This window comes from Nicotiana sylvestris, chromosome 4, assembly GCF_000393655.2.
Source record: "Nicotiana sylvestris chromosome 4, ASM39365v2, whole genome shotgun sequence".
Taxonomy (NCBI): Eukaryota; Viridiplantae; Streptophyta; class Magnoliopsida; order Solanales; family Solanaceae; genus Nicotiana; species Nicotiana sylvestris.
In genome coordinates, this window is record NC_091060.1 from 32,215,423 (window position 1) to 32,285,854 (window position 70,432).

General features: G+C 39.1%; 2 protein-coding genes across 4 annotated transcripts; both read left to right on the forward strand.

Moving 5' to 3' along the window:
- The first annotated feature begins 50,506 nt into the window (after nt 1-50,506).
- On the forward strand, nt 50,507-55,080 carry LOC104242870 (plasmodesmata-located protein 6-like). 3 transcript variants are annotated; one of them, XR_715096.2, is made up of 4 exons: nt 50,509-51,472; nt 53,773-53,880; nt 54,656-54,722; nt 54,801-55,080. XR_715096.2 is itself a non-coding variant. In XM_070171884.1 (3 exons), exons 1-3 carry the CDS (start codon nt 50,734-50,736, stop codon nt 54,567-54,569), a joined length of 858 nt encoding a protein of 285 aa, XP_070027985.1. In that variant the 5' UTR covers nt 50,507-50,733; the 3' UTR covers nt 54,570-54,668. The 3 variants fall into 3 exon arrangements, 2 of the variants coding, with proteins under 2 accessions (XP_070027985.1, XP_009796286.1); XM_070171884.1 differs by lacking the exon at nt 54,801-55,080 and having other exon boundaries at nt 50,507-51,472; nt 54,559-54,668; XM_009797984.2 differs by having other exon boundaries at nt 50,510-51,472; nt 54,656-55,080.
- A 4,100-nt stretch (nt 55,081-59,180) lies between these two features.
- Nucleotides 59,181-59,771, forward strand: LOC104242869 (uncharacterized). Its single transcript, XM_009797983.2, has one exon. The coding sequence runs from the start codon at nt 59,230-59,232 to the stop codon at nt 59,623-59,625; it is 396 nt and encodes a 131-aa protein (XP_009796285.1). The 5' UTR covers nt 59,181-59,229; the 3' UTR covers nt 59,626-59,771.
- The last annotated feature ends 10,661 nt before the right edge of the window (nt 59,772-70,432 follow it).

Sequence of the window (70,432 nt, forward strand, 5' to 3'; positions counted from 1 at the left end):
AACCGAGAATTGAACAAGAGAACCAAATCACATACTTTGAACTCCTTGCCACGAGCATATTTATCATGAATATGCTTTATCTTGTCCTTGTACAAGGACGAACTGAAGTAGGCATGGAATCGGAATTCATCAAGTTCATTAAGTTGCTCCACACGAAGATTTGCTGCCACATCCCATTCAAGATTCAGCTTCCTCAAAGCCCACATGGCCTTGTGCTCTAACTCAACCGGTAGATGGCAAGCTTTCCCAAACACCAACCGATACAAAGACATACCAATCGGAGTCTTATAAGCAGTCCTATAAGCCCAAAGAGCATCATCTAACTTCTTTGACCAATCGGTCCTATTTGCATTGACCGTCTTTGACAATATACTCTTGATTTCCCTGTTTGAGACTTCAACTTGGCCACTCGCTTGAGGATGATAAGGAGTAGAAACTTTGTGATTGACACCATACTTTGCAAGCAAAGTGTCAAAAGCTCTATTGCAAAAATGAGACCCCTCATCACTTATGATTGCACGAAAAGTGTCAAACCTTGTAAAAATGCTCTTCTTGAGAAACGCAACAACACTTCGGGCCTCATTGTTGGGTAAAGTCACGGCTTCAACCCACTTTGAAACATAGTCAACCGCCACAAGAATGTATGTGTTCCCACACGAGCTCACAAACGAGCCCATAAAATCAATGCCCCATACATCAAAAATATCAACTTCAAGAATGGTGTTGAGAGGCATCTCATCTTTCTTCAAAATTCTACCTGCTCTTTGACATTCGTCACACCTTTTCACAAGTTCACTTGCATCTTTGTACAAAGTTGGCCAATAAAACCCACAACTAAGAACTTTGGAAGCCGTCCTCGTCCCACCATGATGGCCACCATAGGGAGAGGAATGGTAAGCCTCTAAGATACTCAATTGCTCCTCCTCTGGGACACACCTTCGGATAACACCATCCGTGCAAATATTGAACAAGTACGACTCATCCCAATAGAAATCCAAACTATCCTATTTGAGCTTCTTCCTTTTGTTAGAAGAGAGCTCACACGAGATTGTACCAGTCACAAGGAAATTAGCAACGTCCACAAACCATGGCATACCATTCACAGACACCGAAAGGAGTTGTTCGTCGGGAAATGAATCATTGATATCTAGGCCATCATGAGGCCTCCCCTCTTCCTCCAAGCGGGACAAGTGGTCCGCCACTTGGTTTTCACTACCCTTCCGGTCCATAATCTCCAGATCAAACTCTTGAAGTAACAAGACCCATCACATCAGTCTACCTTTGGAATCCTTCTTCGTCATCAAGTGAGTGTGGCATGATCGGTATGGACTATGACCTTGGCACCCATAAGATATGGCCGAAATTTCTCCATTGCAAACACAATAGCCAAAAGCTCTTTCTCGGTCACCATGTAGTTCACTTGAGCATCATTCATTGTCTTGCTTGCATAGTACACCAGATGAAATATTTTATTCACTCTTTGACCCAAAACCACCCCAACCTCAACATCGCTCGCATCACACATGAGCGCAAAAGGCAAGCTCCAATTAGGTGCAGTAATAATAGGAGTGGTGGTCAACTTGTGCTTGAGAAGTTCAAAGGCTTGCATACATCTCTCATCGAACACGAACTTGGCATCTTTTTCCAATAACTTACATAAGGGATTCACTACCTTCTAAAAGTCTTTGATAAATCTCCGGTAGAACCCCGTATGCCCAAGAAAACTTTGAACTCCCTTGACAGAGGTAGGGGGAGGGAGCCTTGAAATCACATCAATTTTTGCTTTGTCCACCTCTATACCATGCTTTGAAATTTTATGCCCAAGAACTATGCCCTCTTCCACCATGAAGTGGCACTTCTCCCAATTAAGAACAAGATTGGTTTCTTCACAATGGGCCAATACTCTATCAAGATTTTTCAAACATTCCTCAAATGAATCTCCCACAACACTAAAGTCGTCCATGAACACCTCCAAGATATCTTCCACCATATCGGTGAAAATGGTCATCATACACCATTGAAATGTAGTCGGTGCATACACAACCCAAAAGGCATCCAAGAAAAGGCAAAGGTGCCATATGAACAAGTGAATGTGGTCTTCTCCTGATCTTCCGGAGCAATCAAGATTTGGTTGTATCCAGAATACCCATCCAAGAAATAGTAGAAGGCACGCCCAGCAAGTCGATCTAACATCTGATCAAGAAAAGGAAATACAAAGTGATCCTTGCGGGTCACTTTATTCAACTTGCGGTAGTCCATGCATACCCTCCACCCGGTGACGGTCCTGGTAGGAATCAACTCATTTTGCGAATTTGCAACCACGGTCATGCCACCCTTCTTCGGCACACATTGCACCGGCGAAGTCCAAGAGCTATCAGAGATGGGGTACACAACCTTGGCATCCAACCACTTGATCACCTCCTTTTTCACAACTTCTTGCATTGCCTCGTTCAACCTCCTTTGATGTTCCAATGAGGGCTTTGCATCATCTTCCAGAATAACCGTGTGCATACAAAATGCAGGTCTTATTCCCCGAATATCAGCAAAAGTCCACCCAATTGCCTTTTTCCACTTTTGAAGCATCGCCAATGTGGCATAAACCTGCATGTTAGTAAGACACGAAGAAAGAATAACTAGCAAAGTTGAACTAGGGCCTAAGAACTCATAACTAAGGTATGGAGGCAACGGCTTCAACTCCAAAACCGGGGGTTCCTCAATTGAAGGTTTTGTTGGTGGAGTCTTCCTATTTTCAAGATCCAAAGATAGTTTCCTGGGCTCATAAGAGTAAGAGCGCATTCCATGTAAAGCATTCACGTACTCCACTCGGCCTTCATCATCATTTACATCAAGATTCAACAAGACTACCTCTAGAGGGTCCCGCACATTGATCATTGCACTTGTATCATCGACTATCACTGTCGTGACAAGGTCCACAAAAGAGCACACCACAGAACTGTTGGGTTGCTTCATTGACTTGCACACATGAAAAACCACTTTCTCATCACCCACCCAGAAGGTGAGTTCCCCTGCTTTCACATCTACTAAGGTCTTCCCAATAGCAAGGTAAGGTATTCCCAATATGATTGGAACTTCATAATCTACCTCACAATCCAAGATCACAAAATCAGCTGGCAAGATAAATTTGTCCACCCGGACAAGAACATCATCAATAATACCCAATGGTCTCTTCATAGTTCTATTTGCCATTTGCAATCTCATGGAAGTTGGCCTCGGTTGCCCAATACCCAAAAGTCTTGAAAACTGAGTAGGGCATCAAGTTGTTACTTTCCCCCAAATCATATAGAGCCTTAGCAAAGTCCGCACTTCTAATGGTGCAAGGAATGGTGGAAGCATCGAGATCTTCAAGCTTCGGGGCCATTGAATGCACTATTACACTAACTTGGTGGGTTATCTTGATAGTTTCACAATTCATGGATTTTTTCTTTGTCACCAAGTCCTTCATGAATTTAGCATAGCCCGGCATTTGTTCTAGAGCCTCTACTAAAGGAACATTAATGGATAAGCTCTTCATCATATCAATAAACTTTTTAAACTGATTCTCATTTTTCTGATTCGCGAGCCTTTGAGGATAAGGTGGAGGTAGCCTTGGCAAATGAGCCTTGGCTTTAAGCACAATCGTTTTGGGCATGACTATTACGTGTTCCCTAGACAGGTTCACGTCATTCTGAGTCTCCACCTCGACATCTTGAATATCAATCCTTACTTCTTCATTCATGTTCTCATCAACCACATTTGCAACCACCAAAGGAATTTCATCTTCTTAACTTGTCTCCTTCCTCTTACTCATTATGTCAGCCTCCTTCTTTGAAGCCTCAGATATTTCCCAGGGACCAGAGTTGGTTCATCATATTGATCATCACCGTTTATTCCTTGGTTAGAGAAAGATGTCTTGTTGAATATCCCATGAGCACTTCCTTCCACTTAGTGTGCCCTTGTTGTAGACTTTGTGGCCTTTGCTTTGTGGAGAGTATCCTAGAAGGATTTCTTCATTTTCCTTTTGCATTAAACATCCCAAGCTGGTCCTTCCCGTTGCCGAGAGCATGACATTTTTAGTCAAGAAGGTATTTTCTTCCATTTAGCAGTTCATAGAGGGTTTTGATTCAGGAGGGACCTGATCAGACACCTGTTCACCAAGTATAAAGCAGTATTTGCTGCTTTTGCCCAGAATTTCTTGGAGATTCCATAGTCAATGAGCATTGTCCATGTTGCCTCTTCTAGTTCTGTTCTTTATTTCAGTAATACAATCTGTTGTGGTGTCCTTGGTGTAGAGAAATTATATGTGACCCCCATGTTTGCTTTCACTTGAATTTTTCTTGACCAGAGCCATTAACACCTCGAGAGTCTCCTCCTATATTTTGTGAACCCGTGTTCAGGTGACTCTTGAGTTTGGCAGACCAAGCACCAGGTCCTTCTGAGTTAATTTATTCGGAGGTGAGAAGCTTGCATACACCAATTTTTCATGCCAAGGTTCCGACTTCACCCATTTAATACCACCAGTTTATGGAGATTCATAGTTAACAGAGTGGATGTTCTCATTTCCTTTGTTTGCTGAGACCACTTGGCCAGTTATCAGATTGGTAACTGTACTTTTAGGCCATTCACATAGTACACGTTCCCACCTGAGTGCCAAAGAACCTTTCCAACTTTACATTCATCGAGAATGTACCCTCTACTTCCTTTTTAAGGATACATTCCCTTCAAACAGGGCTTTAAGTGAGAGGAATTTCATGATGTTTTCAGTCACGTGCTTTAAGCATCCATAGTCCATAGTCCATCGCAGTCTGATTCCTCTCACTGCTCCCTGCACATGCAAATCAAGGATTAGATTTAGGAACCCAAACTAGTTTGGTTCCCTTGTTATGATAGAACGGATGAATGAAGGCTTTCCTAGTCCATGCAGGCAACATTTGCTTCATGCGAGTGGTACCTGGTTCTTTGTTAGTAGTCACTTTATCAGTAAACACTTTGTTTTTCTGAGCAAACTAAACCCTGGCTTGGCAATTTTCTTTAAAATGCACATTGTTCCCACAGTGGGTACATAGCCAGTTATCAGGTACAATGACATACTTGCTGTAAGGGTTGTAAGGAGTTTTCTCCCTTTGTTACCCGATGCCCTGCCTGTTTCCACTATTGTTAAGATACATGGCAGTGACAGCATCTGAGGACCAGGTACACTTCAGGGATTTCTCAAGATATATTCTTACTTTCTCCAATTCAGCTTGAAGTTGTTGATTCTTCTCGAGTTCACAATATAGACTGGTTTTCACAGCACTTAATTCCTTTTCAAGTTGTATGTGTGTCTCACTAGCTACTTCATTCCCTTTCCCAAGACTCACATTCCTATGTTCTATTAGTTCCTCAATGGTTTCCTCTAGATCAGTGCATATCACTAAAAGGTCACCCCTTTCTTCCTCAGTAGCTGCAATATTTCCTTTTAAGGAGTGTTTCTCATTGCTAAGACCTTCTATTGTTTCTTTTAGATCAACAACTACTACCATTAGGTCGTCTCTCTTATTTTCCACACTAGTTATTCTTTCATTTAAAGCTTCCTTTTCTTTTTCCACATTAGTTATGGCCTCATTTAGGTCCACTACACAGACCACCACATCATCTCTAGATTGTTCGGCCTCTCCTAGTTCTATGGTCAGGATCTCCTTATCATTCACAAGGCTATAATAGGCATCAATTAGGACATTAGCTAACGACCTTAGCTTCTTAGAAGAGTAGGATTTCAGATTTCTCTGAACATCACTGAAGTTTACCTCATCGTCTTCATCTTCTTCATCGTTATCAGACTGAGCCATTAGCGCGAACAGTGAATCATACTTCGTTGCTTCAGTTTCTACTACCATCATGAAATTGTTTTCTGCATCTGGTTCTCTTTCGGATTCACTAGAGGAGTCTCCCCAAGTATCAAGAGCATGCTTAACAATATTGTCAGCAGTATTTTTTCGATTGAATCGTTTATCTGGAACCAGGTTCCTTTTTGCTGCTTTGTTAGGATTTTGCTTGTATTGCTCCTGTTTTGCGAGTAGGCAGTCTTTGATGAAATGCCCTGACTTTCCATATCTATGACAGAGATCATTGTTCCTTGCTTTACTTGAACGGCACCACTTTGGTATACCACCATTTCTTTGAACCATCATTTGAAATCTCTTAGTAAGATAGGCCATGTCATTATCTTCATCACTTGAGTCGCTGCTTTCAGCTTTGAGTACCAGGTTCTTTTCCTTCTTGGGCTCTCTTCCTTCACTGTCTTTATTTCTTTTCATCTCGTATGTCTTCAGATTACCAATCAACTCATCCATGGTCAGAGTTTGTAAACCTTTAGCTTCAGTGATGGCATTTACCTTACTTTCCCAAGAACCACAAGGTAGAACACTGAGGATTTTCCTTACAAGCTTATTTTTGGGAATGACGTCTCCAAGTGAGTGAAGCTCATTTATGATGGAGGTGAATTTGGTGTGCATATCTTGTATAGACTCATTATCTTTCATCCTAAAGAGCTCATATTCCGTGGTGAGCAGGTCGATCTTGGACTGTTTGACCTGAGTAGTTCCTTCGTGTGCGGTTTGCAATACTTCCCATATTCCTTTAGCAGTGTCACAAGATGAGACTCTGTTGTACTCATCAGGTCCTATGCCACACATCAAAATTTTCTTGGCACGATAGTTCTTTTCTACAGCTTTTCTGTCAATGTCGTTGTACTTTTTTCTTCCTTTTGGCACCATTGGTCCTGTTTCTTCAAGCTTCTTCATAGGGACATGTGGACCATCACAAATGATGTCCCATAGTTCTGAGTCATCTACCATCATAAAATCATGCATGCGGGTCTTCCACCAGCCATAGTACTGACCATGAATCTAGAAGGTCTGTAGGTTGATTGTCCTTCCTCAAAGTTGGATGGAGCAGCCATTGAGATCCTTTCTAGGTGTTAACCTTTTAGAAATAACCTGCTCTGATACCAAATGTTAGTTTATATGATTCCACCAAACTATAGAGTACCTGATCCTATATGATATGATGCTGAGAATGCTATAAATACTGAAAGTAAAGAAGACACAGGATTTTTACGTGAAAAAATCCCATACAAGGGGATCAAAAAAACCACGACCTACTCTTGTAGGCTTTTAACTTTACTAACTTGCAATCTCTATATTACAAGTCACTTTGCAATAACTCTATTGCAAAGACTTCAACTAACTTGCGATGCACCCACCACAAGCCACTTTATAACTATCCTAGTTACAAAGGCTTTAAACTTATGATCATTCCTAGTCACAACATAAACTTGGAAGTTTACGAATTTTTGGTTTGTTCCTAAGATAAAGCTTCTAAGAAAGCAAAGTAGGAAATACAATGAACAGCAAATAACAAGATTACAACTCAACTATGGATGTACATAAATTCATTAAGAAACTGATCCTTAGTGGAGTTGTCTTCTTGTTCTTGACACACCAGTGACTTCAATGCCGGATGAACACTATTACGCTTGAGAGAATATCACTGAATGCACACCGATGTTGTGCCTTACACCAGGTTGTTATATCACAAAAAACATCACAATGGATAGTGGTGTCAATTCTTGATACACGTTTCTTTCCATTGAGAAGTGACTGTTTTACTGTCTACACAGCCACTTCTGTGCATTTGCGTTCCAGCTAGATAGTCGACTTGTACTTCTATCAGAGAACATTACCGGACCAGGTCCTAGTTATGTTCCTCTTCTGTAACAGTTGCGAGATGGTCACTTTCTGCTGCTACGTTCCAACTGTACATTTGACCTGTACTCCTATCAGAGAGCCCTAAGGGACCAGGTCCCTATTGTATTCCTCTTTATAATGATTGCGGACAGGCATTGGGTCCCTGTTGTGTTCCTACATGTGGTCGTTCATTTATTTGCTGATTTTCAGACTTTAACCAAGTCAGTTAAAATGTATACCATATTGGTCAGGTTCTCTATCTAGTTCTTCACAACAAGTTTGTTAGATCATCAAAACATAAGAAGCATAAGGCAAAGGCATTGAAAACCCATCAGCTACTCCATTCGATTTTGTCCCCATGGCCTTTTATGAACTGGGGAATAGTATGGGTGACATAAAATCCGAAAAATCGAATCGGACTGAATTAATTTAGTACTTCGGTATGGATTTTTTGAAAGTTCGGTACTTCGATACGGTCATAAGTATTAAGTATTGATATTTTGGTATTTCGGTTTAATCGAAATACCGAATATTTTACTAAATGTTACTCATAATTCACAGGTATCAACGTATACAACCATTAGATGTATCTTTCTGTTAGGTTTAAGTGTTTAGCAGGCAGCCCATATGCAACATATCATCTTTCTTTTACAACATTCATAGTTTCTATTATTTCTTTTTCATATTTGCAAATTTCATTGCTAATTGCTTATCCTTTGATTATTCTTGTTCTAAAGTCGATTAAAACTTAGATCTATTATGAGCTATTCAAAATATTAGAAATATTTTGGTCTTTAAATTACAAATATTTTGATATTGCTCGTTAGTTGCACAACACTTGCTAGTTGCTAGAGCTAGCTGCTATGCCTCTACTCTATCGGGATTCCTGAGTTGACTATTGGATTATGTTGGAGAAAGAGAAAAACTATTGTAACATAGCATGGTTTTGAAAACTTTTAAAGATTCAATATGGGATCACAAAGTAAAACTGAAATTTTTACGCCATGCGTATCTCTGGTTCATTTTTTAATGTCTGATCTCTGCTAACTTTCCTAATTTTTTATTCATATGAAACTTTGTCATGAAAATTGATATATCAAAATCATACTAATACCGTACCGAAACAAATAAGAAATACCGAACTGGAACGAACTATTTCGGTATGGTATTTGGTATATACAATTGATAAACCGAATACTGAAGTATCGAACCATAGTTCTTAAATACCAAACCGCAATACCGAACAATCACCCCTAGGGAATGGACATCGTCGGTCCTTTGCCGTGGACACCCGAAAAGGCTTAATTCATACTATTCATGACTGATTATTTTTTCAAATGGGTCGAAGCTCAAGCGTTCGAGAAAGTACGGGAAAAAGAAGTTATTGACTTTATTTGGGACCATATAATATGACGATTCGTCATACCATCCAAAATCGTTTGCGACAATGGGAAACAATTCATCGGTAGCAAGGTAAATAAGTTCTTCGAAGAACACAATATTAAGAAGATACTATCAACACCTTACCACCCCAGTGGGAACGGACAGGCGGAATCAACGAACAAGACCATACTTCAAAACCTGAAAAAGAGGTTGACCGATGCCAAAGAAAAATGGAAGGAAATTTTGCCCAAATTCCTGTGGGCGTACCGTACGACCTCGAAGTTTAGTACAGAGACCACCCCATTTCATTGGTCTACAGTGTCGAAGCCCTAATACCAGTCAAAATAGGAGAACTGAGCCTCTGATTCCAATATGCAATCGAAGAGTCGAAAGGCGAGGCCATGATCTCGAGCCTGGAACTATTAGATGAAAGGTGTGAAGCAGCCTTAGTCAGGTTGCCGCCTCGAAAAAACGTATAAAAAGATACTACAACCGAAGAACCAACCTCCGACACTACATGATTGGGGATTTGGTGTTAAGTAAGGTAACATTGTACACCCCGGAACCCGAACAAGGGGAAACTGGGACCAAACTAGAAAGGTCCATATCGAATCATCGGAGTTACCGGCAAAGTCTCAAACAAGCTCGAAACAGGAAACAGTGTGAAACTACCGAACAACTAGAACATGACACACTTAAAGTGGTACTAATGCTAAGGTACGGTTTCAATTACTCTTTAATAATATCATAAATCGAACTAACACTTGAAGACAACGGGCAAGGATGAGCGTGGTTGTTAGGTTTGAAAGCACGCATTGCACTCTTTTTCCCTTGAACCATTTTTTCCCAAAAAGGATTTTTCGGCAAAGTTTTTACCAAGGCAACAGTAAATTGTGCTCACTTAGATTCGAAGGCCGGTCTTAAACCGAAGTCAATGGGTGCAGCAACAGTATCCAAGCCCAACCTCGAATACTGGGGGCCATCACCCTCAGATTAAAGTTTTTAGAAAGGAAATATTTAGCAAGTAAAGAAGAAAATCTAGTATATTAGAAGATAAGGCTCGGTGGTTAGGATTCATTGTAAGGGCCAAAAGGTCATGTGAACCGTGCCAACATAGTCCACCTTAGCCATAATACAAGCTCTTACACACATTCGATCATGTATTTTACACACAGAAATGAAAGAAAGCTTTGCCTTGCAATTACACATTTTTGCCTCATAACTCCCGGATCTTAAAAGCCCACGGACTAACCATATTCAGGGACTATCAAGCATAAGGGCTACCACTACTCGGGGACTATCGTCCGGAAAAAGTTTGGATAAACCGGGCTATCAAATCTCGGAAGCACCAAACCTATTAGGCGGTGCCTAAATACAAAAGGCTACGGCCACCCTAAAAACCATTCGGAGACGTACGAAGCCCATCATCAAGCGTAAGGCTTTTATAAAAATTCAAAACTTGCTGAAAGGTTACCCTCAGCAAAAGCATCGTCTAAAATCACTTAAGCATCTTGAAAGAACTTCCGGTCACACCGAGTTTTCAAGCCTCGGGCAAATAAAGTTTTATCGAAGTCGGGCTCCATTCGGACCACTGAAAAACAAATACCCTATTACTACATTTGATTATATGCTAAGGCATTAGAAACATTTGCAAGAATATAAATTATGAATAGATGCTAAAAAAGTAAAGACTCGAACTTGCCAGAAAGGGAAAATTTTATATATTCTGGAATGTATTTATAAAGCCCCAATAAAAATGGCCTCAAAATAAACAAAAAATGTACATAAGTCAAAAACTAAAAAAACTAAGGCATTTATGCCTGGTCTTCACCGGGGTCGGGGCCCGACTCGTCACCAGAACCATCGGAGCCTTCAGATACCTCAGAACCATTGGCATCTTCGGGCTAGTAAAGCTTCTTCGCTTCGGCTTCGAGACTTTTAGCTTCCTCGATCTCAGCCGATAGGTCAAAACCTCGGGCGTGGATCTCTTCAAGGGTCTCTCTTTAGGACAATCACTTCACATATTCGGCCTTTGTCTTCAGGCGAGCCTCGACTACCTCCATGTAGGCTTTGTAGTGGGCTACCATTTCTTCAACATTGGCGGAGGTTATGTTAAATTTGGAGTTCACTACATCATATTATCTGCCGAGGGCGTCCTACTCTACGATGGTCAAGCTCAGCTGTGCTCGAAGATCGTCGTTCAGCTGAGACCATTTGTCGGCTTTCTCCTTTGCCACACTAAGTTGGTTCTCAATCGATGCCAATACCTCCTTAGAAGTTTTCTTCTCTGAAGCCAATGGGTCTATTTTGCATTACCACCCATCGGTCATGGCCTGGACCTCGTTCATCTCGGCTCGGAGTTGGTCGATCTTTTGTTGAACCTGCGAGGATTTGTCGTTAGTCACCACAACTATCTACTCGTTTTTAACTTCAAAGACCTTTACCTTTTCGACCGAGTCAGCATGTTCCCGCCTCAGGGTCGAAGCTTCCTTCTGAGTCTTGTCCAACTTGGCTTGAAGGTCCTTGATGTTCGGTGAGAAGCTTATACATGTCCTTTTTCCGAGCCTGCTCCTTGTGCTCAAACTCGAGCGGGATTTTTTCTAAGCGGTACCGCAGAAAACTCTCATCATGAAGCACTGAGGCCTATAAAGAAAGGAAATTAAGTAAGAAACATCAAAGGGGAATTTTATGTGATTCATGAGAAGAGCTCGAAGGTGTTAGATCCTTACTCGGTTCAAAGCCTAATGAGCCTCATTGAAGAGGCTCGGCGTTCCTACCTCGTTAATCTTTTTCTGGTCCTCCTTGGTTACCAGATATTGGAGGTATCTGGCTACGCCCACGGGAGCAGATAGGACTCGGGCATCCTCCAGTACCATGAGAATAACCGTCCTCTTACGCTCGGGTCCATACTCGGTGCAAGGAATTGTTTCGCCAATCGTGGGCTCGTACTCGGCCTTTCAACTTCCAAAGGCATATCCTTCTTCGGTTTCTCCAGGTGGCCCAGCCCAGAGGAACTTAATATTTTTTCTGTATTCATCTTATATTTTGTTTCTGGGAGACTAAATCCTAGTGATTTCTACTTTCAGTTTGGAGACTAAAATCTTTGAATTTTCTGCTCCTTGGTTGACATTACGAGATTAAAATCTTTGTGATTTTCTACTCGTTCTGTATTCGGTTTGAAGAAATAAAATCTTCACCGTCGTATTTAATCTATTTCTGTTAAATTTATTCATTTTGAAGATTTTAAGTACTTCACCATTAATTAATTTTGTTTCTATTTTGTTGTTAACAGAAATGACAGAAACAGTAACCCCCGTGGTTGGCTCTACGAGCAATGTTGCTACTTCTAGTCGTTCTATGCCACCATTGGTTCCGGCAAAAAAATCTAGAAAATTTTCCGGGATTGATTTCAAACGTTGGCAACAGAAGATGTTCTTCTATTTAACTACTCTGAGTCTATAGAAGTTTATCAAAAGGGCATTCCAGTTCTGCCGGAATCAACTCCGGATAATGAACGTTTTATTATGATTGTGGCTTGGAAGCACTCAGATTTTTTGTGCAAGAATTACATTCTTAGCGAACTGAAGGATGATCTTTACAACATCTATAGTGCAGAAACTTCTAAATAACTATGGGATGTGTTGGAAAAGAAGTATAAAATGGAGGATGCTGGTTTGAAGAAGTTTGTTGCATCCAAGTTTTTGGACTATAAGATGGTAGAAAGCAAGCCTGTTATTACCCAAGTTCAAGAGCTGCAAGTTATAATTCATGATCTCCTTATTGAAGGTATAATCTGAATTAATGCTTTTGTTGAAAGTATTAATTTTGTTACTAATTACGAATTTTTCATTGAAGGTTTGGTCATTAATGAGGCATTTCAAGTTGCAGCGATGATTGAGAAGTTGTCACATTTATGGAGGGACTTTAAGAACTACTTGAAGCCCAAGCACAAGGAGATGAAACTCGAAGATCTCATCGTTCGATTGAGGATCTAAGAGGACAATAAAGCTGCAGAAAAGAAGACATGTGGGAATTCAACAATTATGGGAGCAAATATTGTTGAAACTGCTCCAACTAATCCGAAGAAGCGGAAGAAGTCTTCTGGACCAAACAATTATCCCAGAAAGAAGAAATTCGAGGGAAACTGCCACAACTGTGGAAAGGTTGGAACAAAGCTACAGAATGTCGTGCTCCAAAAATAAAAGAAAAAGGGTCAAGCAAATATGGTTGAAACAAATGATGATATTGATGACTTGTGCACTATGGTGTCTGAATGCAACTTAGTAGGAAATCCTAAGGAGTGGTGGATTTATTCTGGTGTCACCCGCCATGTTTGTGTTGTTAAAGAAGCATTTGCTTCATATGCTCTCGCTAGACCCGACGAGACCATTTTCATGGAAAATTCTGCAACAGTAAAAATTGAAGGTTATAGAAAGATATTCCTGAAGATGACCTCTGCAAGGTGGTGACTCTGAACAACGTTTGCCATGTTCCTGAAATACGGAAGAACTTAGTTTCTATTTCACTTCTTGTCAAGAACGGGTTTAAGTATGTTTTTGTTTTAGAAAAAGTTGTAATAAGTAAGAACGAGATGTACTTAGGAAAAGGTTACCTTACTGAGGGCCTTTTTAAGTTGAATGTAATGGTTGTTGACAAAATAAAATTTCAGCTTCTTTTTCTTACTTGAGTCAAATGATTTATGGCATATACGTTTTGGGACATGTCAATTATAAAACCTTGTGAAAAATAATTAATTATTGCCTAAGTTTGAATGTGACAAATCAAAATATCAAATATGTGTGGAATCTATATGTTAAACATCCTTATAAGTCATTTGAAAGGAATTCAAATCCTTTAGACTTAATTCACACTTATATTTATGACATGAAGTCAATACCATCTCGTGGTGGAAAGAAATATTTCATAACTTTTATTGACGATAGTACTCGATAGTGCTATATTTACTTATTTAATAGTAAAGATGAAGCAATAGATGCATTCAAGCAATACAAAAATGAAGTTGAAATGCAATTTAATAAGAAAATCAAAATGATAAGAAGTGATCGGGGTGGTGAATACGAATCTCCTTTTGAAGATATATGTTTAGAATATGGAATTATTCATCAAACAACAGCCCCTTACACGCCCCAATCCAATAGGATTGTGGAAAGAAAGGACCATTCATTAAAGGAAATGATGAATGTGTTGTTGATAACTTCTAGTTTGCCACAGAACTTGTGGGGGGAATCCATTCTTACGGCTAACCGGATACTAAATTGAGTACCCCCATACCAAAACGCAATCCATTCCATATGAAAAATGGAAAGGAAGGAAGCCCAACTTGAATTAATTTAAAGTGTGGGGTGTTTGGCAAAAGTGCACGTTCCTAAACCCAAAAAGTAAAAATCGGAACCATTGATTGTGTTTTTAGAGGATACACGACCAATTGTAAACCTTATCGATTTCTGGTTCATAAATCAGAAAATCCCGAAATTCATAATAATACGGTTATAGAATGAGATAATGCTGAATTTTTTAAAAATATATATCCATATAGAAAGGAATGTGAGTCGATTAGTGAAGGATCTAAATGACCTCGAGAAGAAACAAAGAAAGGAGAATTCAAGGCGTAGTAAACGTCAAAGAACGTCTACTTCATTTGGACAAAATTATTTGACTTTCTTATTAGAAAATGAGCCTCGAACATTTAAAGAAGTTATGTCTTCTTCCGAATTATTACTTTGGAAAGAGGTAGTCAATAGTGAAATAAAATTCATACTGAACAATCATACATGAGAATTGTTTTATCTTCCTTTAGGCAATAAACCATTGAGTTCTAAATGGATTTTTAAGAGGAAAATGAAAGATAATGGTACTATTGACAAATGTAAGGCAAGACTTATGGTCAAAAGATATAGAAATTGAGAAGGTCTTGACTATTTTGATACATACTCTCCAGTTACAAGAATTACGTCCATACGAACGTTACATTAGCTGCGGTATATGGTCTTGAAATTCATCAATTGGAAGTTAAAACGACATTCTTAAATGGAGATGTGGAGGAAGAAATTTACATGAAACAACCTGAAGGGTTTTTGGTTTCAAGTAAAGAAAAGAAGGCATGTAGACTTGTTAAGTCGCTTTACGGACTTAAACAAGCACCCAAACAATGGCATGTGAAAATTAACCAAACAATATTGTCGAATGATTTCAAGATAAATGAATGTAATAAATGTGTGTATATTACAAATGTTTCAAATCACATAGTCATTGTTTGTTTATATGTGGATAATATGCCGATAATGAGTAATGACATTGCCAACATAAATGCAACTAAGTGTATGCTAACTAACAAGTTTGATATGAAAGACTTGGGAGTTGCCGATTTAATAATGGGTATTAAGATCCATAAGACTCCTCAAGGTCTGGCATTGTCGCAATCTCATTACATTAAAACAGTACTTGAAAAATTCAAGTACTTAGATTTTAAAGTTGCAAAAATTCCAATTGACGTGAATCTTGCACTTGCGAAGAACAAAGGCCAAAGCATATCACAATTGGATTATGCTCGTGTGCTTGGATGTTTAATGTATATCATGAATTGTACTCGACCAGATATAGCTTGTGTTACAAGTAAATTGAGTCGATACACGAGTAATCCAGGTCAATCTTATTGGATAGGGATGAAACGATTTTTGGGATATTTAAAACATACCCAAGACTTTGCGTTGCACTACAGTAATTAACCTGCGGTGATTGAAGGCCACTATGATGCAAATTGGATCTGGTTAAACTGATTCGAAGTCCATAAGTGGATATGTATTCATTATTTGTGGAGGAGCGGTATCTCTAAAGTCGTCCAAACAGACGTGTATTACCCGCTCTACAATGGAGGCTGAATTTATAGCCTTAGATAAAGCCGATGAAGAAGCTGAATGGCTCCGGAATTTCTTGGAAGATATTCCATTTTGGCCCAAACCATTGGCACCAATATACATATATTGGATAGTCAAGCGGCAATTGGAAAGGCTGGGAACGTTATGTATAACAGGAAATTTCGTCATATACGACAAAGACACAAAACCGTTAGGCAGCTACTCTCTAGGGGGGTCATCACAATTGACTACGTCAAGGGATAATGTGTCGGATCCACTTACAAAAGGCCTGACTAGAGAGGTAGTTGAAAGACTATCGAGGGAAATGGGACTATGGCCAGGACAAATCATTGTGGCGGTAACTCTACCTAGAAGACTCGAGATCCCAAGATCTAGGTTCAAGGATATCAAACAAAGTCATTAATGACGGTTCAATATTGTCAACTAAAATTTTTGGTCCATTCTCGTGATGAGACAATGTTCAGTACCAAGGATAAAGCAATAAGGCTTTTTAATGGTTTCTAAATTCGATACAGGGTATATCAAAAAGTGTATCTACGGGATAACATATTTAGGAATCACCTATGTACGTGTGAAGTGTTAGCCGCTTCAAGGAGAATTTTGCAAGGCCAATTCTCTACACACTTATGAAACCAGATGGTATTCATGGCTGAAACAAATACAACAATGAGAACCAAAGACGGTTAATGGTTGATTGTATGACTTATGGTTGTCTAGATATATACTAAAGTTCGACGGTTCAAAGATATCAAATCTACCGATTGATCGAGTATATCCGACGTAAGTTCACTACGGAAAGTTCAAAGGGAAACCTACTTATCCAGATGCGATTAATCTATGCTTGTAAGTCACACAATTTTTCATGCATATTTTCGTGATATAGCCATTCCACATTCATGTGGGGGATTGTTGAGTTTAAGCCTCTTAGAGCTTAAAAGAGGGTGAATGGAAAATGGAGGGAAAAATAAAAAAAATTACTTTCCCTCCTTGACAAAGGGACATTGTCCCATATTGGATGAGGAAAAGACTTTTGATGGATATATATAATTGCACTTCTTCTAGCTCTTAGAGAGTTGAGAAGAAGGCAAGCCTCGCGTTGTCGTCGTCGTCGTCGCTTGCTCGGTTTCGGCTTCGGCCATTTTACATGAACAGTCATGACAAACCTTCTGAAGAGTTGAACCTCTTCATTTAAACCCAACCTGTTGGCTATAAATAGCAGACCACTCCCTCAGATTTTCCTTACGAAAATTTTGATTTCTCTTTCTTCTTTCTGCATTGTTTTAACAGAAAAGAAAACAGTAAGTGTGATTTACTACTGTTCGTTGTCACTGAGGTTTGAAGTACCGCTACACCAGTGAGGTAATCTATTCTATCCTGGGAGAAAATAATCCACAACCTCCGGTACTAGGAGGGGATTAAGGTTTTTAAGGAAACACTGTGAATTCAGTGGGCTTGGAATAATTCTATTCTTCTGCATTTCTGCTTTTATAGCATTTTTATTTTTTAAAAATATTTTCAAATACAGATTACTAACAAACATCACAACCGGTTTGGTTATTTATTTTATCTCTTCTCCATTTATCTAAAATTCTTGATCATTTGTATTAGATCAATTCACTTATCTTTAAAACCGTGTATAAATTCAATTGTTATCCATTTTTAAGGATAAACGATTATAAATCAATATGCATAAGTCAAATTGAAACTACTACAGAAACTACGATTTTGGTCTAGTGATAGTCTTAGCGCGCAGACCTAATACAATAGCATGTCATTGTCAAAATCGCAAACTCTATATCTTTTTCCTCTTTTTTAAAATGGGGTATTATTATTATTAGTCTGACGTCGGGTAGCTGAAAAAATATATATAACTTATATAATTTTTCTATATAACATATAGAATATATATATATATATATATATATATATACAAGAAATATATAAATATTATACATTTTTTCGATTATTATTTTTGCAACGGCTATACAGTATTATTTTTCCTTATAATCAGTGAATGAAAAAATAAGAAACAAATGGTAGCAACTAATTAAGGGGGAAACTTTTGAAAATAGCATAGCCACCAAAAACACCCTTTCTTTTGGTTTGAAGTCCTAATTATTATCTTATGCGAAAGTTAAGTGTCAACTAATTAATGAACAATTGATAAGCATTTATAAATGTTTAGTTTCAGTTAGCCTTGACGTGATACTTCAGGAATAATTAAGAAAGCTTTTAAGAGCATGTTTGGAAGCCACGTTGGAAATGAATTTGGGTGTAATTATACAGTTTGACATGTTTGTTTGGCCAAGTAATTACTTGATTAGTATGAAATTTGGTGTAATCAGAGAAGTGTAATTACACTCTCCAATTTTCAAGGGAGTGGTGAGAATTAGTTGTAATTACACTATGTAATTACAAGGTTGTTTTTTAGTTTCTTTCCTTTTTATTTTTATTTTAATTTATTTATTTTATAAGTTTTAATTTCTATCATTTTTAATTTTTAATTTCTTTTGAAATTTTAAGACTTTTACTTCTTGTGATTCCATATAATTGCTTGTATTTTATTTTTTATTTATTTTATTATTTTATTTTTTGAAATCACCTCTTAATATTAGGAATAATGAGTCATTAACAAACCTGGCATATAATGGGCAATGCTATTAAAGTAGAATTTTGTTTTTAAATGTGATTATAAACTTATTATGTTTGCTAATCTTAGGTTGTAGTGGAAATTACTATTATTATGTTGGAATTTGGCGTATATATACTTCTTCTTCTTTTTTTAATTTTATTATATTCATGGTTCCAATTTGCTTGTTTAGTAGTATTGACTCACATTGCATGTTGTTCATTTTTTAGGTAGAGTTGATAGATTAATTTTGTCAAACATTTGAAAAATGTTATGACATTATATTTATAAATATTAATTTATTTTATCAAACATGAATTCCATGATGTTCTTACAAAACGTATATTTTTAGTTTTTGTAAGTATCTAAACTAAATATTATTAATTTGAATATATATATTGCGTTTACAATATATATATATATATATTATTTTTACAATATTAGTTATAAATATATGATTACTAATTAATGTATATTCACAAAAAAATATACATCTTAAATACTAAATATAATAATATTTATACTTATAGAAATTTATAGGCATATATTTATTATATTAACTCTTAAGTTTTAATAATTACTTCATTTAAAATTTAATCTAGCTGTGTAATTATACTTGTGTAACCAAATAGTAAATTTGTAATTACACTGTAATTATACTATGACAAACAAACAGATCGTCACAATTACATAACTGTGTAATTACTACCCTAATAATTACACCAATTCCAATTACCTAGTGATTTTCCAAACAAACCCTAATTGAATGAAGCCATTCAAATTAATAATTAGGAGAGTCAAAAGATCAGTCAAAGGGGATAAGATCAAGGGAAAGTGCTGGAACAATAGTAAGAATTGAACACATACCTGTTGGAAAATATTTAATTGAAATATTATTTTTATATCTACTTAATATGTAATAAATTATTTTATTTTTAATAGAATCAAAGTAGCCGTTGGAGCAACTCTTATATTTTAAAAATATATAGGTGACTTGTTGGCACAACTTTCTAAATCTTCTTCTAGTTTCTTTCTTGAATTTTGTGCTAGTTCTATTCTCAATTTATAATTGGACGATTCGTTGAATTCTGAGAAATATGCCTAATTTATTCTTTATTGTATGGACAAAATATCTTTAAGGACAATATCTTTAACAAGCCTAAAACTAAATCCTATTCTCAATATTTAAACTTTTTCAATATACCTTTTGTGTGAAATATTCCGATCCTGATATTGATTATTGTAAGTTATAAGTTTCTAAATTTTCCCTAGAGCCTTAAATAAAGACTTCGAGATAAAGTTCTATTATGCCCAAACTACATACATTGGTGTATCTTTTAGATGCACAAAAGTAATTCTGTTCATATATAGTGCAATTTGTTATTAGTTTGTATTGCTGTAAATAAACAAAACAGTAATCTTTCTAAAAATAAAAACAGAAAGTTAGTAGAAATAAATTTTGAAAGTAGTATTTGAACTTCAAAATAATCTTTAAAACGTTATAGGAACAAATCGAGCCCACTGAATACACAGTGTGTCCTTAAGGAAATTATTCCCCTCAAGTACCCGAGGTTCTGGAATATATCCTCCCGGGATAGAACGATTTAACTCACCGAAGTTTTGGTACCAAACACGCTGATGAACAACGAACCACTCGAAGGCTGTAAAACACACTGGAATTTTTGTGCAGAAGAAGAAGAAGATTATCAGAAAATTTCGTAAGTTAATATTCTGGAATTAGAAGGTATATTTATAGTCAATTTGATACTGTTTCCGAAAAGGTTTGCAACCTTTAAGAACAGTCATAGCTGTTGGAACAGGTTTGACATTGTTTCAGAACGGCCATAGCTGTTGGAAATGTTTGCGGGAAAATTAAAACGGATTTAAAATAATTCGGGAAAGAAAACGGGCCAAGCCGGACCGGGTCGCGGGTCATGGGTTATTCCGGATTGAATTTTCGTTAATTAATTTAATTAATTAATTAAATATTTGAAAAGAATTTTGTCCAAAAAGATTAATCAATCAATCTTTGACCAAATCCGAATCCGAAGCTGAAGCCGAAGCCGAAGCCGAAGCAGAGCCGAGCGAGCGACGACGACGACGCGAGCCTTGCCTTCTTCTTAGCTCTTTAAGAGCTGAAAGATGAGCTTCTCTATATATACACAAAGCTTTTCTTTCCTTCTACCAATGAGGGACAAAGTACATTAGTAAAGTGAACTCGTTCAAAATTTCACTTCCCTCCATTTCTTTTCCCACCATTTTTCATTCACACTTTTTTTGTTATTAATAACAAAATCCAACAATCACCCACACGAATGGGGAATGGCTATAAACTTAAAGGAATGCACGGACGTGTGTGTATGTTTCACATGCAAGAATTAATTGTATCTAGATAAGTAGGTTTCCCTTTGAACTTTCCGTAGTGAACTTATATCGGATATACTCGGTCAATCGGTAGATTTGATATCTTTGAACCGTCGAGCTTTGTTGTATACCTAGACAACATAAGTCACACAATCAATCCTTAACCATCTATGGTTCTCACGGTTGTATTTGTTTCAGCCATGAACACAGCCTGGTTTCATGAGTGTTTAGAGAATGGGCATTTACTTTCATTCCCCTTGAAGCGACTTACACTTCACACTCACATAGGTGATTCCTAAACGTGTAATCCTAAAGACATACTATCTGGTCATATCCTACCAAACATAGCAAATCATTAAAAAGCTTTAAACTTTATTGACTCATCAAGAAGCCTTAATGCTTTACCTCTTTTTGGAACATTGTCTTCATCACGAGAATGAGTTGAGTTATTTGACAATGTTGAACCGTCATTCATAACTTTGTTTGATCTCTTTGAACCTAGCTCTTGGGATCTCCAGTCTGCTAGGTAGAGTTACCGCCATGATGACTTGTCCTAGGCCTTTAACCCCATTCCCTTTGATGATCTTTCAACTGCCTCTCTAGATAGGCCTTATGTAAGGGGATCCGACACGTTATCTCTTTGACTTTACGTACTCAATTGTGATAACACCACTAGAGAGTAGTTGTCTAACGGTATTGTGTCTCCGTCGAATATGACGAGATTTTCCGTTATACACAACGTTCTCTGCCCTAACTATTGCCGCTTGACTATCACAATGTATACAACTAGGTGCCAAAGATTTGGGCCAAGATGGAATATCTTCCAAGAAATTCCGGAGCCCTTCAGCTTCTTCACCGGCCTTATCTAAAGCTATGAATTCAGATTCCATTGTACAACGGGCGATGCACGTTTGTTTGGATGATTTCCAAGACACTGCTCCACCCCCAATTGTGAAAACATATCCACTCGTGGATTTAACTTCAGATGATCCGGTGATCCAATTTGCATCACTATATCCCTCGATCACGGAAGGATATTTGTTATAATGCAAAGCATAATTTTGGGTATGTTTCAGATATCTCAAAACTCATTTCATTGCCATCCAATGTATTTGATTGGGATTATTTGTAAATCGACTCAGTTTACTAATAGCACATGCAATATCTGGTCGTGTACAATTCATGATATACATCAAACTTCCCAATACTCTTGCATAGTCCATTTGTGAGTCACTTTCACCTTCATTCTTTTGAAGTGCATAACTCATGTCAATTGGAGTCTTGGCAATTTTGAAATCCAAATACTTGAACTTGTCAAGTACCTTTTCAATGTAGTGAAACTGTGATAATGCTAGACCTTGTGGAGTCTTGTGAATTCTGATTCCTAAAATCACATCAGCAACTCCTAAGTTTTTCATGTCGAATTTGCTAGCCAACATGCGTTTTGTAGCATTTATATTTGTCATACTTTTGCTCATTATCAACATGTCATCAACATATAAACAAACAATGACTTCATGACCTGGAGTATTTTTAATGTAAACACATTTGTCACACTCGTTGATTTTAAATCCATTTTCCAACATTGTTTGGTCAAATTTTGCATGCCATTGTTTGGGTGCTTGTTTAAGTCCATAAAGTGATTTAACAAGTTTGCACACTTTCTTTTCTTTACCAGGAACAACAAAACCCTCAGGTTGTTCCATGTAAATCTCTTCCTCCAATTCTCCATTTAAGAAAGCTGTTTTAACATCCATTTGATGGATTTCAAGACCATACACGGCCGTTAGTGCCACTAACACCCTAATAGATGTTATCCTTGTTACTGGCGAGTAAGTGTCAAAGTAATCAAGGCCTTCCTTTTGTCTATAACCTTTAACAACAAGTCTTGCCTTATATTTGTCAATAGTGCCATCAGCTTTAATTTTTCGTTTAAAGATCCATTTCTAACCTAAAGGCTTATTTCCTGGAGGAAGATCAACCAGTTCCCATGTATGGTTATCCAAAATTGATTGAATCTCACTATTGACTGCCTCTTTCCAAAATACTGAATCAGAAGATGGCATAGCTGCTTTAAAAGTTTGAGGCTCATTTTCAAACAAGAATGTCACAAAATCTGGTCCAAAGGAAGTAGATGTTCTTTGACGTTTGCTACGCCTTGGATCTTCTATACTTGGAGTATTTTCCTTTGGTTTTTCCCGAGGTCGTTTAGGTCTTTCACTTAAAGACTCGCATTCAGTTTTATACGGATAGATGCTTTCAAAGAATTTAGCATTATCTGATTCTATTACCGTATTAACATGAATCTCGGGATTATCGGATTTATGAACCAAAAACCGACATGCTTTACTGTTTGTAGCATATCCAATAAAAACGCCATCTACTATTTTTGGTCCAATTTTAACCCTTTTAGGTAAAGGAGCCTGTACCTTTGCTAGACACCCCCACACTTTGAAATATTTCAAGTTGGGTTTTCTTCCTTTCCATTTTTCATATGGAATAGATTGCATTTTGCTGTGGGGTACTCTATTGAGTATCCGGTTAGCTGTAAGGATAGCTTTCCCCCACAAACTCTGCGGTAATCCGGAACTTATTAATAAAGAATTCATCATTTCTTTTAATGTCCAATTTTTCCTTTCCGCAATTCCATTGGATTGAGGTGTGTAAGGTGCAGTAGTTTGATGGATAATTCCATATTCCGAACATATTTCTACAAACAGAGATTCATATTCTCCACCTCTATCACTTCTAATCATTTTGATCTTTTTATTCAATTGATTTTCTACCTCATTCTTGTGTTGCTTAAATGCTTCAATTGCTTCATCCTTACTATTAAGCAAATAAACATAATAATATCTAGTGCAATCGTCAATAAAAGTAATAAAATACTTTTTTCTACCTCGAGATGATGTCGACTTCATATCGCAAATGTCAGTATGAATTAAGTCTAAAGGATTTGAATTCCTTTCAACAGACTTTTAAGGATGTTTTACAAACTTAGATTCAACACATATTTGACATTTCAATTTATTACACTCGAATTTAGGCAATACTTCTAAATTAATTAACTTCCGCAAGGTTTTATAATTTACATGTCCTAAATGAATATGCCATAAATCATTTGACTCCAATAAATAAGAAGAAGCTGAAATTTTATTCATACTGTCAACAACCATTACATTGAGTTTGAAAAGATCCTCCGTGAGGTAGCCTTTTCCAACATACATTTTGTTCTTGCTTACAACAACTTTATCAGAAACAAATACACATTTGAATCCATTCTTTACAAGTAAAGAAGTAGAAACTAAATTCTTCCTAATAGTAGGAATATGAAGAACGTTGTTGAGCGTTAACACCTTGCCGGAAGTCATCGTCAGGAATATCTTCTCATAACCTTCAATCTTGGTTGTTGCATTATTTCCCATGGAAATTTCTTCTTCGGGGCCAGCAGTAGAGTAAGATGCAAATGCTTCTTTGACAGCACAAACATGTCGCTTGGCTCCAGAGTCAATCCACCACTCCTTCGGATTTCCAACTAGGTTGCATTCCGAAAGCATTGCACAAAGATCATCAATGTCATCGTTCTTCTCCACTATGTTGGCTTGTCCCTTCTTATTATCCTTTTTCGGGAGACGACAATCAGGGCTTTTGTGACCAACTTTTCCACAATTGTAGCAGCTGCCGTTGAATTTCTTTTTGTTCTGCTCCTTAGTTTGTCCAGAAGATCTCTTCCTCTTCTTACTTTTTGGAGCAGTCTCCTCAACGATATTAGCTCCCATGATCGTTGAATTTCCACGAGACTTCTTCTCGGCTGTTTTGTTGTCTTCCTCGATCTTTAGACGTATCACAAGATCTTCCAACTTCATTTCTTTGCGCTTGTGCTTAAGATAGTTCTTGAAAACTCTTCACGAAGGAGGCAATTTTTCAATCATAGCAGCCACTTGAAATGCTTCATTCACGACCATACCTTCAGCAATAAGGTCGTGAAAAATAAGTTGAAACTCCTGAACTTGGGTTCCCACAGTTTTGTTGTCTATCATTTTATAGTCTAGAAACTTGGCAACCACGAACTTCTTCAAGCATGCATCTTCTGTCTTGTACTTCTTCTCAAGTGCGTCCCATAATTCTTTCGAAGTATTCATTGCACTGTACACATTGTACAAGTCATCCTCTAAAGCACTTAAAATATAGCCTTTGCAAAAAAATCTGTCTGCTTCCACGCCTCAACAACCATGAACTTTTCATTGTCAGGCATGTCCGCAACAGGCACTGGAGGCTCTTCACTAGTAATTTCTGCATACCAAGTATGGTAAGCCAGAAGAACAACCTTTGCTGTCATCCTTTGAAGTTGGTTCCAGAAAATCTCCCCGGTTTCTCGGTCGGAGGAATAGCAGTGCGGCTTGACGAAGCTATAGCCGTTGCACCAACAGTCCCAGAAGGATTTCCGTTATCAATTGTCATTTCTCACAGTCAACAACAGAAGAGATTAATTAATGGCAAAAACCAGAACAGTAAATAATATTGTAATCAATAAACAATACGTAATAAAAACAACTGAAGTTTTTATATATCGTTTTACAGAAAAACGATAAAGTTTTTTTTTATGTTCTTCAAATCGTTTTCTGAATATCAATACTCTGATGAAGTGTTTATATCTTTAAATCAGAATAGTAAAATTCAGAATTTCACTTCCCTCCATTTCTTTTCCCACCATTTTCCATTCACACTTCTTTTGTTATTAATAACAAAATCCAACACAATTTTGTTGACTACTTCGACGTTTTGTTATGTTCCTAATTTGGTCCTTGTTTTTCAATTTTCTTGGTCCTTTTCCATAAAAACATGCTTTTTTAATTTTAAAAATGTAATACACTAATCAATATGTATGTACGAATCTTAATTAGCGAAACATGTTTTTTACACAATATATTACTCTATACGTGCTATTTTTGTCATTGAAAAAAGAAATTAATATATTTGAAGGCGTACAAAAGTTGAATTCTTCTTATCTTTAAGGGGTTACATTGTTTTTTTTTTTTTTCGTTTAATACAGAAAATCAAAAGCACAAATCTGGATGTTGAAGGGAGAAGAAAAAGAAGTAACAGTAACAATGTATAGATGAAAACAAACAACAATGAATGAACTAATTGAAAATACAAGAAGACTTTCACTTTTGGAGGTTCAAATTAAAGTAGTACAAGTAGCTAGTTAACGACCTGACGTGCAATGTTTTCCAAAAAAAAGCACAGTTCTTTTACTTTTGAATTTTTCAATTTAAAGAATATGTCTAAAAATAGAAAAAATTCCCAAAGCGCCAGTAGTTCTTTCTTTTTTTCTTCCATCTTTTAACATTGAATCTTGATTTATATATGTAGTTTGACTAAGTAAGTGCGTACAGCGAATCGGGGACCAATTTCTCGTCGATAAGGTATTTCAGGAGATCGCCTCGGAGGCTCGAGACCTTGGGCCGGGTACCTCCCTCAAGATCTATGGACACCCGACCCGGGGATAATGTTGGCCGAAACCTCGACAAGCACGGGAGGCTTTCGAAGAATGCATCCGGGACCGATTAAGTCTACCAAGCTAGTTTAACACTGATCTATGTCTACATCATGAAGCTAGTTAGTTGTCCCGTCCCGCTTCCTTTATCATTTAATGTATCTTGTATTATGTTTGAATTTTCCCTCTTATATAAGGGGGATCATTGGCACTTTGTAAGGGGTTGCTTCAACTATTCTACACAAGATCAATAACAACTCTCTTTCTCTCTCACTTTTCTCTCTAACTTACTCGCTCGAGACTACCTCTCTCATTTATTGCTTTCATACTTGTTCTTCATTTATTGCTCGATATTGGCGTAAAGAGTCTCCTTTAATTATATTCTAACTGTTACTCCCTTCTCGGTTACCCCCGATACCTCGAGCCCGAGCATCAACCTCGAGGCCCTTATCGGTTGGCCCGATGCCCGGAAAGCTAAATCCTCGGTTTGATCACAGCTCTATTCTAGTTAGTTGTTAGAGCATCAACTGCTCTAACAACTGGCATAGAAATAGATCACGTATTTTTAGAGTCTCATCTACAAATTTAATTGTTATTACCATTTTCACGGTAAACAGTTTGGCGCCCATCGTGGGGCTAAAAATAATAGTGATTATTTCCTTGCTGGTTTCGTTACGCAACGCAAGTTATCTTTCACACTTTTTCTTGTCCAAGATCTTCGATTTCAGGTCAAAATGTCTGGCTCGGTAAACAGAGTTGAGAACGACAACCTTGAAAACCACGGAGAAAACGGTGTGGCTGTTCCAGTTATTGGCGCGCCACTGCAGAACCCAGATAACGCACCTGGACCGATTCCAGCGTACGCGAGTTTGCAAGACGCACAGCAGGTCGACGAAACCTCGCATACCGACAGGAGCGTACGACATGGCGACCAACAGGAAGCCCAAAAGACCCCAGCTAGGGAAGAACAGGAAGTTAGTCTTCATGCTATTTTCAAAATGTTGCATGCACAACAGCTGGCTATCGCTCAACTGCAAAGCCACCCGAAGACTCCCAGCACAGTAGCACCGGAAACTATTCCCCCGGCCGAATAGGTACCGGAGAGATCGAGCAATAACGGATCGATAGCCGACCTTGCCATCATGAAAATGCTCGAGGACCTCACCAAAAGAATCGAATCGGGCGAGAAAATGATAGCAGCCAACGATAAGAAGGTCGAGACCTACAACTCTAGGGTCGACCAGATCCCGGGCGCGCCCCTGGTCTTGAAAGGTGTGGATTCGAAGAAGTTCATACAAAGATCGTTCCATGAAGAAGCAGCCCCGAAACCCATTCCTAAGAAATTCAGAATGTTGGAACTCCCAAAGTACAACGGGACATCAGACCCCGATTAACACGTTACCGCCTACACTTGCACAGTAAAGGGCATTGACATAAAGAACGATGAGATCGAGTCTGTATTGCTGAAAAAGTTTAGGGAAACACTCTCGAATGGGACCATGATGTGGTGTCACAACTTGGCTCCTAACTCCATAGATTCATTCGGTATGCTAGCAGACTCTTTTGTGAAGGCACACACTGGTGCCATCAAAGTAGCAACGAGGAAGTCCGACGTTTTCAAAATTAAGCAAAGAGAGAACGAGATGTTGCAGGAAGTCGTGTCCCACTTTCAAATGGAATGGATGGAGCTACCACCAGTCTCCGACGACTGGGCAGTACAGGCTTTCACTCAAGGTCTGAATGAACGAAGCTCGGTGGCTTCAAAACAACTGAAACAGAATTTGATCGAGTACCCAGCTGTGACCTGGTCAGACATCCACAACCGGTACCAATCGAAAATCAGGGCCGAGGATGACCATTGGGAGCCCCCTCGCGATCAGTATACCCAAGCAGGCTCCTGACAAAGGAACCAAACCAAACAAAGATAGATATCAGCCATATATCGAGGATAGAAGGAACGCCACGCGGCGCAACCCACCTCCCAATGATCGGAGAATAGATCGAGGACAGGATCCCCAAGGACTCATCAACAGAGCCAGATTCGATAGGAACGTAAGGCTAGCGGGTGCACCTCACTTGTCGGAATACAACTTCAACGTCGATGTATCGGACATCGTGTTCAACATCAGCAAAATCAGAGACGCCAAGTGGCCCAGGCCTATACAATCGGATCCTTCACAAAGAAATCACAACTTAGTATGTGAATTTCACAACACACACGGCCACAGGACCAAGGATTGTCATCAGCTACGAGAAGAGATAGCTCGACTACTTAACAAAGGTCATCTCCGGGAATTTCTTAGCGATCGAGCCAAAAATCAGTTCCGGGAAAGAGAGACGACCAAGAAGAACGAGGCAAACGAGCCACGACATGTCATCCACATGATCATAGGGGTCGTCGATGCCCCATAGGAACCCGTAATGAGATGAACGAAATAATCCATCACTAGAGAAAAGCGGACCCGGGGATACATTCCCGAGGACGCCCTCACATTCAGCGAAGAGGACACTGAGACCTTGTCTCAACCTCACAATGACGCACTGGTAATCTCTTTCCTTGTAAATTCTTTTCAAATAAAATGTTTACTCGTGGATCCAGGTAGTTGGCCAATTTTGTCAGGTCGAGGGAGATAGAGCAACTCGGATTGCTCAACCAAATCGTGCCCGCCACTCGAGTCCTCAACGGATTCAACATTGCAAGTGAAACAACGAAAGAAGAAATCATCCTTCCGGTCACCGTGGTCGGCACGACCCAGGACGCCAAATTCCATGTCATTGAAGGAGACATGAGGTATAACGCCTTATTCGGACATCTGTGGATACACTGCATGAGAGTGCTACCGTCCACTCTTCACCAGATGATGAATTTCCCAACAAAGGATGGAATTAAAAGTGTCTATGGGGAATAGCATGCGGCAAAAGAAATGTTCACAGTACAAGACGTGGCACCAACGCTCGCACCTCCTCCCTCGAATAAGCCAAAGGGTGATCGAGCATCACCCTTGATAAAAGTTGATTAAACGAAATAAAGGAACGTACCGCGTCCTCACCTCGAGTGATTGTAACATATCGTCCCTTACGGTTGTAACATATCAATCCTCAAGGCATCGCCGACATATCTCACTTTAAGGTACGACCATCTCCCTTTTTTATTTCGTATTTCGGACTAACCCTTATGCAGGCACTCGATCGGAACGGTCAGAATACTAACCCTGCTCGATGACCTTAAGGTTTTAAAGCATTCATTGCACTCTTTTCTTTCGACCGAGTTTTTATCCCAAAAAAGGGTTTTACCAGCAAGGTTTTTAACGAGCCAACATCTGCATGCTACCTAAGGAAAACTCAACAAATGCTCAAGACTTCTTTTGCAGTCAACCTTGAATGCTGGGGGGCACTCCCCCAGGAAGCCACCCGCTCGGAGAAGTCATGAAACGCCAAATAGTGTCCCTGTAGGAAAGTAATATCCCTGGCCAAACGGTCAAACAAACCGTGTCCGTATAGCTGGGCTCCCGTGGGCAAACACATGTACTCTTGTACCGAATAATCAAAGAATATCTTTTGTCAAGACACCTTCGCAAGATAAGGCAACAATTCCTCCGCTGGAAACGTCCCGAACACTCGGGTACTGGCGTAGACAATTCAACACTTAGACGACCTCCGGATCGGGACTCCAAAATCATAAGCCTTCAGGTAAGGCAACGCGAAAATCACGAAACATCTCCAATATCAAAGGTGCCTCGAGTACTCGGGGACTGACGTCGAAACCTCAGAAGAAAAGTGCACGGCCTCAGGGTCGGGATCTCCGAAATTGCTATCCTTCGACAAGGCAATGGAAAGTTTACGAAGAATGGCTCCCTAGTCGAGAAACTTGCGACGAATCGGGGACAGCTGTCAAAACGCCATCTCCATCGACTCACCAAAACACGAGGCCATAAGACCCCAAGCGGGCAGACTCGGTCCCATAAGACCTACCTAAGGCAGCAATTGCATCTGTAAGATCTCAACGACATGAAAAATCTGTAAGAACTCAACGACATGAAGAAACTATAAGCCTCAACAAGCATGAAAACCCGTAAGAGCTCAACAGGTATGAAAATACTGTAAAACCTCAACAGGCGTGAAAAATCTGTAAGACCTCAATGGCATGAAAAATCTATAAGACCTCAACGGCATGAAAAATCTGTAAGACTTCAACGGTATGAAGAAACTATAAGACCTCAACAGGCATGAAAAACTGTGAGACCTCAACAGGCATGAAAATACTGTAAGACCTCAACAGGCATGAAAATACTGTAAGACCTCAAAAGGCATGAAATTTTTGTAAGACCTTACTACAGGCATAAACTCAATCCCAAAGTTAGGCTTTATGTCGCATTTGTAAGAATCCCAAAAGGGCATACCCTCGATGTAGACGCCTAAACAACTATACTCGGGATAAAAAAATGGCTTCGGCCAAACGCAAATGACTACGGTCACACGGTTGTACCAGCCAAATTAACGAGACCTGGGGACGCCCGACCATCCCTATAAAATCATAGGCCATTACTTTGAATCTATTTCGAAAAAAACCGGTTAAACATGCTACCCTCGATAGGAAAAAGAGCTTCGACCATGTCAGCTCCAAATCACAAGGCTTCAATCTACTCAGCCTATGAGCTAAACCTTTCGAGGCGCTCGAACATCACCACAAACGACTTAAAATCGAGGTTCTTCCCGAACCGACAACGGGTTAAGCAAAATTATTTCAAAAAGTCCTTAACGAGAGGAAAACAAAGCCTACATATGCCTAAGGGCAAAGCGTAAGAGCCATTGTCGCCAGCCTAATAAGCCTTAGAGCCACACACACTAAATGGTCGTAACGACCAAAAGCATAAGAGCCACTGTCGCCAGTTTATAAATTTGAAAGCTTGAGGGTCAAAAAGAGCTCGAGTTGTAACCCGATTCGGAGACCGGATCCAAAATAGTTAACTATACATGCCTAAGGGAACAACGTAAGAGCCATCGTCACCAGCTTCACGAGCCTTAGTGCTACATACATAAAAGGTCGCTTTGACCCAAGGCGTAAGAGCTGTTGTCACTAGCCCACGAAAATACAAAACTTGAGGGTCAAGTGAGCTCGAGTCGCAACCCGACTCGGAGACAGAACCCAAAATAGTTAAAATACAAATGCCCAAGGGCAAGGCGTAAGAGCCATTGTCGCCCACCCATGCAGACACAAAAGCTTGAGGGTCGAGCGGGCTCGAGTCAAAGTCCGACTCGGAGACTAAACCCAAAATAGTTGAGCAAAGCATAAGAGCTCTAACGCTATCTTACACTAAAGGCCGCACGACCGAATGCGTAAGAGCCCCCGGGCATGCCTGATGAGCCCCGGAGCCATATTACGAATCTAAGGATTCTCATCAACTCTGAAACCAGTCCGCCTTGTCAGAAGCGAAGCAGAAAGAGGTACATAAGAAATAAAGCTTCAAGTTCTCTTATATTTACATACAAAAGTGCATCCTCCATGGCAAAGTCTACGCCCCGACCATGAGGGCTACGGCCTATCAGCCTCATCTTTGCTCTCCTCAGCACCAGACAGGAGTGACCAAGCATTACTTTCATCCGCCTTCGCTCGCGCCAGCTCTTCCGGGAGAACAAAACCCTTGGCGCCGATCTCCTCAAGTACCCTTCTTCGGGATCTACAACAAACATATTCTTCGATCCTCTTTTCACGATCGAGAACCCTCTTCAACTCGGCTTGGGCATCGGTAGCAACCTTCAAATGAATCGCCATCTCCTGATCAGCTTTAGTCCGGCCCAGTGCTGCTTCAGCCCGAGCATCAACGATCTCAGCCCTGACTTCCGAAAGTTCGAATTCGAGCTTTGTGATCATATCCACTTGAATTGAAGCGTTGTCATGAGCTAAGCGAAGTTGGGCCTCGAAGGTAGGAACTTTTGCCAAGGCACCCTCCTTTTCTGAAGCTTGAGCCTACACGTGAGCTCCTAGCCCGCCACGGTCACTCCTGACTCGATCGTCTTTACCCCTAAGGCACTTCAGAGCCACCGTCTTTTTTCTGCAGCTGTTATAGACGAAGAGTTAACCTGAGAAGTCAAAAGGTGAAACACATACCCGCCCAGGATGAGAAATTACTTGTTTTATCAAGTAGCTCTTGTAATTTGAGCTCCGGTACATCTCATGTCGCCAGCGTGCCAACTCAACTTCGTTCTCCTCGCAAAGGAGCCCAAGGGTTCTACCCTCATCCAGGGCTTTTCGGAGCCTAACTTTACAACGAAGCATTCTGGACTCGGTCTTGTCGGATGCCTACAAAAGAAAACTCAATAAGAAGCTAAAGGTGATAGCAAGGAAGGAATAGTGCAATGCTAGTCATAATATTTCGTTTCCCATCTGTCCCGGGGTAAAGCTCGCCACTCGCGCTCCTTACAGGTCGAGCGGGTTGCCAAATCCTCGGACCAAGTTCGGCAGGTCAAGAATGAGACCAGCACTTGCAATAGGCGGAACTGATAAAGCACGAGATGCACCACTTAAGAGTACAGCCCCATTCTTCAATAAATGATACGGGCTCCTAGTGGATAATTTCAGCGGTCCGCACCCGGGCAAAGCGACTCTTCCATACTCGGTCTCCGTTGACCTCAACAACAACAACGAAGGGTGTAATAGATTGACACCTCAAAGATAATAGACCCTGATGATCCCAAAGACCAGGGGAGGAACTCTCGCCTCCCTGTCAGATCAACCCCGACATAGCCGCCATTGCGGTCACAAAGTAGGAGAATTAAAAAGCGAGAAGATGTGCAAGCATGTTAATGCCGAGCGCAGAAAGCAAGTGACTAAAACGGGGTAACCCCTGAGAAGGTAGGAACAGCCCCATATTAAAGGTGGAAAAGACGGTGATGATTCGCCTACCTCAAAACCGATCGGGAACGCCAGCCGATAACACCCTCTTCAGCCCCGAGGCGGTACCCGACCTCGAGGACCTCCACCAGGATAAGGCTATGCTCTAGGGAGCCAATGATGCATTCGCCAACACTATGGGTCCACCCGACCTCGAGGATCTCCATCAAAGAGAATCAGGCTCCAAAGAAATGAGCATTTTTTAACGTCACCCGTATGGGCCTGGCTCCGGGTGCCGTCAAAGATCGGACAAACCCTCTTTCAAAATCTATCTACAGCACCATAAGGTTATTCACACTAAAATGCACTTCCGAGTGGTCCGAGTGCGAGCAAATCTTCGCTCGGGGACTGCTCTCAAGAGATCAAAAGCATCCCTCTCCCACGGGTCCCTAAGCAAATATCTTCTCAAAGATTACTACGGAACTTAACTAGTAAGTCATGACTCCGAGGCCCGAAACATTATTCTCATTTTACGCGAAGTCAAAGTTCTGGCGACCCGAGTCTGTCGGTCTAATTCAGGTTCAATCCAAGGAACTGCAAAAGACCCCGCGCGAAGCCGTTTTCATCAACCGAAGGCCGGAAGGAATACTCATACCCGGATTCAGTATTAGCAACAACAAACAGGACCGTGCATTCAGAGTCTCCACAAACATAAAGGAATACGGCAAGTATCAAAGGCAAAAGTCAAGAAAATATCTTTATATTCATAAGTGTTTGCTTACAACGGCCCTCGAGGGGTCCTTATATGATTACAAAAGCCCGCAAGGGGATCCTTACACGGGAACAAAGAAGCAGAAGGGTGTACATTGACCGCAGCCTACTCTACACTACTAAAAAGTAGGAAGAGAGGGTCGCAATAGATTTTACCCTACTTGTGGGTCGGGATCGATTTCCATATGGAGCTAGGAATGGAGTCGAGTATCTATTTAGAGTGGAATTGTGTATTTGTTCCAAATATCACTTCCAATCATTTTTGGTTTTTCTTTAACAAACAACTATTATCAACTGCTAATTATAAATACAACTAGATTATGCTAAACGAGAATTGCTAAAAGTTGTATCTAATGGATAAAAAGGCACTAGGGTAGTGACTTTCACCTAGGTGCCTAATTGACGGGTAATTGCTTCTAAGGCACGATTGACATGATTGGAGAAATATGCTATAACCGTTGCATGATTTTACCCACTCGCACACCTCTCAGTAGAGAGAGTGATTTTGCCCAATTGACTTTCTCAAGACCAAATGGGTAGGCAAATTTGCTAAAACAACTAGGGTTCAAGTCGGGTAATTACTCTCTCGAGGTTTAACCCTTTAATTAGGTCTATCAGTTCTCTTGACTCCATCCCAATTCCTTGTTGAGTCAATTATGGAGACTTAGGCTCTCTTTCTCAAGAAGAGCCAAGTCAACTTAGCACAAACCAGTGTTTGCAACCACCAATTCATAAATTAAACCATAAAATTGACCCAAATAACAAACACTCATAGTCAATCTAGCCCTAAATCACAATACCCATCAATTACCCACACTAGGGTTGAGCCACAACCCTAGCTAATGGGTTTAGCTACTCATGCTTGAAGAGAAGAACAGAGAAATAGATGAAGATAAAGGCATATTAATTAAACACTAAAGTAAATACAGAGATTCTATCATTAAAACTAAGTTAAAATGCCCAAAATGGCTACAGATGGTCTTCTCACGAGCGCAGCTAATATCTGATGCCCTAAAAATGGAAAAAGGTTATATTTATACTAAGCTAGAAAAACTGGACAAAAATGCCCTTGCGGGGTCAGTGCAGTCTGCACAAAATGGTGTGTGGCCGCACTAGGCTCTTGACTCTGCAATTCCAACTCTCTGAACCCAGGCTCCGCGGACCGCGCAGAATGGACTGCGGTCGCGGAGGCTTCCAATGCAATCCGCGCATAATGGACTGCGGACCGCACAGGCTTGAACCTTGGCACTTGACATCTCTCTGAACATTGCTTCTGCGGACTGCATGAAATGGTGGTGCGGCCGCAGTGTCTTCAGTACGGGCCGCACAATATCTACTGCGGTCGCACTGCTTTGATGCCTTCAAATCTAGGTCTTTGAATCTTCCTAGTGCGGACCGCACAAAGTGTACTGCGGCCGCACTAGGCCTGTTTGTCCTGAGTTGTCTTGTCTTTGGTACTTGTGCTGGTTTCACTCCTTTTTAGCCGATCTTTGATGTCTCATCACTTTGTTGATCAAACCTGCAATCAAGCACAACTTATGAGCCTTTTGGGACTATTTTGTAAGAATTTATAATCAAAGCGTAAGCAAAAAAGAGCATGAAACACGTCAAAATCCCTAGTTATCAACTCCCCCAAACTTAAGCTTTTGCTTGTCCTCAAGCAAACAAAATAATACCAACCCCTTAAGGGAAAATCCAAGAATTTTCAGCTATCATAAAGTAACCTCAACTAGCATCAATTGGGATTCACAATTGCCCTCAATACAATTGAATCATTAACAACATTTAACCTTTGAAAAACCATGGATCAAGTGTGACACAAGAGAATCAAGAGTTGACTCATTACATCAAAGAACTCTCTCAATTACTTTGGTCATTGTGGAATCCAAACTCACCCATCCTCAACTCTTCCTAGGCAAGCCTCACCTTTTAGAATATTGGCACACAAATCGAGGTTAATGGAAATTCACTCATCTCTCTCAAGAAAAGGTCACAAGTCTGGCTCTAAGTACCAAATTCTTGCCCTTCATGTGAGTATCCACTAATGTAAGTATCATTCAACTCAAGATCATATAGGGCTTTTGTGGAGTCATTGTGAAGGCTTTTGGTTCATGACAGGGAATGTTTTGATCTAAGTGGGTTCCATCTTCCCTTAAGCACTTCTTTTGATTCATTCGGCATACATTCTCTTGACTCTTTGAGTCATCTCACCTCTTTCTAAGGGGTTAGAGGGACACCTTGTCACTCTTTCTTATGCAATTCAAACCATTTCTCCTATTTCAACGTTCCACACCTTTCATTCTTTTGCTTTTCTTGAATCCCTTTTTATTCTTTTTCACATTGAGCATTCTTTTTGTTTTGCTTTTCTTTCTTTTTCATTGCCTTTCCTTTTCTTCATTTTTCTGCCTTTTACCACTTTGTTGCCACATTCGTCTCTCCCCCTAAACTTAAACTTTTGCCATGTGCTCAAGGAAAGATCAGGTGCCAAGAGAGTGTATCTTTTAGAACGGGTATATGCTTGTCTCATGGTTCTTGAAAGAAAAAGGTCTAAGGCTCAAAAGGGTTAACTAGGGATCATATCATTAGTAGGCTATGGAATTTTTCAAGCTATTATTTGGATCAAGGAGGGCCTATAATCACATCTCAAGTCAAAATTCACTTACGATTTCGCCTCAACTAACATTCGGGGAAAGTTCTAGACCAATGGCTCGGGACTTAGATTTGCAATTCAATTACTCACCACACAAGCTAAAGGATCGCTAAAGAAATAGAGTCGGGGGCCCACAACGACCTTAGATACGATTTGATCACACAATGGTCCCGAAAAACCACTTGATGATTATCGGTCAACACAAGAGTCTCAAGGTCACAACTTTCACCATCCTAACACAACATTTTGTCTTTGACCATGGGATCAAAGGCAAATATGCTAGGCCTAAGTGAAGCTTTGCTTGAGGTACCTTAACTATAAACTACTAAAAACAAAAACGGACTCAAACCCTTAAGAAGATTGTCACGCCATCCATCATTGGGAAGAGCCACCCGGTTCACACAACACTCCACCTTTGGAAAGAAACGTGGGATTAAGAAAACCAAAGGCTTATTGAAAACATCCAAAACAAAACAAAAGCTACAAACATAAATAAGAAGCTAAAAACGGAAAAATTTTGCGAAAATAGAACGAATATATACAATAGGGGATTTGAATATATAACGGGGATGAATATATACAATGATGTAACTTTATATACAGACCCAAAGAAAGATGAAAAATGCGATAAAAGTAACTAAATATCAAATTATATACAGACCAAATGTGAAAATCAAGAAAGCATAAAATGAATCAATATATACAGTCATCCAAAAATGTAGGGCGCACCCCTCAAATAAAAGCTGGCATTGTCCCCAATACCAACTAGTCCAAATAAGCATAAAAAATAATATAAAAAGGATATGAAGACTCCATAAGCCCTGTCGGTCTGCATAGGATCATGGATGGTCCCTGGGTCCTCTGTGTGCTTGGGAACCTCAGACTGGTTCCTGGTGTCGTGCTGCTTAGCTGCTGGGACTTGGGCCTGGACCTGGACAGGCTCTGGATGTGGTACACCCTATGACTGACTGGAGGAAGTCTCTGCTGGGTCCGCCAACTGGATGATAGCATCATCAGCTCTAGGAATCATCCTCTTCCTCTTTGGAGGTTGTTGTGACTACTCCGGCCGTGGCTCAGCTGCTGGAACTGGGTCCTCAAACAATAGGTCTAAAGGGAGCTGGTCTGCCTTCAACTTGTCAACATCCGCCTGCAGCTCCTTCACGGACTCCTTGGAGGCCTGTTTCTTTCGCAGTTTCTTATGCTCCTTAGCAAGCTCCTTGAGAGCCTTGCTATGCGAATCAACTGCCTTTGGCAATGCATCCTGGGTAGTGAGGATTTTCTTCTGGTTCTCAAGAATCTCTTTCAAAGCATCCTCAATGGATTGTGGGACCTATGCTGGCTAAGGTGCCGACTGAGCTGCAATAGTGGTGGTCAAGGTGGACAACTTGGATGAAGCAGTATACATCCAGTTGTTGATACTCTGAAGCGTTTGACTCAATCGGTGGGCAGTGAGAGGATGGGCCCGGGAAGATGGGATCTCCAGGCCTGCTGATATGGAAGGGCTAGGAGGAATGGCTGAAGATGTGGAAGGTCCGGGAGGCATCTCAGCAGAAGTGGAGGCAGGCTCAGCGGGGGACTCTACCGCAACTGGCTCTTCAAACTGGCCAGTTGAGGCAGAAGCAGGGGCTTTGTAGTTCTTATCCTAATGGTTGTCATTCCCCTTCACGCTATACTAAGAGAACGGGGTTGTCGCCTTGACCTTGATGTCGTATGGCCTTTTGTCCACCTGCAAGTCCCGGAAGTATATAGTAAGGGTGTTGGGGAATGGATAGTTTCGGTCGCTCTCATCACCCACTATAGAAATGATCCGGGACATCACATTCCCTACATTGATGGGGTACCCCACCATAATGGAAGCAACCAAAACAGCCCGGTGGAGAGGAAGTGTCTGGTCATAGGTAGTAGGGTCTAATCGGCTGCACACAAATGTCTCCCAACCCCTCGCCTCAAAGTTTAGGGTCCTCCGTAGTATTTTGACCCCAACAGTCAGCCACTCCGGAACGGTACCTGGGATTGCCAAGTACTGAGCTAACCATGGACGAACCTTCTTGCCCATCTCCAGCTTTGCCATATAAAGAGACTCATCTTCCTCATTGAAACCCAGGTATTCGTTGAGCGACTTCCCGTCAAACAATACCTTGAGGTTCCGAACCTTGGTCACTTTGGAACTCTTTATGATGTGGGCTACATTACAATAGAACTCTTTGACCAAGTGTTCATTGGCATCCACACAGTCATCTAAAAAGTGCTCCCAACCCACTCTCGTTCTGAATTGTCTATGCACGTCAGGGTTGTGGGGTAAAAAATCTTTGTCAATGAAACTCCACTCCGATATCAATTTTCTCACCGGCCACCACTCCCTAAATTTGTGGTACACCACCTGGCTCATGAACTTATCCTCCCAAACTTCGGGTTTTCTAGTTCGGGCAATGCCCCCAACCTGAGGCTCACCACCCTCAGCTACCTCCTCAACCCCTTGCACTTACTCCTTACCTCTATCTGCACCCTCCCCAGATAATGAAGTTGTGGGGGAGGTGGAGTATTCACCACTGCCGGCTACTGAGCCCTCAGACGACTCAGTAGAAAATGCTCTGGTGCTTGGGCATAAGGTCATGGTGGAGGAGTGTTATCTGTCAATCTGAAACTTGAGTGGAAATATGTTGGTACTGAGTCTGAAGAAATATCTTGGGAGGGCACATACTCACTCCCCGACTGATCGCAGGCTCTTTCAGCTGCCTTAATTGCCTTTCTCATCTTCTTTATATTTTGACGAGCCTGGGGAGTGAGTTTAACCAATCTTTTCTTCCCTCCCCGAGAGGAATCACCTCTGCCGGGTTGTTTGGAGCCTTTTCCTCTTTGTTTAACATTATCTTCAAACACAATCATCTTACATTTTTGGTATCAATAGAAGCAATGGGCAACATTTATGCAGAAAGGATTGGAGACATAATTGAAAAGTTGTAGAAACAGCCCAGTGCGGACCGCACAAAATGGAGTGCGGCCGCACAGGGACCACCATGGACCGCACAATAACGACCGCGGTCCGCACAGGGATAGGGTTCAGACTACTCTTCCTCTGAATTTGACCGGTGCAGCCCGCACAAAATGGTACCGCGGCCGCACTAGGCCAGTGCGGACGGCATAATATGTAGTGCAGTCGCACTGACCAAGAGTAATCTTTCTGAAGTTTGTCGACGCGGTCCGTACAAAGTGGTACCGCGGACCGCACTAGGTCACTGCGGACCGCACAAAAGTGACCGCGGTCCGCACAGGGCGCCCAGCAGTGGCACTGAGTTAGGGTTCTTATTGCTTTTAAGTTCAACTTTTGCTAATTTATGTCCTTACATATTTACCCAGTCCATAAAACTCATTAAGTCCTCATGAATCAGCATTACAACTAATCTAACCCAGATAGCGAACTAATTAGGGGAAGAACAAGAATTATAAGCTAAGAAAAATTGAAAATAAAATGAAATTGACAGAATTGACACAAGAAAATGGAAAATTATGTTACCAGTTGTTAGATAAAGTGAGGTTTGATCGATGTAAGTAGTTAATTACAAGAATAAAGGAAGATGAATAGTGCTCTATGCTTCTGAGAGTTAAAATTATGAAAAAGGTAAAAGGGGACCGCATAAAATGGATCGCAGTCCGGACTGGGCTGTTATGATCAAGCTTGGACCAGTATCCCACTGCGGTCCACACAAAACAGACCGCGGTCACAGTGTTCCACCGCGGACCGCACAAAGTATAGTGCGGCCGCAGTGACAAACATCAGAGAGGTATCATTTTGTCCTTCACCAGTGCGGACCGCACAAAGTGTAGTGCAGCCGCACTGGCAACTTCAGAGACTGAACATTTTCTTCACTATGTCTTGCACTGCATCAACACAATCCCTGCAACATCTCACAACCAGTTAGCCCAAAAATCAATCCTATACTACAAATAAAATCAAAGAAAACAAGAAGAAAAACAATGGGTTGCCTCCCAAAAAGCGCCTGATTTAAACTCGCGACACGATGCATGTTACCACCACATCACTTGAGATGAAGGAGCGCCACCACGTGGTTGTCATCAAACTTTCAAAGATAATGCTTTACCCGGTGCCCATTAACTCTAAAGATTTCACCATTTTTATTTTTCAAATCAAGAGCACCAAAAGGGGTCACAAACATAACTTCAAACGGTCCACTCCATTTGGATTTGAGCTTTCCCGGAAACAGATGTAACCGGGAGTTGAATAAGACAACCAAATCACCTACGTTGAACTCCTTTCCACGAACATATTTGTCATGAAGGTACTTCATATTGTCCTTATACAAGGATGAACTGGAGTAGGCATGGAATCTAAATTCATCGAGTTCATTGAGTTGTTCAATACGAAGATTAGCTGCAACATCCCATTCAAGATTCAATTTCCTCAAAGCCCACATGGACTTGTGCTCTAACTCAACCGGAAGATGGCATGCTTTCCCAAACACCAACCAATACGGAGACAACCCAATCGGAGTTTTATAAGTCGTCCGATAAGCCCATAGAGCGTCATCCAACTTCTTCGACCAATTGGTCCTATTTGCATTGACTGTCTTTGACAAGGTACTTTTGATTTCTCTGTTGGAGACTTCCACTTGACCACTAGCTTGAGGATGATAAGGGGTCGAAACCTTATGATTGACACCGTACTTGGAAAGCAATGTGTCGAAAGCTTTATTGCAAAAGTGAGACCCCCCATCCCCCATCACTAATAATGGCACGAGGAGTGCCAAACCTTATGAAAATGCTCTTTTTAATAAATGCAACAACACTCTGGGATTCATTGTTAGACAAAGCCACTACTTCAACCCATTTTGAGACATAGTCAACCGCCACGAGAATGTAAGTATTCCCACAAGAGCTAACAAATGGACCCATGAAATCGATGCCCCAAACATCAAAGATATCCACTTCAAGAATGGTATTGAGAGGCATCTCATCCCTTTTTGAAATTCTACCCACTCTTTGGCAATCATCACACCTCTTAACAAAATCACCCACATCTCTGAATAGGGTGGTCCAATAGAATCCACAACTAAGAACTTTCGAGGAGGTCCTCACCCCACCGTGATGGCCACCATAGGGTGAAGAATGGCAAGCCTCTAAGATACTCAATTGTTCCTCCTCCAGGACACACCTTCGGATCACACCATCCGTGCAAATCTTGAACAAGTATGGCTCATCCCAATAAAAATCCAAACTATCCCGCTTGAGCTTCTTCCTTTGGTTAGAAGAGAGCTCACACGGGATTACTCCAGTCACAAGGTAATTGGAAACATCGGCAAACCATGGCATATCATTCATTGACACCGCAAGGAGTTGTTCATCGGGAAATGAATCATTGATCTCAAGGCCATCATAAGGACTCCTCTACTCCTCCAAACGAGACAAGTGGAACGCCACTTGGTTCTCACTACATTTCCGGTCCATAATTTCTAGATCAAACTCTTGAAGTAGTAACAGCCATCGCATCAATCTTGCCTTGGAGTCTTTCTTCGTCATCAAGTACCTAAGAGCGGCATGATCGGTGTGCACTATGACCTTGGCCCTTATAAGATACGACCGAAACTTTTCCATTGAAAATACTATAGCTAACAACTCTTTCTTGGTGATTATATAGTTCCTTTGAGCCTTATTCATGGTCTTGCTTGCATAGTACACCATATGAAACATCTTGTTAATCCTTTGACCTAAAACAGCCCCAACCACAACGTCATTTGCGTCACACATGAGCTCGAAGGGCAAGCTCCAATTTGGTACGGTAATGATAGAGGTAGTGGTCAACTTAAGCTTGAGAAGCTCGAATGCTTGCATATATCTCTCATCGAACACAAACTTTGCATGCTTTTCTAGCAACTTGCATAAGGGGTTTACCACTTTTGAAAAATCTTTTATAAACCTCCGGTAAAAACCCACGTGCCTAAGAAAACTCCTCACCCTTTTGACAGAAATGGGGGGAGGAAGCCTTGAAATCACCTCTATCTTGACTTTGTCAACTTCAATTCCATGCTTTGAAATTTTGTGACCCAACACTAAACCCTCTTCAACCATGAAATGGCATTTTTCTCAATTGAGTACGAGGTTTGTATCTTCACTTTGGGCCAATACTCTATCTAAATTTCTCAAACATTCTTCAAAGGAACCACCAACCACACTGAAATCATCCATGAAGACCTCCAATATATCTTCCACCATGTCGGTGAAAATAGCCATCATGCATCTTTGGAATGTCACAGAGCATTACACAATCTGAACGGCATCTGAGAGAAAGCAAAGGTTCCATACGGACAAGTAAAGGTGGTTTTCTCTTGGTCCTCCAGGGCAATTAAGATTTAATTATACCCCGAGTACCCATCCAAAAAGTAATTAAAAGCACGCCCCGCGAGACGATCAAGCATTGGTCTAGGAATGGCAATGGGAAATGGTCCTTTCGGGTCACCTTGTTTAGCTTCTGGTAGTCCATGCAAACCCTCCAACCTGTGACTATCCGAGTAGGAATAAGTTCATTGTTGTCATTGGTCACCACAGTCATACCACCCTTCTTCGGTACACATTGCACCAGAGAAGTCCATGAGCTATCAGAAATGGGGTACACAACCCCGGCATCCAACCATTTGATCATTTCTGTCTTCACCACTTCTTGCATAGCCTCGTTCAATCTTCTTTGATGCTCCAAGGAAGGCTTTGTAACATCCTTCAAGATAATTTTGTGCATACAAAATGTGGGGCTTATTCCCCCAATATCAGCTAGAGTCTATCCAAATGCCTTTTTCCGCTTTTGAAGCACCGCCAAAGTGGCCTTAACCTGCATGTTAGTAAGGCAAGAAGAAAGAATAACTGGTAAAGTAGAGTTTGGACCCAAGAATTCATACCTGAGGTGTGGAGGAAGTGGTTTCAACTCCAACACTGGTGGCTCCTCAATTGATGGCTTTGTTGGTGGAGTTTTCCGGTTTTCAAGATCCAAAGACAATTTTCTAGGCTCATAAGAATAAGAGCCCATCCCATGTAAGGCATTCACGCACTCCACTCTACTTGCATCCTCATTGACATCAAGATTTAATAGCACGGCCTCAAGAGGATCCTCCATGTTGATCATAGCACTGGTATCATCCACAATCATAGCTATGACAAGGTCTACAAATGAGCACACCTCGGTGCTATTAGGTTGCTTCATAGACTTGCAAACATGGAAAATAATCTTTTCATCTCCCACTCGGAAAGTGAGCTCACCCACTTCCACATCAACCAATGCCTTCCCCGTTGCAAGGAAAGGTCTGCCCAAGATAATAGGAACCTCATAGCCCACTTCACAATCCAAAATGACAAAGTCGGCCGGCAAAATAAATTTGTCCACCCGGACAAGCACATCATCAATAATGCCCAAAGGTCGCTTTATCGGTCGATCCGCCATTTGAAGTCTCATTGAGGTTGGCCTAGGTTGCCCGATACCCAAAGTTTTGAAAATCGAGTAGGGCATTAAATTGATACTAGCTCCCAAGTCACATAAAGCCTTGGCAAAATCCGCACTTCCAATGGTGCAAGGAATGGTGAAACACCGGGATATTCAAGCTTTGGGACCATTAAATGCACTATAGCACTAACTTGGTGAGTCATCTTTATAGTTTCACAATCCATAGAATGCTTCTTTGTAACCAAGTCTTTCATGAATTTTGCATAACCCGGCATTTGTTCAAGTGCCTCCACCAAAGGCACATTAATAGATAAGCTCTTCATCATGTCAATGAACTTTTTAAACTGATTATCATTCTTCTGCTTCGTGAGCCTTTGAGAATAAGGTGGAGGTAGCCTTGGCAAAGGAACTTTGGCTTTTGGCACAACCGGCTCCGGCATGTCAATTATGTGTTCCTTAGACGGGTTTACATCATTTTGAGTTTCCACCTCGACTTCTTGAATATAAATCCTTACTTCATTGTTCACATTTTCATCAACCACATCTTCAACTACCAAAGGGACTTCGTCATCTTGCAACTCAACATCATCATTCATGACTTTCTTTTGTTTAGAGGCATTCACATCACTGCTTCTCCCACTTCTTATTGTGACCGCCATAACATGATTGTTCCTACCCTTTGGGTTCACTATCGTATCACTTGGTAGAGCACCCTTCGGGCGAGTATTCAATGACTGAGAGATTTGGCCTAATTGCACCTCCAAGTTTCGGATAGAGGTGTTGTGAGAAGCTAACTGTGCATCAAAATCCGTATTCCTCTTCATCATCTGCTCGAACATCATTTCAATTCTACCCATATCACTACCAGAAGAACTAGGACCTTGAGAAGGGAAAGGGGGTGGATTGTTCAGTTGTTGGTACATTGGGGGCCTTTAAAAGTCTTGCCCCCCGGTTGCCTTGGTTTCCATTGTTGTTCCACCCACCTTGATTATTGTTGTTGCCCCAATTGTTGTTATTTCCATTCCAATTGCCTTGGTTGTTGTTTTGATTATCCCAATTGTTGTTTTGGTTGTTGTTGTTCCAATTGCCACCACCTTGTTGTTGATTGCCCCAATTTCCTTGGGGTCGCCATTGTTGATTTGAAGAGTTGTCTCTATTGCCTTGATAGTTGTTGATATATTGTACCTCTTCACTTTGGTCATCATAACCATCATTTTGACACCCATCATATTCATCAACAAATTGCTCAGAATTTCCTTGATTTTGTTGCCTTATTTTGCTTCTCTTGTTGACAAGCATACTAACACCTCCATGGCATTCACTTGGTGAGGATTCTAAACTTGTTGCCACTGCGCCTTAGCCAATTGGTTCATAGTAGTAGTAAGCTCAGCTATAGCTTGCCCGTGGTCGTGCAATTCCTTGTGCAACTGGATAACCGTAGGATCACCTTGAGGCACATTTGCTCTACTCTGCCATGCTGAAGAAGTGTCCGCCATTTCATCAAGTACTTCACATGCCTCTTCATAAGAAAACTTCATAAAATTGCCCCTGCCAATTGGTTAACAATGCATTGATTTGTAGTATTTATGCCTCGGTAGAAGGTTTGTTGGATCATGGCCTCGGTCATATCATTATTTGGGCACTCCCTCACCATCGTTCTATACCGCTCCCAAATATCATGAAAAGGTTCCGTTGGCTCTTGCTTGAAGGCTAATATTTCATCTCGAAGTGCCGCCATATGACTAGGAGAGAAGAATTTGGCAATAAACTTATCCGCCAACTCATCCTAAGTTGTGATAGAATGGTTGGGGAGTCTCTCAAGCCAGTCTAATGCCTTCCCCCGAAGTGAGAACAGGAAAAGTCTTAATCTTAGCGCATTCTCGGATACATTCGTATGCTTGCTCCCCCAACATGTATCTACTAACCCCTTGAGATGTTTGTAGGCATTTTGATTTGCAGCGCCCGTGAAGTACCCATGCTGCTCAAGTAAGGTCAACATCATATTGGTTATCTGAAAGTTGCCCGCCCGGATTCGGGGTGGGACAATAGCACTTGCGTAGCCCTGGTTCGGTAATACTCTGGGAGCCACTCTTGGAGGAACCGGGGAGGGTCTGGAATATTGTCATTTGGATTAGCATTGGCATTTCGGCCTCTCCGTTGAGCTTGAGGTGCAAGAGGCACCTCATCTTTCTCAAGATCATCTACCTCCTCCCCCGCTATCATGTTTCCAAGAGGGTCATTAGCATTGTTTAAAGCCATGATGGTACCTGAGTAGTGACACAAACAAGTAAGTAACAAAGAAGGAAAGAAGAACAATACACAAAACTAACTAAATAGATAGCCAAAACCATTAACTCCCTGGCAACGGCGCCAAAAAGTGATTGCAGCCTACTCCGCACTACTAAAAAGTAGGAAGAGAGGGTCGAAATAGCTTTTACCCGATTTGTGGGTCGGGATCGATTTCCTCAAGGAGCTAGGAATGGAGTCAAGTATATATTTAGAATGGAATTGTGTATTTGCTCCAAATATCACTTCCAATCATTTTTTATTTTTCTTTAACAAACTACTATTATCAACTACTAATTATAAATGCAACTAGATTATGCTAAACAAGAATTGCTAAAAGTTGTATCTAATGGATAAAAAGGCACTAGGGTAGTGACTTTCACCTAGGTGGCTAATTGACGGGTAATTGCTTCTAAGGAACGATTGACATGATTGGAGAATTATGCTATAACTGTTGCACGATTTTACCCACTCTCACACCTCTCGGTAGAGAGAGTGATTTTGCCCAATTGACTTTCTCAAGACCAAATGGGTAGGCAAATTTGCTCAAGAAACTAGGGTTCAAGTGGGGTAATTACTCTCTCGAGGTTTAACCCTTTAATTGGGACTATCAATTCTCTTGAGTCCATCCCAATTCCTTGTTGGGTCAATTTTGGAGACTTATGCTCTCTTTCTCAAGAAGAGCCAAGTCAACTTAGCACAAATCAGTGTTTGCAATCACCAATTCATAAATTAAACCACAAAATTGACCCAAATAACAAACACTCATAGTCAATCTAGCCCTAAATCACAATACCCATCAATTACCCACACTAGGGTTGAGCCACAACCCTAGCTAACGGGTTTAGCTACTCATGCTTGAAAAGAAGAACAGAGAAATAGATGAAGATAAAGGCATATTAATTAAACACTAAAGTAAATACAGAGATTCTATTGTTAAAACTAAGTTAAAATGCCCAAAATGGCTACAGATGGTCTTCTCACGAGCGCAGCTAATATCTGATTCCCTAAAATGGAAAAAGGTTCTATTTATACTAAGCTGGAAAAACTAAACAAAAATGCCCATGTGGGGTCAGTGCGGACCACACAAAATGGTGTGCGGCCGCACTAGGCTCTTGACTCTGCAATTCCAACTCTCTGAACCCAGGCTCCGCGGACCGCGCAGAATGGACCGCGGCCGCAAAGGCTTCCAATGTGGTCCGCGCAAAATGGACTGCGGACCGCACAGGCTTGAACCCTGGCACTTGACATCTCTCTAAACATTGCTTCTGCGGACCGCATGAAATGGTGGTGCGGTTGCTGTGTCTTCAGTGCGGGCCGCACAATATCTACTGCGGCTGCACTGTTTTGATGCCTTCAAATTCAGGTCTCTGAATCTCCCTAGTGCAGACCACACAAAATGTATTGCGGCCTCTTTAGGTCTGTTTGTCCTGAGTTGTCTTGTCTTTGGTACTTGTGCAGGTTTCACTCCTTTTTAGCCGATCTTTGACGTCTCGTCACTTTGTTGATAAAACCTGCAATCAAGCACAACTTATGAGCCTTTTGGGACTATTTTGTAAGAATTTATAATCAAAGCGTAAGCAAGAAAGAGCATGAAACACGTCAAAATCTCTAGTTATCATACATACAACAAAAGCTTAAGAATCTAGTATATTCCCAAAAGTGTGTCCTCAATGGCGACATCTTCGGTATCATCTCCTGAAGCGCGCGACCTCAAAGACAATATCTTCCAAGCCTAATCCCCTCGAGAGTCTCATCTCGACCCTCCCGCAAAGGCATCTTCAAAAGGGAAGATGTAGAAGGGGAAAGCGATGGAGAAGAGCAAATTGACGAAGGAGAAGCTGAAAGGAGACAAAAAGTGGCTAGGTAAAAAATCTGGCTAGTATGAACTCCGCCAATATTACTATTATAAAGCCGCTTCTTGAGACGTTGCCCCGGCATGGGAGGCGATAGTTAGTAGATAATGTCGCCATACCCCAAGGAATCCAAAAGGGGTGTAATGCGCCAAGCTGAGGAAGGAGGGTGAGAAGCGGTGTATAATCCGATCCCCCTCTTGAGCACGGTGTATAATCCAAATACTTCTTCGGGTCGGAGGAAATTGGTCCTCTACTTCATCATCCCGAGCCAGCGGAGACGACAACAACAACAACAATAACATAAAGGCAGCATAACCTCGTTCGACCAGAGAAGATCCGGGAGATAGGCCATAGCACGCCTGATGTCGCCATAAAATCTTGAGGCCATGGGCCTCAAACATGGTAAACAACAAAGAGTAAAAATAGCAAGAAGGAGGAACGGATAGATATCGGAGGATACTTGGATGAAAAACTGATCACAAAAGGCCCCATTTATAGAAAAGAAGGGCAAAATAACTGACGGTGCCATTATCGCCCTCAAAAAACGTAACGACAGGCGAATTCAATGTGTTCACGGGAGCTGAATCAACGGCGGCATTATGGCCCAGAAGAACAGGAAATCGCGACGTGTCGGATGGCCCTGAAAAAGTGAAACGATGAAATATTTCGGTATTCATGGAGGCTTGCGTCATCAGCACGACGTCATTATGGGATCCCATAGAATGAGATGTCACAATCGTTTCTCATCGCTTCTATCTAAGAAACGCGGAGACTATCTGTGTACAGCGAATTCAGGGGGACCAATTTCTCGTCGATAAGGTACTTCAGAAGATCGCCTCGAAGGCTCGAGACCTTGGGTCGGGTACCTCCCTCAAGATCTATCGACACCCGGCCTGGGGATAATGTTGGCCGAAACCCCGACAAGCACGGGAGGCTTTCGAAGAATGCATCCGGGGCCGGTTAAGTCTACCAGGCTAGTCTAACGCTGGTCTACGCCTACATCATGAAGCTAGTTAGTTGTCCCGTCCCGCTTTTATCATTTAATGTATCTTGTACTATGTTTGGATTCCCCCTCTTATGTAAAGGGGGTCATTGGTACTTTGTAAGGGGTTGCTCCAACTGTTCTACACAAGATCAATAACAACTCTCTCTCTCTTTCTTTTCTCTCTAACTTACTCGCTCGAGACTACCTCTCTCATTTATTTCTTTCATACTTGTTCTTCATTTATTGTTCGATATCGGCGTAAAGAGCCTCCTATAATTATATTCTAACTGTTACTCCCTTCTCGGTTACCCCCGATAGCTCGAGCCTGAGCCCAAGCATCAACCTCGAGGCCCTTATCGGTTGGCCCGAGGCCCGGATAGCTAACCCCTCGGTTTGATCACAACTCTATTCTAGTTCGCATTTTTATCCTTTATCTTCATATATCTAGCATCAACTGCTCTAACAACTGGCATAGAAATAGATCACGTATTTTTAGAGTTCCATCTACAAATTTAACTGTTATTACCATTTTCACGGTAAACAGTAAGAATAAAAAAAGATTTTTAAATTTTTTGGTCTTAAATATGTCATAGTATATGTGTTGCTATCGATTGTTTTAAACTTCGAGTCTTAAACATACGATAACATTTGTGTGACTATAAAAATTTATCATTAAAAGTATAATAGAAAATTTAATTTGAATTATTTTTAAATTTAAAAATATGTCATTCTTTTTCAGAGGACTAATAAAAAAATAAATAGATTACTTTTTTTAACAGATCCTCATCGCATTTTCGGTTAGTTAGTCTTTTCCTCTTTTAATTTTAAATATTATATGAGCGAACAGTCATACATGTAAAAACATGAAAAATAATACAACGAAAAGGTTTAATGCACTAATGGTGTAGAACTATTTATGTAATTCGGTCATTTATTAGTCAATTATAGGTAAATTTAAATATCAATTGATGATATGATAAACATAATAACTAACGCGATATCATAAGTTCTATATATATATATATATATATATATATATATATATATATATATATATATATATATATCATTTACCCATATGTACGTACAAAAATGAAAGCCACGAGAAAAAGCATTAGAAGCCAAAATGAGAAAATGCCTTTGTAAACACTACTTCTAAACAAAAGCACAACTACACTGTATTATTTTTCTCTGTCCATAAAAACTGTATCCGTTATCTATAGCCCCTCACTATACCAAACGCCAAAGACTTACATTTTTCTCTTCTTTTTTCATGCCCTAATTATACTCGTCGTCCTATATATATATAGACCCTTGGTCCATTTCCCATACCTCTTTAACTTTAATCACATATAAAATACTTATAATTTAACACTGCCCATTACTTCAACCACCAAGAAGAAAAAACTAAACATGAAGCTGTATGTCAAAGAATTTTCTCTTCATGTTCTTCTTGTTTATATGATAATTATATTCTTGTTTTTCACGTACCAATCTAATGCTTCGATACAATCCTTTGTTTATGGCGGATGTTCACAGCAGAAATACAATCCTGGTACAGTTTACGAGTCAAACGTTAATTCGCTTCTAACTTCACTAGTCAACTCAGCATCTTACGCAAATTTCAACAACTTCAAGATTTCTCTACCTGGTTCGAGTCAAAACGACATCGTTTACGGCCTCTTTCAGTGCCGAGGCGACTTGGGAAACTCCGACTGCCGGAAATGCGTGGCTACGGCGGTGAGCAGAGTCGGGACGCTATGCACCACCACGTGCGGCGGCGCGTTGCAGTTAGATGGGTGTTTCGTGAAGTACGATAATGTTTCTTTTCTAGGTGTGGAAGACAAAGGTGTTGTCATGCACAAATGTGGACCGTCGATTATGGATGATAATGAAATGTTGACTCGGAACGACGCCGTATTAACGTATTTAGGAGCTGTGCCACAGGGTCAATATTTTAGAGTTGGCGGGTCGGGGAAAATTCAGGCTGTGGCGCAGTGTACACAAGATTTGAGTGTGAGTGAGTGTGATGATTGCTTATCGGAGGCGATCAGACAGCTGAAAAGTGAGTGTGGGTCCTCACCTTGGGGAGATATGTTTATGACCAAGTGCTACGCGCGGTTCTCGGAGCGTGGATTCACCTCTAAAAGCGGTAAGCTTCTCCGCCACCATGACTGGTGGGGGTGGTGCATGGTTTTTGGCTTTCTGTTTACTTATTTGGTTCACGTTAGTTAAAATTTGAAATTATAAACTCCTAATGGTTTAATTAGTTTTTATTTCTTTCTTCTAAGTTATACGAAGTTTTCATGCATGGTAGTAGAATTGTTAAATTGCTTGTATGTCCATGGTAATTTAATTAATTTTTCCTTCTTTCTGTCTTTTTGGCGAATTATTAAACACCCCTTAAACTTGCCTGCATATTTTATTTAATTATTCGAATTAAGGCGTATTCCAATTGAGCACCTAAACACATAATAAAATGTTCCTATTGGACAATTGTTGGAAAATTTTGGGAAAATAGCTCTTGGTTTTCTACTTTTGACGAAGTGAGTCTTTTGTTTAAGTTGATGGTAGTTGAAATTGAAAATGAGGATGGATGATAGACTAGTTTATTCTTTTTGTTTTTTGGATTTGACAAAATTTTATTGACAGCGATTATTTGTTGGTTATTCCACCGTTATTATTGGGAGGGATAACGGTTTCCTTCTTCTTTTTTTGGATGAGTAACTATGCTAGGTGTAAGGTGATTTACCCAACCCTAGGGCTCATCTGATAAAGAATAATTAATTTCGGGACTAAGTTTAAAAGGAGTTTATCCTATGTTTGGTTGGTAGAAAAATACGATATAATTAATCCCGAGATTAGTTATTCCGAAATTGTAGTATTTTTTTATTCTTATAGAAAGGAGGAATAACTAATACCGAAATAACTAATTCCGAAATAATTAATTCTGGAATAACTTTTTTCCAATCAAATCACTCCTAATTAAATTAATTTTCGTAAGTAGTATAGAAAGGTTTAGAAAAGAAGAGTGTGTGTTTGGGTGTGGGTGGGGGGAAAGCAGATATATCATAGATGGTTGCTAGAAGTATCGGTTTTCTTCTCTTAGGTTAGTTATTAGTATTAATCATATCATATAGGTGAGGTGGGAAGAAAGTCTCTTTTTCTGTATGTCCTTTTTGCTTTATTTGCATTATATATACTTACGTACGTCTCAAATTTTGTAAAAACGAAAAAAAAGTGTATGTGTTACTATTCTTGCTTTCTTCCTTTTATCAAAGATCAACAAACATCATCATGGTAAGAGCTTTTTTCTCATCGTTTGAGGAAGTGGCTGATTCCTTCTTTTATATATATATATATATATATATATATATATATATATATATATATATTTAAATTTGCTTGAAAAGCTTTTTTTAGAACTAAAGAACCGATCACTTCCACCTTTAATTGTGGATTTCATTAGGTAATTAACCTTGAGGATTCGTACGCTAAGCATAATTAATTGCATCATTACTTGATCATAGTTTAAGGGTTAGATATCATTCGAAAAAATTATCAATATCATGTCTTTCCTCTGTTCCAAAAAAATGTTATTTTCGGATTTCGAGAGAATACACGTCTTAACTTTAATCAAAAATTTCGAACATAGAATCTTGAAGTTCTTTGAAATAGAATTTACATATTTGAAAACTATATAAACGTATTATAAGTCACAATAATTAATAATTCAAAATATTTAAAATGCATATTAAAAAGTTGGGGTCAAGAAATAATTTGTTTGACTCTCAAAAATCGAAAAGTATTTGGAATGAAGGGAGTACATTATTTCCAGGAAAGATTCAAGCAGTCCAGGCATATGGTCTTTTGTTATTTTCCAAATGCAAGAGAACTTCCAGGAAGTTTAGCGTTATAAGTCATGACAAAGAAAAAGTGGTCACTCTTTCATATATTGGGAAATTTCACTTGGAAAGGAAAATTCCATGCCACTCATATATTCAAGTTTTGGTTCTAATAGGTGAAGTTAGGACGAGATTTCAAGTATATGAATGACGAAATTCTAGAATGGAAATAGAAGTAAATACAATATGCAAATTGAATAGTTAAATTGCAGCTCACACGATATTAACTCAATTTTTTAAAGGGAAAGATCCATCAGGTAACTTGCTACGTGTGTAAGCGTTAGTACCACAGCCCAGACTTGGCGCATCCTGCCATCTACAAAATATATAGGAGTATTTAAGTTGATAAATGTGAGATTTCCATCAATATGAAGTAATTTTTAACAAACACTAGTTTCTAACAAACTATTAGAAGTGACCAATTTTTATTACAATGCCAAATAGATATGATTTTTATACACTTAAAATTCAGTTGCCGATCAGTTTTATCTGACAATGTAGAGAGAGTACTTCCTTAAGTTTAGCCATATTTATAAAATAATTGCAGGAGATGAAGATGTTGAAAAGACACTTGCAATTACAATTGGGCTCATAGCTGGTGTTGCTGTCCTCATTGTTTTCCTTTCGATTCTAAATAAGCTTTGTGAAAAGAAAGGTAATTAGTCTCTTCTTTTTATCTTGATCATGCTCATCAACTTTTATACTTCATATGCCACTTGTTAAAGGTGCAATGAATAAATATAAAGGTTCTACGGTCGAACCAAATTGAAGTTGGCTATATGAATCATCATTGTCTATGTCATTTCATTAAAACTGTGTCAGTCCAATTTTATGATTGTATACTTTGCACGTACCCCTGCTAATTCCTTTTGTAATACTAAGGCAGTATATTTGTAATCATTAATAAAAACAAAAAAACTTTCACTTCACGAAAACAATTGTATATATTGAATTAAAGTGAAAGTTCAAGCTTTGAAGCTCATTTTCCAGCAAAATTAGTATTCCCTCCCTTTCATATTAAATGTGGTACTTTCCTTTTTAGTTTGTTTCAAAACAAATGACACATTTTTGGAAATAATTCAACTTTAAATTATTTCATTTTATTCATTTACCCTTAATGAGAAACTTTTATAGCCACACAAATGTCATGGTCCCACAAACTTTTTACCCCTTAAGCTTTTAAGACCACAAATTTCAAAAGTCTTTTTTTTTTTTTTAAACTCCGTGCCGAGTCAAACTAAGTCATATAAATGAAACGGAGGGAGTAGTATTTTATTTGTCATATGTGCAATGAGCCTATTATAATTGTTCCTCTTTACTTTGACATTTGCAGGTGGTAAATAAATAATGAAACGGAGGGAGTAGTATTTTATTTGTCATATGTGCAATGAGCCTATTATAATTGTTCCTCTTTACTTTGACATTTGCAGGTGGTAAATAAATAAGGCACATCTTGTGCATGTGGATAGAACTTCTTCTCCCTTGCTTCTTACTTGGGTAAATTGCTTTCTTTTGGTGATCTTAGCTTTTGTATATTGGATCTTACTTCTTACCCTAACCCATGCTTTTTTCAAGATTCCTTCCTTTATCCTAAACACAAGACCCAAAAGGTTGGCTAAAAAGTGATTGGAAGGAAACAGGTGCCTCAAAAGCAATAATAGCAGCTATAGTGCATGTAACAATTGGCCTTTATACTTTTGTTAAAGTGCTCATAATCACTTTCTGCTGAAGATAAAGTCTTGCATTAGGGCACTTTTTGTTTGTGAAGGATATGCAATTTGTTAAGCCCTTTATCATGTAAGGAACACTTTATATTCAATTATATAAAGTCATAATGCAGAAAGTTCAATTGCTATATGTAAAGTTGTATCTTTATGATCTATAGGTCACAAATTTGAGCTATTAAAGTAGCTACTAATAATTATATTAGGGTACATTGTCTATATCACATCCTTTGGGGTACGAACTTTACTCATACCATGCATATTGGGGCTTTACGTTTGTAGAAATGATCAAAAAATACTCCTCATGATTTTGAACGCGTGATACTTTGTGCGTCGGGCTATCTTTTAATGCATAAAGTTCAATTGTTATTTCAAAAACTTTTAACTTTTTTGTTCAAGAATAATTTTCTATTCAATTGCACTAAATTAAACTACTAATCACGTCAGCTATATATCGGTCTTGACAACAAGGGGTGCTAATTCGGCCACCCAACCCAGCAGGTCAGGGATAGGCCGGCCATAGGTTGGAATCCTGCCACATGTCTTGTGCTGTTTTTGTTGTATCCGAGTATGTCCTCAAAAAAAAGTAGAACAAATAAAAGTGATATGACAGGTCATGATTTTCTTGAACGTCTATTCTTATGAGATACTTCAGCTATAAGCGAGTAACTTGGGTTGGTCAAATTTAAGCCCAGAAAAAAATAATTGAGTGATATATTCCTAGTAACTTAATTTCACATAAATATCAATGATCACAACGACAATGATTTGAGGCAATATTCCGTCTAATTTTAGTTGCATTTGGACATCTAAAGTTAATCTTATTATAATACATGGAAGGACAATCAAATGGATATCAATGTTTTAATGATAAAGATAATAATAGAAGTGGGGAATACTTATCAGTTAATAAAATGCAATATCATAGCTGTTGGTATATGTAAGTCCTTATTCATAAGAATTAGGTAGGATGATATTAGATATATACAAATCCATTTGAATGTTATAATGTCCTAACTTTTGTTTATTTTTTTTAAATCCAACCGTGTTTAAAGCGTTCAAGTTTAATAATGCCCTGAGATGTATAATTGGGACCATTAAATTGTGGGTTTTCACTTAATTATTGTGATTAAGGGGACCAGAATTAGAGCAAAAAGATTGTATATATTCCTAAACAAAACCTGCTAAAGCATTGATATACCAAAAAGGAGACATTATTAAAGGGATGAAGATGTGACAAGTACTTTATTTTTTTTAAAAGAAATATTTTATTACATAGAGGATCGGAAAAGATGAGTATGAGCTACAATTACTGGTACTTATACTAATTTTATATAAGCGTTGGTGGTATGTAGCACGTACTTTTACATGTGACGAAGAAAGGACTACAAATAAAGTTAAAGAGGCCAGAAGTTTGGGCTTCTAAATTACACCACAGTCATATTCATTATTTATTTTTTCTAATCATATACATAGATTATACACGATCATACATATAATATACCTAAATAACACATATATTATGCCTTCACCTGCTATTTTAGTTTAAGAAAATGAGTGGACAGCTAATCGGGTTAATTCTTCAATAAATAACCCAAATAATCGCTCACCTAATCTCTTAAACTAAAAATAGCCGGAATATATATATATATATATATATATATATATATATATATATATATATATATATGAATACCGGCTAAAAAAGTGTACATTGAATTTGGCCAACTATTTATGTAGCAATCCCCTCATTTTATTGTAATATTGTGCAATCTGTAGTTTCTAAATTTTGGGCCTCATTTACACCATTATCTACCGGGAGAAATTTAAAAATAACTAGATTGACAAGTGGTCATTCAAAAATAGCCACAATTTCAAAAGTAATTGAAATTTAGCCACTTTTCATGCAAAGATAAATCTTAACAAAAATATTGTTCAAAATCCGAAAAATACTCCGGCATAATATACTGGAGTTCCAGTATACTTATGTTGGAACTCTAGTATAATATACTGGAGTTCCAGTATAATATACCGGTCCAGCATAATATACTGGAGATTGGAGCATTGGTGCTCCATTCTCCAGTATATTATACTGGAACTTTTCGCGTGTTGGAATTCCAGCAAAATATGCTGGAAGTTCATACACAGGTGCACCGATCTTCAGTATATTATGCTGGATCTTTTCGTGTTGCAGCAAAATAGTGACTATTTTTCAATGACTTTGCAAACGCTGACTATTTTTGAATGACCACTCTGAAAACTGGCTAGCATGTGCTATTTTTATCTACTGAGTGGAGCCAGTGATCAACAACCATTTTCGTTATAAATGTACCAAGTGGCGAAGCCACATGGTTACAAGGGTGGTCAGTTGACCACCTTTTGTCGAAAAATTGCATTGTGTATATAGATTAAATATTTTATTTAGAGGCATTTTACGCCTATTGAATACTCTTTGCATGAATTTTTAAATTCTTTCAAATTGAATATATTTGAGTAAACTTCAAACTTCGCCACTGAATGTATATGAATATTATCCAGTTGCTACTACCTCGTCGTTAGAGTGAGGATCATCGCTACGGACCTAGTAGTCGGACCCATTTTAAGCCAAAACGTATTGTACGTATTTTCTTGAAAAGATTGGGTTGGAGAAGAACCAAGCGAATGACTAGGGCCTTAACTAAATATTAAAGCTTTTGGACAATTTTCTTTGATTGACCTATGAATCGTAATCTTGTTGCTTCCCCTTTCTATCTTAAGCGGGAAGAAAGATTAAAAACTTTTTCTACTATTTTTCCTTATCCAAAATGACCACTGTTGCAAAATTAAATACCTCACTCCATACCTCATAAAGCAGAAGCTAATTCCAGGGTCCATTAGCAAGTCCCGCGAGTAATAAAAAGCTTCTCTATTGATATATTTAGTTTTGAAAAGAATTTCACAAAAAAAAAATTGAAAAACATAGAATTTCTTTTTGACATTTTTATAAAATAAACACCATCTAAGAAGTTGATCATAGGAGTGTATAGGGAAAAATATGATCTGATACGTGGTCACCTAGAGGAAGGACACGTAAAACCCAAGACGAGGATGTGGTCACCGAATGTAGCTATTCCGCTTGTCACCGGAAGAGGATGTTCATAAAGATGTATTTAATATTTTGCGTCTGGTAGTATTTAATAAAGAATATTCTGCAGTATTAGGAACGTCAGCTAGTTACAAGGAGTTTGGCATTTATTTACACCGTTACAGCTTCATCAATGGCCCTCATAATTGACATTAAAGGAGGTACGATCCTAGGACCTCATTCCCAAGACATAGCTATAAATAAAGAGCTCAGTTATCATTGTAAATGACACCAATTTTCTGGCAAACTTATACTGCATTCTATACAAAGCTTTATATTGTTTACTTGCTTGCTTTTTGATATCATCGTTGTTGTAACCGGAAGTCTTGCTCCCGGAATCATTATTTTGCTATTTTATCTACATTTTGAGGCTAAGTATCGTATTACTACTTTAATATTTTTGGATTAAATTGGTTTACTTGTCCAGAAACTACGTATAAATTCAACTGTACTGTTTTACGGGTAAAATAAGGAGCCGATTAATTACTGTAGTTGATCAATTCTATATACATACTCTGTATTATTGTGTATTCTACAAGTGTTACAGAAAATGCTTAAGAATACATCCAAAGAAACACAACTGAAGTTCAAGTTTAAAAAGTTTTGATATAATGCATTCTTTTTGAAACACGAAAGATTTATGTGGATTTTATCATAACAACAATTATTTCAGTATAATTCTATAATGGGATTTGGGAAGAATACTGTATACGTACACTTTAATTTTGTGACTGTAAAAAGTTGTTTTCAATAGATTCTCGCATTAAAAAAATAATAACAAGAAGTAATAAACAATATCAACAATAAGATAATTGAATCAACCGACACAACGATTTAATAATAAAGATCTAAAATGTGTATTCTAACTTGTCCTTTTTTACGGCTTAAATTTTCAAGGTCCGGAGGTTTTATAAATCGAACTAGATAATTCAAAAGGAAACAGAATAAAGCTTTACCAAAACCTGCCATCTGTAAACCGAACGTGTGCAGAACTAATCCACGTGGCACCTTCCTTCATTGCCACCACATCTCCAATTCCTTCACCACTTTCCATTTATATATAGCCCCTAAAAATAGATACTCACCACACTTGTAAATTTCATCAGAACCATTATTTTAGAGCAAGCATAGATAGAAGAAATAGAGAAAAATTCCAATGGCGTTAGAATGGGTAGTTTTAGGCTACGCCGCGGCAGCAGAAGCGGTGATGGTAATCCTTTTAACACTTCCAGGTGCATACGCTGTACGTAAAGGTCTAATATCCGTTACACGAAACCTTCTCAAGCCTTTTCTTTCAGTGGTTCCGTTCTGTGTTTTCTTGTTATTGGACATATACTGGAAATACGAGACTCGCCCGAGGTGTAAGTCGGCCGAGTCGTGTACCCCGACGGAGCTGATGCGACACCAGAAATCTGTAATGAAAAGCCAGCGTAATGCGCTGTTGATTGCCGCTGCGTTGATGTTCTATTGGTTGCTTTACTCTGTGACTCGGTTGGTTACGAGAGTTGAAATGTTGAATCAGCGAGTTGAGAAGTTGCAGAACCAGGAATAACTAATGATAAATGGTTAAATGGAAGTAGCTATATTAATATTTTGTTTTGAGTTCTCGTTTGCTTCCTTTGTAATGGATTGGAAACTTTTCAGTATGGAGTTTCTTTTCCTTTTCCTTGTATTAATTATTCTCTTTTTTGGTATTGATTATGCGTGTGTGTTGTTAGTATTAGTTAATTAATATCTCAAACTAAGGACTAAATCAACTTAAGTAAACACATTATGTAAGGGGTCATTTGGTTACCGGTTAGGTATTAGTTGCGCACGGATTAGATTCTTGAGTTGGAAGAACTTATTTTCCGCCTTTGACTCAAAAGATATCGGAACTTTTTTGAATAAATTAATCAAAAAAATAAAGGGGTAAATTTTAGTTAAGTATAATAATCTTTAGAACAAAAAATAAATAAAGAGAACACAGAAGATAAGATTTCTTTATCTTGTCGAGACAACCATTAAACAATAATGACATTAATTGTTTATGTGAGCAAGTGTTATGAGTTAGAAAAATGCTCATGGGGCTTACAAGGTTGTTTTACGCTCTATATATAAGAGACAAATCCCTTCTAAACCCTAAAAGACAAGTCATAGGGAATATTCGAAAGAATATTTTAATGTCCCCTAATGGGTCTGCACTGCTGCAAAAGTTGTAGTCTCTTGTTCGTCTGTAGGTCGTCCCCTGCAGAATGTCGAGCTACGAAGGTCTTGCTGTTTGTCGTACTCATCAACGGTCGTGGTTGTTCAAATTTAGACCCATATAGTTAGTTTCTCCGTTTGTCGAGGTTGCAACTTGGTGTGTCCTCAATAAGCGGACACCACGCGTTCTTATAGAGAATTTGATCCTACGAGGCGTTACGGCTTGGCAAATAATGGGTGGTCAGCGTGTTCAGCATGACACCAGGCAGTGTACTTTATTGGGAAATGACGTCATTTCCACATGCATTATCATTATGTGTGTTTTTGAGACAGGGGTTGATGGAGGCTTGTCGCTTCGATTTCGGTGCCACTCTGCGACCTTCCGCTTCGATTATGGCGCCACCCAATCCTATAAATAAGTTGAGGGTTTGTTTTTTCAAAAATTCTTGGCCATTTCATTTCTGATTACCCTTTCTCATCCCTTCCAAGTTAGTTCTAATAGCCTTCTGCTTCTTCTTCTCCCATTCTTCGATCACAACTTTTTCTGCTACTTTAACACCTTTTTCATCGAAAACAAGCCAAGATCACATCGATCTCGTGAGGGGGTTTCTGAGGCTACCTCATTGTCCGTAGCGCCCCCCTCAGGCTGTGAGGATGTGATGGTGGAAGAAGAGGATAACCTTCCTACGGTAGAGGAGTTGTTGCCGAGACACCCATGTCTCGAAGCGACTTCCTCAAAGATCCTTCTCCTACTCCTACCCATGTACTCTCTGAAACGGAACAAGTTCATATTTACGCTCTCCGTGCATAGTATGGCATCCCCGCTCATGTTGGCATGGTTCTAGCGTGAAGGGGTTTCGTGGAGGTCCATAGACCTTGATACTGCGCTTTTTACGAGTACCTTTTCGTGATTGGTTATTCTTTACCCCTCCTTCCATTAACGGAAGAGTTATGTAGATTCTATCAAGTTTGCCCGGCACAACTTTTGCCGTAACGCTCAAGATACTCTTGTTGTTGACAAAGTATGCGGAGTTGGAGGAATGCGAGGTTAATATTCACCACCTCCTGCACCTATTCTCGCCCAGCTTCCACAGGGGTACTATAGTGCAATTAAGGCACCGTGGAACAAAAGGACTGGTGGTTGGGACCGATGACCAAGCAAGTCGCAAGTTTTGGCATAAGTACTTCTTTGTCAAAACCGAACACATTGTTTCTGACCCCACCAGGTTCTCGGAGCGGTGGAACGAGACTCGTAAGTGTTGCCACTTATTTTACTCTTTCTCTTCCTCTTCATTCATTATAGGGTTTTGTTTACTTCTCATTTGCAGCTATGGGATGTCCGCCCCGCCCTATTGCCGGTATAAGGGATTGGGTAGCCCGTCTGTTGCCCCATGCAGTGGAGACCCGAGATTGGCCCGCCTTCATAAAACGTTATGGCCTGAGAGTTTCATCCGGTAAACGTTTTCCCTTATATCACTTTGTTGGTTATACATCGTCGTCCATTGATACAACTCTTCATGACGACAGGTCGAGGAGTTCCAAGCGGAGGGCACCAGTCTCTGCATTCCAACAGGCTGTCGCTGCTGCAAGAATGCAGTTTACTTTGACTGAATTTGTTCGAGGGGGTTGTCCTCAACCGATTCAAATGGAAGGTCCCTCTCGGGACATGGTCGTGAGGGAGAAGGCTTCTTCCGTACAGACCCCTCACCTCTTCGACTAATCCTCTAACGGGGACGAGTCGTTACTGATAAAAAAGAGGAGAATGGAGCTTGGGAAGGATGTGGATGTGGACGCCAGTAGACGTAGGGCATCGCAAACGACACTTGTACCCACATTTATGGCTGACTCCATACGCGCCACTTCTGTCATCCACCATTATTCTCTTTACATCGGTATCCACGATGCGTAAAGTTATAACCAAAGCATCATAGTGAGGAAAAGACAAACCGTTGGTATCCGATTTATAGAAGATGATACTATCTTCGAGGTCGTCATACCGTTCGTGGGCGACTGTCCATTTGAGTTTATGTGCGGTGATGAATTTCACATGGTTGATTACTGTATTGTCGCCGCCGCCAATGATCATTTGTATGGTACGAGCTAGTGACGGTGGTTTTGGAGGTCTCTGAGGTTGATCGCGTCCACGAGCGAAGTTAACCCGTCCTCAGTCGCTCAACAGTTCTTTCAGGTGTCCCTGATTTAGCATTCTTACTACTTCCTGTCGTAGACCTATGCAGTCTTCGGTATTGTATCCCCTTTCCTGGTGGAATTCACACAGAACATTCAATCTTCAGGTGCTCGGATCTAACCTCATCTTTTGCGGCCACTGCACCATTATGCCGAGCTTTTCCAGTGCATACACTATTTTTGAAGGAGAAACACAAAAGTTATGAGCAGATAACAGTGGAGGCATACCTCTTTCATTTCGGGGTGGTGCGGTGTGTCGAGGCGCGGCGTCTGCATGTCGTGGAGTAGGCGGGTTAGATGTTCGGATATAGAGTTGGTGCCTTTCTCGATTGAAACGGGATAGTTGGTCCCTTCGGCCACTGTTGCGGCGATCTCTCCTTGTTTTGGTTTGGACCGATGTTAGACGCTGGATCGGGCCGTTTAGATCATCCTTGTCTGCCTTTACTTTGGCGCAATAGGCATTATGGATTTCTTCCCATGTGGTGGAGGGTACTTCATGAGTCTGCTTAGCAAATTTTGGTTGATTTTGACCCGTTTCTGTTTAACCTATTTTGGAAATCTGCTACCACCATCCCTTCTGACACGTTTGGTAGGCTCATTCTTACCCTGTTGAATCGGGCTAAGAAATCCCGAAGTCCCTCGCCTGACGGCGAAGATGTCATTTACCTTGGCCTCTACCTTTTTCGCTCCCGTGTGAATGGTGGCGAACTTATCTGCCATTTCTTCGAATGTTGATATCGATCGTGCTGGTAGTTGGGAATACCATGTCAACGCTCCCCCTATCAGAGTGTCGCCGAACTTTTTCAGCAGCACCGATGGCACCTGTTCTTTCAATAGATCGTTACCTTTTACTACAGTAACGTAATGGATTAAGTGATCTTCCGGGTCCGTGGTGCCATCATATATTTTCAAATATGGCGGCATTTTGAAGGTTTTTTGAATAGAGTGGGGAGCCGCCCCTTTACTATATGGTTGTTCGATGAATTGGCCCACGTCACGTTTTGGTAGCAACTTCGGAGCGCCCGGTATTTTATCTACCATTTCCTGATGCTATTTCATCTGATCGCGGAGTGCTTTGTTCTCATTTTCCATCTCTTCCATTTTCTTTAAGATGGACACAAGTACATCGTTGTCACACCTCCTTTTTCCGCCCCCGCGAGGGGTGAAGGAGTTTTTTCCAATTAAAGGACAATCAAAACGGGATTTATTTGTTTATTTCAGAGTCGCCACTTGGGAGATTTAGGATGTCCCAAGTCACCAATTTAATCCCTAATCGAGGAAAAGAATGACTCTGTATTACAGTCCGCGAACCAGAAATCCGGATAAGGAATTCTGTTAACCCGGGAGAAGGTATTAGGCATTCCCGAATTCCGTGGTTTTAGCACGGTCGCTCAATTGTCATATTTGGCTCATTTATCTGATTTTTAAACAATTAAGAACTTATATGCAAATTTAACTTTTAAAACCGCTTTTATCATTATTTATTTTATACAAAATTGCAACGTCGTGAAAACGCATCTCGAACCACGCCACAACCAGTGCACACGTGATTTGTTGACGCATTTTGACTTCGTCAAGATCGTGATTTGGGTTACATAAATGCACACCCGTATTTAAGAAAATAACCTTATTAAATATGCGCCAAAATACTACGCGTTATGATACTATTAGGTAGGACTGTGAAATTTACTAAATCGCTCATCTCGGAATCTAGGTATTTTATTATTATTTTTTAAAAAAAATAAATAAATAAGATTGGAGGACTGCAAATTTTTGTATTGTTTTTATTTATTTATTTATTTGCGAAATCCTCCCTTATTTTATGAATTCCCTTTAATGACTACATTTTTTATTATTACTAAGTTTGTCTATAGTTATAAAATCAATCTCTACATACTTAAAAGTAACATATTAATGACTAGTTTAAAACAAATATTAACGGAAAGTAATATTACCAAAATTATAATTATAAATACAACATGGAATTGTCAAAATAAAAATAATTATCCCATAGTCGGATAAAAAAATCATATTGTTAGATGACTTGAGCTTATTGAAATTAATTATTTACAAATACTGAAAATTGGAGAAAATCTTGATTACTAAACCATATTTCTAAAATTTAAATAATTTAACGTTAACTAACCTTGTTTTAATTCAAATCCTGTCCTAATACTTGATTCGCAAAATTAATTCATGTTTTAACTGAATTTAACTACATGATTCCGATTAACTTAACGTTGACAATACTAAAACCCTTATGAATAAGGAACTTAATCAATTTTTGCCAAACTGATTTAATAAAGTCATTTTTACGTTATTTCTTCTATTTTAATTATTGGACAGTTTTAATTAGTAATCAGGCTTAAATATATTACCTAATAATCCGGTTAAGACGTTATTTAATATATCGTTGCAACATGTCTAGTTATACCAAATGACAGTAATTTACAGAATAATAATTCATGAATAATCTAAATACAATTAAAAAAAATAAAACTAAATTAGAAATTTAACACTCCATTCTTCATTTCAGCTTACAAAATGCCAAAATTATAGTTGTGTACCAGATATTGTCAATATAAGAAGAAGAAAGTCAGCAACGTAATACGTAATACAGCAACAACAACAATAACCAGCAATAACCAGTCAACGAAACCCCAGTGACAGATTTGAAAATTCAAAATAAAATTCAGGAATGCCGAAAATAACGGACCGAAACCAAGGGAAATTTTTAGGTTTGAAGGGCTAATTAATGTTCAACCCTTAATTTCTAAACCTGTATATCAGAATATTTATCAGGTGTATACTACTCTCTCTTCTAATTTCCAACTCTTTTTTTTTCCTTGTATATTTTTCTTTCTTTTCTTTTCTTGAAAGTTTCAATGTTTTTCGGAATAAATATTCAGCTTTTTTTTTCTCTCTCTCTCTCTATCTGTCTGTGTGTTCTCTAAAATCTGATCAAGCCTCCTATATATATCACATCCCCAAACCCTTTAACTAATTAATAAAACACCCATTTTCTCTTACCAAACTCATTATCTTCCCACTCATCCCCATTTTAATCCCACTAAATTAAACAAATATATCAACAAATTCAAACTAAATGATGAACAACAAAGAAACAACTAAAAATTATCTTGATTGAACAACATCTTTAACAACAAACAAACCTAATTTTATATTCAACACCAACAAACATGTATATTCAGATTTCTAAATTCAATAATCATTTGAATTTAAAATTAAATCTAACAACATTACAACCAACAATTTCTATATTAAAACTAAACAAGATCATGAAGCAAGCTGAAGAAATAATCATAAATGATAAACAATAAACAAGAAATCAAACTATACAAATTTCGGATTCAAGATCAACCAAACAAAGTATGAACATGAATGAAAATATTCAATAACAATAACAAACAAACTTTATTCAAACTTCGAATTAAACTTAAACAAAACAAATAAACATATTCAAATCACTAATCTTCAAATAATCAACTAATCTTTCTTAAATTAAATCCAACAAAACTTATAACAAAGATACATGATCCAAAAATTAAAACCAAAACATAACTTCGCATTAAATTACTAAATTAAAAACGAACTTCAAACAAGATGAACACGAACTAAATCTATATTAACAACAAACAACGGATTTGAACGATTTAAACTAATACCTTTCTATATTAAAACTAAATCCTCTTAAAATTAATAGAACAAACTGAAAAATAATTAAAATGAATCTTCCACTTAAATCTAAAAACAATATAATTAAACTAACAATTTTTATCTAAAAATAAATAAGAAAAATAAAACAAACTTATACTAATTCCAAATCTGAAAATATCAAACAAATTATGGACGAAATAAAACTCAGAACAACTAACCGTAAATGACCAACGACGAACATCGAACGAACTCTAAACGAAACCAACGAAATTTGGGACATAAACGGACTTGAAGACATCGAAGCAACAAGCACCAGTCGAGGTGAAAGATGAAGAAGAACGCAGCAACATAAAACAGTAGCGGCAACATGGAGATGAAGCAGTGGCGGGCAGCAGCATGGCGGAGTTGCGGCAGCAGCAGCAGCAGCGGCAGGCTGGGAATTTGGACAGTAGGGTCGGCGCGACGAGCTGGGCAGCAGCCATAGCAATGGTGGTCTCACGGGCTGTCCATGGCTGCTGACGATGGGGGAGTTGGGGCTGGTTATGACGACTGGGTCGCTTGGACAGAAGAGATGACGGAGGGTGGTCGACGGGATGGAAAACTGGTATCGTTTGGACGTGAAAAGAAGAAGAAGCAATGGCCAACCTTTTTGTTTTTCTCCTTTTCCTGTTTTTCTTCAGTTTTTTTTTTCAATGAAGAAGAGAATCCACAGTAGTCTTCTTCACCTTTCTGTTTTTTAGCCAAAACTTTTCCACCTGTGCCTTTCCTTTTCTCTCTTTTTCAATTCCCAAAATCCCTTTTTCTCGTTTCTTTCTTTTTCAATTCTTTTTTTTTCTTTTCCAAATTTTCCTTTTTGCTTTTTGAATCCGTTTTTCCATCCCCCTTGTCCCCACGTGCATTTTTTTGTGTCTTGTTCAAAAATATGGGCCCCACGTGTGTAGGGGTCCAAGACTTGTGTCCCCATGCGTGGTGGGCTCGGATTAATTATGGGCTAGGTCCGAAAATTAGGCCTAAAAACGGGTAGTTTGAACCCAAATATTATTCTTTCGCCCGGACCCGAGAATAAGAACACGACGTTGTTCAACTAATCCTATGTAAGAAAAATAACTACCAAAATAAGACTGTCATTTAAAACAAAACCATTTTTTTAAATATTTTTTCCAAGACTAAAATAGCTACAAAGCATAAATAAAACTATTTTTGTCATTTTTGTTTTCATATAAAGATAAAATATAAAGTACTATTTTTTGTATTTTTTCAAGATTAAAATGGCTACAAAACGTTAAATTTGTAATTTTCGAAATTATACAATGATAAAAACATAAAGTACTATTTTTTAATATTTTTTTATGTTTTTAAAATGACTACAAAACATTAATAAAACTATATTTTTTTATAATTTCGAAATTATATAAAGTACAAAAGTAAGGTACTATTTTTTTGTATTTTTTCAAGTTTATGAGAAATACATAAGCTAAAATTTATATATATATTTTTTGTAATTTTTCTTTTGCGACGAAATAAAGTAAAATAGTCAAAATAGCTATATTAGACCCAATTTAAATATTCACACTAAAAATGTGAAAATTTCCGGGGAGGGTCAAAAATCACGCGTCTACAATCGTTACCTGCATCAATGACGTATGAGTGTTACCTATTCGTGGAGTTTCTGTCTCATCAGCGACAATTGCGGTTCCTGCGAGTATTGCGCCTTCGATATCCCTTTGAACGGGTTTGTCGAGTATATTGCTCAAGGTGTTTGTCAGCCACTCTTCTAATTGCCTTTTCACAGCCGGTGGTGCTTCTTCTACTGTGGATGTTGAGGTTTCCCTCTCGCGCGAGACAGTCATGACCTCATGCGCGGGAGGGGGGGTGAGATCTCTCCTTCAGGTGTAGCACTTGACGTTGCGTTTTCATTGTCTTCCCTACCGGCTTCATTAAGGGAATTCAGGAGGTTATTCGTGACACCTACTATTGCCTTTAATCTTGTTTCTCCCTTTCCTTCCATTGTTGGCCTTTGTGAGGCTAAGGAGAGGTGATTATTTCTTTCAAGGAACTAGACGAAACTAAGATCTCAGCTATAGAAATCCTCACAGACGGCGCCAAATTGTTTGACTCAAAAGATATCGGAACCTTTTTGAATAAATCAATCAAAGAAAATGAATGGGTAAATCTTAGCTAAGTATAATAATCTCTAGAACAAAAGATAGATAAGGAGAACACAGAAGATAAAATTTCTTTATTTTGTCGAGACCAACCCTTAAACAATAATGACATCAATTGTTTATGTGAGCAAGTGTTATAGCAAGTGTTATGAGTTAGAAAAATGCCCAGGGGGTTTACAAAGTTTTTTTACGCTCTATATATAAGGGACAAACCCCTTCTAAACCCTAAAAGACAAGTCATAGGGAATATTCGAAATGATATTCCTAATGGGTCTGCACTGCTGCAAAAGTCGTAGTCTCTTGTTCGCCTGTAGGTCGTCCCCTGCAAGATGTCGAGCTACGAGGGTCTCGCCATTTGTCGTACTCATCAATGGTCGTGGTTGTTCAAATTTGGACCCATACACCTTGCTCAGTCTCCCTTGCACTAAGCTCTTCAACAAGTCTTCCAGTAAACCGACGACTCATCCCGACTGGCTAGCGATGAGGATAAAAGAATCCTGGTTGAATTCTTTTCCTAATTGTAGTATATATAATTCTTTCCTGGGTTTTGGTTGAATTTTTTGCTATATTATTACAGATTTTATTTAGTAATTCAAAAACATCATAGCACACTATTTTTATTCGCGGGGAGAAAACGGCAGTGAAAAGTTTGTTATTTGCGGAGATAACGGGGTGAAAAGTTTGCTAGAGAAAATGGCAATTGTAGACGTGTGATTTTTGACCCTCCCTGGGAATTTTCACATTTTTAGCGTGAATGTTTAAATTGGGTCTAATATAGCTATTTTGACTATTTTACTTTATTTCGTCGCAAAAGAAAAATTACAAAAAATATATGTATAAATTTTAGCTTATGTATTTCTCATAAACTTGAAAAAATACAAAAAAATAGTACCTTATTTTTGTACTTTATATAATTTCGAAAATTATAAAAAATATAGTTTTATTAATGTTTTGTAGTCATTTTAATCTTTAGAAAAAAAACAATACTTTATATTTTATCTTTATATAAAAAACGAAAATTACAAAAATAGTTTTATTAATGTTTTGTAGCTATTTTAATCTTGAAAAAATATTAAAAAATAGTTTTATTTTAAATATCAGTCTTATTTTGGTAGTTATTTCGCTTGCATAGGATTAATTGAATAACATCGTGTTTTTATTCTCGGGTCTGGGCAAAGAATAATATTTGGGTTCAAACTACCCGTTTTTAGGCCTAATTTTCGGACCTAGCCCGTAATAATCCGAGCCCACCACACATGGGGGATACGCGTGGGGAACACGGACGGAACACCACACACGAGAACCCCACCGCGCATGGGGACACAAGTATTGGACCCCTACACACGTGAGGTCCATGTTCTTTGAACAAGATACAAAACCCACGGACTGTGGATCTTCTTGACGGGGGACTGGAACTAGAAAAAAAGGACTTTTACAAAATAGGACTTTTACACTTGAGAGCTTGAAGACTAGAGAAGTAAGACTTAGAGGAGGAAGACTGAGACTTGAACTCGAAAGATTTTTGAGGATTATTTTGAGGGAGGAATACATTCTAGAAAATTTCAAGAGTGTTAGAGAGTTTAAAAAGAGAAAACAAAAACAAAGTGAGAAACGAGTTTAGTCTCGGGTTTAATACACGTGGGTTTGAGTATGTTTGTGGTGATGTGGTTTGTTGCTGTTTAAGTCTTTTACAAACTTTTGGGTTTGTTCTATCGAGCTTGCTTGATTTTCTTCAAATTTTCCTGGGTTTTAATTCTGCTTCAAATTGCTGCTGTGGGATTGTTGTTACGTCGCTGTGTTACAACTGCTGCTGACTCCTCCTTCTTTTCTTCTTGTACTGCCATTTTCAGGTACACATTTGTACACTCTCGGCTTGAAGCGAAAAATGAAATATTAATCAGGCTTTGTTTCCTCTTGAAGTCCTCTTGTTCAGATTTGTGTTTGAATAGAATTTTCCTTTCTTTGTATAAAATGTAGTTGACTGATTAATGAGTAATGGGGTTGCACATGTATAACTTCTTCATCTAATAATGCTAGTTTAAATTAATCAAAGAATAATTAATTTGTTTCGATATTATTGTGCATTTATCTCATGTTCTAGTGTTAGTAAATGATAGAATATAGAATAAAAGAAATCCTTCTTGG

Bases quoted from the DNA above. Each gene is read 5' to 3' on its own strand.
- LOC104242869 (XM_009797983.2), top strand. From the start codon at position 59,230: ATGGCGTTAGAATGGGTAGTTTTAGGCTACGCCGCGGCAGCAGAAGCG.
- LOC104242870 (XM_070171884.1), top strand. From the start codon at position 50,734: ATGAAGCTGTATGTCAAAGAATTTTCTCTTCATGTTCTTCTTGTTTAT. The intron at 51,473-53,772 runs GTAAGCTTCTCC...AAATAATTGCAG, and splicing joins TGGATTCACCTCTAAAAGCG to GAGATGAAGATGTTGAAAAG.